The sequence below is a fragment of the Papaver somniferum genome, chromosome 7 (genome assembly GCF_003573695.1).
Source record: "Papaver somniferum cultivar HN1 chromosome 7, ASM357369v1, whole genome shotgun sequence".
In the NCBI taxonomy this organism is placed as follows: Eukaryota; Viridiplantae; Streptophyta; class Magnoliopsida; order Ranunculales; family Papaveraceae; genus Papaver; species Papaver somniferum.
This window is the reverse complement of record NC_039364.1, coordinates 16,833,323-16,900,436: the sequence shown is the minus strand read 5'-3', so window position 1 is coordinate 16,900,436 and position 67,114 is coordinate 16,833,323. Positions and strand designations below refer to the sequence as shown.

Sequence of the window (67,114 nt, the reverse complement as noted above, 5' to 3'; positions counted from 1 at the left end):
CGATCTTCAAGGTGTTTGATAGGAAGTTACGATTGCCAATCACTTTAGAATACTGAACGAAACTTGACTAGCTTGTTCTTTGGTTGGTTGGGATAGAAGGTGGAGGTTACATTAAGAAAGACAACCATCGAATTTAACTGGGTGCATCAAAAAGGGCTACCTCTTGCAAAGTGTCATGTAATCTTTTGTTTCCTTTTGTATATGTATCAAAAGTGTTTCCATGTTTAAAAAAAAAAAAAAAAAAATATATATATATATATATATATCAGAAAAATACAAAAAAAAATCAAGTATTTATCAATTCCATCATCTCTTGTTCCAAAAATAAAAAGAGAATAGTCAATGTAAATAAGAGTCATGTAAAGAGTCATCTTTTGTGTTTTATTGTAATAAGCAAGGAGGGTGTATGCCATTGATGTACAACGCGAGTAATTGTGAAATACCTCCAACTCATTCACAATTCTCGTAAAGTCCGGACAGCTAGCTAGATTTCGACCTTGGTTCTTAGCCTGAGAAACTATCTCTTGGTGATTAGTAGTCATAACTTCAGATCTTTCTTTACACATGTGTAGATACACTTTACACTCTTATCACATGTCCTTTTTTGTTATCAGTGCTAGGATTGTGCCTTCGATAGCTAGATTGACATCTCCATTTTGCTGTGAGCTTAAACTGTTTTGCACATGTCACATTTGATGGAATATGAGCTTATATTTTGACCTAGAACTTTGTAGGTACGTTCTAAGCAAACCTTCACGAGACTTCAACTCGTCCACTAGGGACACTTAGTGGTTTAAAAGGCTTAGTGCATACGCTAAATGCATTCGAGAGACCAGCGACAGTGGTATAGGTAGGATTTCCTTAGTTTTGTTTTACTTGAGGACAAGTAAAATTCAGGTTTGGGGGTATTTGATGAGTGCTAAAAAGTGCATATTTCTATATATTTTTCTTGGCATTTAACTCATCTTTTGTGCATTAATTCTACATTTTATCCCATATTCTGTATTTTCATTGTTTTCAAGAATAAATATTTTTCTTACTTAATTTTGCATTTTTGGGTAATAAATAAAGTCTGGATAACTTGCGGAGCGGAAAAGAGCTGAAGAGTGGTGAAAAGCCGGGAGGAATTACACAAGGAAGCCGCGAAGAATGTTGTGCACAAGACCAAAAGGCTAGAAGTGGGCTTGAAGAGGAAGAAATTGTTCTTAAAGAAGAAATGGGCTCAGAATTATCCCAAGCCCAACTTATCTCCCAAACCAAAACCCAAATCCATAACCCACTTCTCATGTAGCCGTCAGATTGGATCCATATCATCATCCAACGGTCGCCTCCTCTTCGTGCATCAAAGTCTGAATTTCCTGACCAACACTACAACACCTAACTCCATCTCACGCCGTTAGTTTCGTTGTATCTCTTCATCCGACGGTCGCTGAAGGCTATGTTCCATCTTATCGTTGGATGCATTTCAGATGTATCGATCAAACGCCTATCACTCGCCTAACATCGAAATCTGATGAGCCCGCCTCACACTCGAACAACCTAACCCTATACCCATCAAACCAAACAGACCTTACCCAATTTCTCTTCGTTCTTCTCTCCCTCACCTCCTCTGCGACCACCATTCCCACCACCTTCTCCTGCTGCATCCACCAACTCGAGCAGAGCTCGAGTAAACAAACCCTCACCACCATCTCTACTCGATCCTCATACATCACCATCACTCTTCTATCCACCTATTATCAGCCTACATCTTCACCTTCTCCTCTCAGTGAAGAATTAGGTTAATATTAGTTGGAGTAGGGGTAAGGATTAGGGCACCAACTCGCACCAAAGAAGCATGGGAGGAAGCAGAAGAATGGGTCGAAGGCTATGAAGCAAATCAGAGAAGTATGGGTAAGATTCAACAAACCCTAATTTTTGGGATTTGGGGGAAACCCTAATTTTAATGTTTGGGTATAAATTGAGGGTTGGGTATCACTGTTAGTGGTGTTCTTGGTTAGCCGAGATACCCCCTAATTGGGATAATTTTAGTTTAATTCCAATGTCAATTTACTGTTAATTTAGGGTTCTTTAGTCTTTAATTTGCAATTTCAATGTCCTGTTATGTTATGCTTTTTGCAATTCTATTTTGCATTGTTATGTTCATGTTCTTGTGTATGTTAATGTTCATGTAAATCACCATGTTTGTTAAGTTCTAATTCACCACTAGGGTGAGAAGTCAACTGAACTTTGTTGGTTAGCCATTTGGGTTAGACCCTGTTGAGCTCAAAACATTTAGGTTAGTAACATTCTAAAGGTTCACTGGCTTGTGATTAGTGGTGCTTTAAACAGACCATTAATGCTAGGAGTTAGTCATAATCTAAGGGATTCACAAAGCCATATTAGTTAGAGACCTAGACCCTAAATGACCTGTGATTGCCTATGCTTTAATCAGATAGACAATGCTAGGGGTTATCCAAGGACTTTAGGTAGTTAACTAACCACATGGCAGGGATGTAACCAAGGTGAACTAGCTAGGTGAAGGAGAATTCTCATCCATCTTCATACACCTCCATCTTCAACTGTTTTGCTTGTTTTCTGTTTTCTTTCATTTATTTTACCTTCATTGTTCACTGTTTGTTTTCCCTCATGCTCACAGTGGTGTCTTAACACCACAATCTTTACTTGTTTCACTCACTGTTTACTGCCTCCATTCAGCTCCATGTTAGCTTAGGAAGCATCTAGAGAAGCTAGAAAACAACATTTGCTCCCCCTTGTCCCTGTGGACTTTCCCTTTCTTCCCATTCTAGCTACAATTGACCCTGTATACTTGCAGGTCAATTTGTAGGTTGTTTATAAAACCCACCAACAAGCCAAGTGAAAAGGCATGAAATGCCTCAAAAATCGTGTGTAGAGTGTGAGATGAGCTGATATTGGTCTCCCCCTTTCCATGGCATGTCACATATGTCATGCAAAGAGCGTATTATATCCATGCGTCTCTTTGTTGATCATGAGGAGCTCAAGGAAGTGTATCCACGTTTTTGGATGCGCACATATATTTCAGGTTTGATTTACTAAACGTGAGTGTGTTCGAGACATCGAAAAAGAGCCTTGAGCCCTTAATTTACACTCGTGTATTTTGTACCTGAGGCTTATGATTGAATAAGACTCTTCAGACGATTTAGTTCATCTCATATTAGCATGAGGGCGAATGAAGATTATCTCACGCTATTGAGTTTCTCCGTCGTCAGCTATGACATGTCTGAGAGAAAATGGAGGCTTGCATGCCTAATAACGTATCTGCGAGACATTGGATCACTTATCTTTCACCAGCATATCTCGAAAGGATGTTCTAGGAGTCTGTCGAAAAGGTCCGGATGCAGAATAAGCAGTGTATCTCGTGGGGATATTCTAATACTTATCCAAAAGCCTCAGTAAGTCGGGTAGGTCCTAGAGTAGATGATAAGCACGAAAGTGCGACGTATTTTCACCCATAAATACATTAGCTGGGACTCTTTTTATCACTAATAAACTTGTTTTAGTTGTTTTTGGAAGAATATGATCTTGCGGAGAATTGTCTCGAAAAACTGTTATTTGCACCCGGAGGACACATGTTATTCGGACTCTCGATGTAGGTTAAGGGGCACCTCAATTACTAAGGGGCGTCCAGTCGCTAAGGGCCACCTTCCTTACTATTTACACCCCATAAGACAAGTGCTAAAGGGACACCCATACAGGATTAAGGGGGAGTTCATCTTCAACAATTCAAATTTCAGTTTTGGCGGGAATTTTTTGCAGCAGCGAACCAGATTAGGGTTCGTGTTTTGGAGGAAATTTAATTAGATTCAATGGCTGAAACTTCATGGGATGACTGGATTAAGCTCAACAGGGATGGTAATGGTCTTCTTTTGGACCAGAATTGGATAGAATAGTGGATTTAATGATTCAACAGATTCTCGGGTTTATCTTCCGGCGGAAACCCTGTTAACAATTTGGACAAGTTTGAGTAAGACTCGAGCGCTGGATTTGGTTGCTTCGGGCCTGTTTGGACAAAACATGGATGGTATATGTGATGGTTTCGATTCAGTTGGGATGGATACTCAAATTCGAACAAAACAGAGAGAGTTCAAACAAATTGGTTTCTGCGGTATTCCCTGGATTTGGTTTGCATGAGTTCTACATGGATTCAGTTGCTGATTTGGTTTGCTATTATCCTGTTGCACTAAAACAGGACCGGTAAGTGACCTGGAATCGGAAAAAAAAAAATATGTTGTGTCCACACGATACAACAGGGAAGGAAAGAATATCGAGTATTATTGGATTCTATTTCATTACGGAAGGATTTCGATATATCTTAAACAAATAAAGATATCTTGAGCCAACTCAGTCAACAGCGCACGAAGAGTATTCCCATTTCAAACTCGATCCGACAGGGTGTGAGATATTCCCGTGTTTACTGTGTAAATGGCCTGTGACTGCTCGTGTTTGACTCACTCTGTGACTTATTGGAGTTTGTTTTCTGCGAGAATAATTCGTGTAGAAGATATTTGACAGCAGCAGAAGCCGTGCAGAAGTAAAGAAGGAAAGAAAATCTCAAGTTTTTCCAAGATAAATAATGAGAAGATATTTGCATTTAATCGGAGGATTTGAAGGTGTTATGAGTATAAATAGGCTTCACAGGATTCGTAAAAGTAACATCGAGAGTTTGGGGCAGAGACTGAGCGTAAAATAGGAGGTTGCAGAGTGAATCATCACCTGCAGGAAGAATAAGCCAGGAAGAAAATAAGACTGCAAACTGCATCCGTTATTTCTAGTGTCTTATTTTTCCAACATCCTTGTGTCTTAAATTTTGTAACAGTCCATTGTAACAAGTAGCTTCAGTTTGCAACAAATATTGTAACAGTGATTTCTGTAACGCCTATACAGCGTTGCAGATTCATTGTTTTATTAATAAAAACACCATTTGAGCTATAAATCATATTTTTTTAGTGTGTTTTTATCATGAGAAGCTGGACCCCAACACTGGGTCGACGGAGGAAGCCAGACTTCTTACATGGGTGAATTTGTTTTATTTTCTATTTGACTTTTGCACTTAATTAAAATAGAATTATGATTTGAAAAAATTAGTTATTATTTTATTAGATGGGTCATGCTTGCTTAGATGTTTGATGTCCCATGCTTACGATTTATAACTAATGTTTGGAGAATCTACCTTGGCAAGAATAAGAGTCGATGTTGTTTTATTTGTCGAGCGATAATTGTTTGAGAATGAATAATTGAACCTATTGATATGAGTTTGGCCGAATCCTAGACCCAGTAACTCTTTATTTTATTCCTTTAAAATTAATCTTAACAAGTCTTAGAGTTCGAATCCCTATTTACTACAATTACAACGACAATCAAAAATCAGAATCAGTAGACATGACCTATGTATCTCGTGATGATATACTAAAAATCAGTCCTTGATCTCAAATAGGGACGAGTCGTGCGTATGGAGAGATGCATGTCTTTGCTCTCGGTCATAAGTTCGTTAGGGATGTTTTTACACATATACAAATCCTACATGACCAGCAATATCTCGTTGAGGGTGTATACTAGAAATCATGGCATCGCAACCAGCTGCGTCTCGCGAAGACATGCTAAAGTCATGGATGTAGTGGGTCATAAGTCAGTGATGAACGTTTTTACGCTCTACATAACCTATATGACCGGGCGTATCTCGTTGAGGATGTGCACTAGAAATCATGACATCACGATCAACAGTGTCTGACGGGGACTTGTACTAGAAATCGTGGCTATGAGTTTAGGTGGTAAAGCCCAATTATAAAGGGTGCATCTAACATCTAGAATCAATTAGTTTAGGTGTATTTTCTTAACTGAATACAACCTATTATTCCTCTCGTTCCAAATGGTCCATTAGATGGCGAAAGGAAGTAGGCCTCAAATTTTCTTAACCATCTTTCTTCCTTTCTCTTTTTTCTACTCCCAAATTGTCGACTTCACATCTTGTGAGAAGGTCCAGCTCAATCCAAAATTATCAAGGAAATAACTCCATACCTTGACAATCTCTTTACAATGTAAAAACAAGTGATCACTAGTCTCTATAGCTGCTGCACAAAACAAACAATATGGATTCTGAACCTTACCAGCTCTATATAAATGGTCCAAACAGAAACCTTTAAAGGAACTCTGGCATTCCAAATTTTTTTATGCGGAAGAGAGATAACCATCTAAATCGAGAGTAGAATAAAAATTAGCAACAGAAAAATCTCTGTGCTTCCATTGTCACTGATCATTATCAGCAGACAAAAGTGGCTCACCAATGACTTGCATTAATAGTGCTACCTCTCCCACTTCTTCCTCTTTCAAATTTCTTCTAAAGTCCAAATCCCATGCTCCATATTCATTAATCATTTGAGCAACAGTAGCATCTCTTTTCCTAGATAATTTAAAAAGTGATGGAAATCGCATTTGAAAGCTTTGGTTACCGCTCCATGGATCTTTCCAGAAAAGAATATTGTGCCCATTCTTGATAATGAAATTAGTGTGCATCTTAACATGATCTCTATCTTTTAAAATTCCATCCCATAAATTAGAACCTATTGTTTTATAGAAAGAGTTAGGAATGAGTTACCTCTAAATTTTTCATGAATTATTTTCCTCCAAAGTGCCATCTTTTCGTTCCCATATCTCCAAATCCATTTACAATGAAGAGCATGATTCACCAATTTTAGCTTCTTAATACCAATTCCCCTTCTATTCTTTAGAAGATTCGCTTTAGACCACGATATCCAACTTCTTTTCTTTTTAGTGCTAGAAGAACCCCAAAGAAAATTTCTCAATAGTCTTTCCAACTCTTTAATTACCGAAACCGGCATCTGAAACATATCCAAATAATATACCGCTAAACTTGGCAGCACACTATTTATCATGATAAGTCTTCCTCCTTTAGATAGATACTTCCTTTTCCAAGTTGAAAGTTTCTGCTGCACTCTCTGAATAATAATATCCCAAACTGATTTACACTTGGATTTAGTTCCCAATGGGATTCCAAGATAGTTGATAGGAAGAGTGACCAGACTACATCGAAAAATGTCTGCAAAACTAGCACCACTATGATCAACACCAATACCTGCTACTGCACTCTTACTAAAATTAACTTTAAGTCCAGAAATAATCTCAAAAGCAAGCAAAATATTCTTGAGATTAGCCACTTTTTCTTCAGAGTCATCAAGGAATACAATCAGATCATCCACAGACTGCAAATTATTTATCAGAGTTCCATGTTGTACGAATTTAAAACCAGATAAGAGACCTGATGCAGCCGCTTTCTTGATCATTAAAGATAACACTTCAGCTATCAAAATAAAAAGGAAAGGTGAAATTGGGTTACCCTATCTTATACCCTTCTGACTTTTGAACATCTCAGTAGCTTCACCACATATAAGCACCGCAAACCTAGCTTACGAAATGTACCATTTCATCCAGCTTCTCTAAATGTGTCCAGAACCAAACTTTGCAATAGTAAGATCAACGCAGTTCCAATCAATGTTCTCGAAAGCTTTCTCAAAATCAACTTTACAAACCAGACCTGGCCTGCCCTCCTTTTTTCACGAGTCAATAAGCTCAGCTGCAATTAATATTCCGTCATTGATTTTCCTCTCATGCACAAACGCCCCTGAAAATCAGAAATAATCGAAGGAAGAACCAATTTCAGTCTCTCTGACAAACACTTTGAGATTATCTTGTATACGCTACCAACAAGACTAATAGGCATGTAGTTATTAAAAGAGATGACACCACTTCATTTCAGGATCAGAGTTAGGTTGGTACAATTGAGCCTCCAATCCAGTGAGCTTGTAGTTTCAAATTCCTTAACCACTGCTAAAATATCATCCTTAATGATTTCCCAAGAATCTTTATAGAATTCCATTGAAAAACCGTCCGGCCCTGGAGATTTGTTTGTCCCAAAATGCCCTATCACATTCTTCAATTCTTCTTCGGAAAACGGCCTTTCCAGTTCCATACATTGAGCAGTAGAAATGGAGGGTATCACTAGATCATTGAAATCAGGTCTCATAGGATAGTATTCAGTAAAAAGAGAAAAATAAAACTCCTTGGCTTCTTTAGCAATTACATACTTTTCATTAGTACAAAACAAAGCTAGGATAAGTTTTCCTTTGTTAGTGGTGGTCAGGATTTGTCCAGACAAAGATAAATCAAGGGTTGTGGTTCTCCCGACCACCCCCTACAACTCGCACACGTAGCATTAATTCCAATATTATGAATGAAAAATGAATACTCAAGTCAAGATATGGATTTTCAAAAATTATAACGGAGAGGTTCGAACTCATGACCTATTGTGTCATAAGAGTGGCCTCTAACCAGTGTTCCACCTTGGTTGGAGTTAATAGAAAAGATAAATCAACGGTGGTGGTTTGTTCAACTTAAATATCATAATTGCTTTATTAATTAGTGTTTCACTAATTGCACATAATAAATAATCTATCCATTATAAAGTGTTCACTGCGGATAGTCTTTGTACATTTTGTGACCGAGATATGGATTGTTACGGAGATCACGCTTTGCATTGTGCTCATGAGGTGGGGATCAAATTTCGACATGATCTTATTAGAGATACTGTTGTTGATATGTTTTATCGTGCTGGGGTCCCTGCTAAGAAGGAAGTTGATTTGGGTCTTTCATTTAATGATGGTGCGGCTCTTAGACCTGCAGATATTATGGCTTACAACTAGGATAAGGGTAGGGAAGTTTGTTTGGACGTGACTGGGTGTCTCCTTTTGCTGGTGGAGGAGTTCGTGATTTTCAGTCAGGGTTAGCCTTGGAGAATGCTATTTATCGTAAACATAAAAAATATTTTGATAAATGCTCGGCTCAAGGTTTTGGCTTTGGCACTTTGGCTTTCACGACTTTTGGGGAATTTGGGGGGGATTTTGAAGATCTTTTGAAGAGGCTTCATAATCACTTGTATAGGTTTGATGTCAGCGTAAAGAAATGTAATTTCTTTTTTCATAGGTTAGGTATTGTCATACAAAAGGGCGTTGGCGCCCAGTTGGTGACAAGGATTCCTATCAGTTATTTGAAATAAAAAATAATAATATTAATATGTAAATTTAAAAAAATTAATAATAAAAAATATATTTTTTTAGAGTATTCTTTAATTAGTGTTTCACTAATTTCTCATAATAAATGACTAATTATTTTTTAATTATAAATGTTTTCTTAATTAATTATAATATTTATTTCTATTAATAAGTAATTTTGATAAATAATATCAATAGACAATTTTGGCGACAATGAGTAGTAGAAGAGGTGGAGGCCAAAAGATTAGTGGTGGTTAAGGGCGGAGCCAAGCAGAATTATATTTATTTTTGTTCTTTTATCGTAAAATGGGATACAAAGTCCATTTTTCACATGTATCCAACTTGCCAAGAATTTTTTCTCCCTCTTTCCTCAAAATCCTGGCTCTGCCCCTGGTTTGTGGTGGAAGAAGTAGTGACGGTGAGTGCTAGTGAGTAGTAATGGATAATATTAATTTTATGTTGTCGTTACAACATCGATAACATCGTAGTGTGGAAGATGTGTTTGGTTGTTTTTAACACTTTTGATAAATGAAGGTACCATATATTTCAGGGATGATATCATACAAGATAGTATTTTCATGATCGTAGTTGGATCACCCAAATGGTACCCCTGTTATCTTTGGTATTATATTGTATAAATCATGATTTTTTAATATTAAAATAAAATTGATTGCAATACAAAAAAGAATATATACACGGAAAAAAAATTAATGAAATTAATCAATTGACGACATTTTGTTCAATCTAAACCTCATACACGGCATTTGTGATTGAAAATTAGAATTGCGTCCAACAACCTACATGGGGTGGGCGGCAGTGATGGTGGCAGTGGTGGAGTCAAAAATTGAAATTGAGGAGGCCTACTTTTTAAAAAAAAAAAACATGTAAACCTTGGTGGACTAAACCATAAATATATACGGACAAAGTACTATTTATAAAATAAACTAAAAAACTTATGTAGTTATTAAAAATTTAAGGGGTTAGAGCCAGGTTAGTCAACTATTGGCTCTGCCACTAGGTGGTGGTGGATAAAAAAATGGATTCGTATGGTTTTATGGTGGTGGCGGGAATTGGTGAACAAAAACATATTATGCTAATTTCGTAATGCCACAAAATATGTAACGTTATATTGTAAAGTATAAAACGTGGTTGATCATTCTAATGTTAAAATAAACTCGATAAAAAACATGTCCATTTTAAAAAAATTGGTGCAGTCATTTGCCATGTTATGTAATAACTAAACGATACGAATCAATATCAGAACATATGAAATTATTTATTATCGATTTGTCTATGTAAAGAGTGGTCAGGATTTGTCGTTGGAAAAGATAAATTGACCGATGGGGTTTGTTCAACTTTACCATTTTTAAATGTTTTATTAATTAGTGTCTCATTGATTGTTCATAGTGATAAATTAAATTTCTATTATAAATGTCCCTTTAACAATCGAACATAAATACGTAATTTTATTAATGAATAATTTTACTAAAAACTATATTAATTCTAATGATGGTAGTGGAAGTAGGGTTAGTATAAACGGTGGCGGGTGTTTGTGAATGGTGGGGGGTAACATTACTATTGGAAGAAATAGTGCCGGTGGATGGTTTTTATGGTGGTGGGTGTTGGTAATAGTAGTAGTGGATAATAATAGTTTTTGCTTTTTAGTGAATTTTATTGACCGAGTAAAAAGAAAATCTTCACAAAGCATGCAACATTGTATTGTGAAAGATGTAATTGGTTTTTTTTAGCACGATTGATAAGGACAAAAACCAAATATTTCGAGAATGATACCGGAACGTATAAGACAATATGATCATGACTGTTGGATCACCGAAACGGTATCCATATTATATAAAGGCAATTGGTGTACCCCGTGTAAGAGAACATTATCGCTTTCTCAAGTACTATTACATTCTTTTTCCTGAAAGACCATCAATGTCGAGTTGTTTCGCGACAACTACCTATAAAGACAACAACTTTCACTCAATTCCCGATATAAAACCTTATTGACCGGGAAAATGTATTTGCATTCTAAAATATTTGTTTGAAAATTATGTTTGTTCATCAAAATCATCATAAAAAACTCTAAATCATAAATCTAAATTTCGCCTCCCATGTTTATAGAATATTTTATATATTTTACATTCTCAAATCATGCGACCTCTTGATTACAAATCAACAATATCAAATTACGGATCAATATGTACAGGTTTCATTCACTGGATTAGAAGGTATAGTAGATACATATGGTAGATCACACAAAGCAGAACATGACTGAGAATACTTCAATAATTTGGTCAAGAAATAAAGTCAAACATTTAAGATTAACTTTCTATAGGACTAATTAGATCGGCTTCGATAGGAGCCGACTAAAATATGGATTAATAATAATTTCCACGTAAGACAATTGCAAAACATAGTTTGACTAACTCTGCCTATGTAAAGAATGATCAAGATTTGTCCTTCCTAAATTGATATGTTATGTGAGAAGAAGGTGATATCTAAGATTGAGGTACAATTCAAATCTATTAGATTCGTACCATTTACAACTGGACGCCTTGAAAAAAATTGACGTGTTGTTATTATTATTACAGGTAAGGGATACATTGACCACACTTGCGCAAATATCTCACTTTGCAAATGATTGGTGTTGCATGTACTGTCTAGAATGCAACGAGGAATTTGAGGAAACAAGGCACCAGAAGCAGTGTCCGGAGTATTTTGGATATAGTAACTTAGACCCGATGTAATACTTATGTTCTTTTTTGTTTTTAGTTTTTCCACAATCTATTTATTTAAGAAAAATGAACATCGCAAATACATAACGTCAACAAAAATTAGATAGATTGTGTTTGACAATAATGACTACTGATGGTCCGGAAACGACAAAAGAAAGGAATTGTTGTGGAAGAATTGTTGGGATATACAACGGATTACTTTATACGAATGAAAGAGGTATAACTATTTCGATTCTGAAACACATAAAATTCACAGTATAAGATGACATCAAGTTTAAAGTTAGTAACAAACATAATAGGGCTAACTAAAATGTTAAAAACAAACAAGATATATAAACTTAGAAAGCCGCGAGACTTGAAGAGGCCAATTTTGAAAACTACAATCTTTGAAAGCAACGATCCACAATACCATAATTTTTTTTTTATAAATATTGAACATAGAAGATGTCAACTTTTGGTAAAGGATCTATTGACAACCTATTAATTTGAAATAGGATCATGGAGTACAATATGTGTTCAAGGTTCTTTATGAGGTAATGTGTCGCCAGATTGTATTCCAAGTGAAGGTAGGAGCATATAGAAGTGACAAAATTTCCAAGACTTTTGAAGTTACCAAAGCCTTCGTTAACACGAACTGCTGGGCGCAATACTTTGTTGAAGATTTAATGGCAGAAGTTCGCATATATACAATCCCTTCGAAAAGGTAATGGGTACATACTTTAACACTGTCATCTAATGGGTGTTGAAAAATTACAGGAAAATCATGTCACATTGGAGAGTTTGTATCATCCGTTTGATGCAAAAAAAATACTATTCTCTGCCTATTTGGAGGATCGACAACATGACCATGATAGATGAGTCAGCTGGAGCCAAATAGGAGCATGGGGAGACTTTTATGGACGATATTGATTAGTTGATTTCACTGAGATGAGCGCTGCTGACGACATATTTCCAAAAAAAATATTTAAACTTCCATGTTCATGTAGAGCATTATCTCATTACAAGCAATGAACCTAAATAAAAAAGTGTCTGCAAGTTAAGATTATATTTCTTTCGTTTGAGCAAATCTCCGGCGGTAAAATATTAAAGGAAAAAAAACAAGAAAAAAAGAGAAGAAAATCACAACTATTTTCATGACAAACCCATATTAAATCATAATAAGTTGATAAGTATTTGGGACACAAATTACACGATATATTAAAAATGAACCAACATCATGACCCGTGCCGTAACGGCACGGGTTAAGTGCTAGTCATAACATAAATCATCACCAATCTTTAAGACATTAATCCAATTGAATTTGTATTTAAAAGATGCAATCTGATGCAGAAATTTTGTGTTCTTTTCACCTTCCTTAGCCAATTTCTCCTTTGCTCTTGGAGCTAACTTCCTAGCTAAATTGATAGAGACTGATCTTAAAATGACATTTTTATCCCGTCTCTAAATTTCGCCAATCTACACATTTTTTAAGTGTGAATTGATTGATCATAGAAAAGAATGTATATGAAAATTTACACATATTCTTTAATGCATATCAAGGAATTCTTTGTTGAGTTACCTAATGTATTAGGGATTTATATGACTAGTAGAATTTTAAATCCCATTATGAATCCCTCGGAAATATAATTTCCACCGCCAAACACACCAATAACGTTTTTGTTATGAAGTTGCCCAGGATGATTATCGGGCCCTCCTATCCCGTACATGACGTAAAGCGTAACAACTTATTGACTTCTGATACCTGTTCAAAGTCTTCGAGATTAGATCACCGGAGTCATAGTCTCCTCTTCCTTCTCCGTAATCCGTACAATCATTAGGACCCACACACGGGCTCGGTGGATGCCAACTGTACCTTAAGAGGCGTTCAAGAATAAATCCCCGATACGTATTCCGTTACGACGATTTCAAAAAAAGAACGCAATAATATCGGGATAGACATTATCTCCGCCAAAAAGTACGTCCGATTCCCATAACTCCGTCAATTTTGCATCTACGCAACAAGCAATCAACGCGTGGCAGAAAATTTACAACCCGTAACATTAGCCGTAGATGAAGCAACCTAATTTTTCAGAAAACGCCACGGAATCTTTATAAAATTACAAAAAAGGACACCAAACCCTAGAAAAGGGTGACGCTGGTTCCGTTTCGCTGTAACAGTGAAACATCTACGGATGCGTACCACTTTGATACGTCCATTAAAGTCCTTTTGCAGGTCCCACTATTTCTTTAAATGCCGTGTGTTTTTTTCTTCGTATGTGGGTCTCACACGAGATTTTGATTTGATTATGAGTTGTAACAAACTATGCCATGATTGTTTGATTCGTATCTAATGGATGAAAATTACTAATATCTGATGATCACATATTCAAAGATTTGGGTGTGTAGGGCTTAAAAAAATATTTGTGGCCTGTGCCCACTTCCACACAAACACACAATATGCACAACATTTTTTTCATGGACGTGGCTGGATCTCGCGCCTGTGAATATCTGATACTCTTTTTCCGTCTTCAGAATTCTAAATTTCATGTTAATTTTGTTTGCTATTTATTTCCAAAAATATTGTGAAACTTTGAATTTTAAAAAATCGAATTGATTCAGCTTTTAATGTTGTTTTGTTTGAGATTTCTATCATATTTTATTTATTTTTTTGCATGAATCTATGATTCTTTCTTCTTCTTCTATAAAGTCTTTCCAGATACCAAACACAAAATGTATTATTTTGAAACAACTTTTTGGAGTAAAAGCAGCTTATGAGAGGAAGGAGGAGGGATGGAGATAAGAACAAGAAAGATTTTGTATGACCCATTTATATAAGAGAAGAAAGAAGAAGAAGTTACAGAGTCTTTGTTTGAATCATTTGAGTCAGAAAAAACATTAAAAGGTAGCAGAATAAGTATAAGCAGTGGGGGGGACGTTGCTGTGGTTTACAGAGCTTTAATGGTGTAAAACAGAGTATGAAGTCATATATTAGTACACCGCAGTACATCTCATAGATATAGTCAATTTTCTCTGCATTTTTCATTAACCCCCATTACATCGATTCAGCCTTTCTTTGATTTTTAGTGAGAAACAGAGGAGATTGAAGAGGGGTAAAATTGGAAACTTTGTGTAAAAAGAGAAACAGAGGAATATAGAAAACTGTAGAGATTCACGAGAGTGTCAGTGGAGAGCAACAACAAGAACTGAGGTATCTTTTCTTTTTTTCTCTTTTTTTTAAGGACACGTTGCTCCAGAAAGTGAATTTTTTTGTAGCTTCATTGTGGTTCCTGATTGGATTCATTAATCAAAATCGCTAAACGGATTAATTTGATTAATTATTTGTTTAACAGTTTTGATTTGTTTGTTTATGTCTGTAAATTTATGTTTGTTTAATTTCAATCAAAATTCAAACTTTTTTTAATTTCTTTATAATCACTCTGTTTTAATCTTTATGTCTTGTAATACAGAGGGGTGAAAAATAAAAATTGAATCTTTTTTTTTTTTCTAAAACACATACAAAATTTTAAAATACATATGAATTTGTAACTGACTTGCCGCCCTGAGATTGTGTCACAAAGGGGCAAGTTAACTTTACCGTCCATGTTAATTCCTCTAATATTACGTTATTGGGAATTCCAACCTGGAATCTAACGCATGAAATTTTGGGAACGGGGATGACCGCCTGAGCCAGGGTTCGTTCTTAATTTTTTGAAAAATCATTAATTTTTTCCGCCCATCTTTTCTATTTTTTCTCCCCCACCTTTAAAAGATTGGTGCTTTTTATTTATTCTCTAGTCTAGTCCTCTCCTTATCTTTTCTCTGTTTTCTTTTTCTCTAGAGAGTCTCTGCTTCTGCTCAGTTCTCTGTTTGCAACATGGAATAAGGGAGCGTTTTTTTTTCTATCTATCTATATCTATCTATACATATATATATATATATAGAGAGAGAGAGACAGAGACAGAAACAGAGAAAAAAGTGGTTGTTTTGGAGCGTTTTTTCTGTACAAACTCCACTTGGTCATTTTTTGTTTTGGTTTTTGTTTTAGTTTCAGAGTATCCAAAATCAAAATCATCTACTCTTCTTGTTCTTGTTTCTTCCTCTGTTTCTCTTCTCACTTTTCAAATTCAAAATTGAATCTCAGAGATTGATTAAAAAATGGGGAGAACAACAAGATGGTTTAAGGGTTTATTTGGATCATCATCATCATCATCAAAGAATAAAGAAAATTCATCATCAACAGCATCAGCAACAACACCAACCAGAGCATCACCAATGTCAAAGAACAGTAATACAGTGGATAATCATCATCATCATTATCAAAGAGATAGAATCAATGATAAGAAAAGATGGAGTTTTGCAAAGACTAGTACTACTGGTAAAGAATCACCGAATCAGATTCTTCAGAATAATATCATTCCAGTGAATATACCAGAAGCTGAAGCAGCTTGGTTAAGATCATTTTACAGTGAAAACAATGATCAGAATCAACAAAATAAACACGCAATAGCTGTTGCGGCTGCTACTGCTGCCGCTGCTGATGCTGCTGTTGCTGCTGCTCAAGCTGCTGTTGCTGTTGTTAGACTTACTAGTCATGGCAGAGGTGGAAGTTCCATGTTTAGTAATGGTGGTAGCAGAGAAAAATGGGCTGTCATTAAGATTCAATCTCTTTTTAGAGGATTCTTGGTAAGTATTGATTTCAATTTTTGGATTCAAATTCTTCTGATTATTGGGTTTTCTAAATCTGGGGCGAATTAAATTTCCCTGCTGCTGCAACTAATAATTTATGTTTCAGTACAGATTATAATGGGGTTTAATTCTAATTCTGGGTACTGATTCATTGCAGGCAAGAAAAGCATTAAGAGCATTAAAAGGACTAGTGAAGCTGCAAGCAGTAGTTAGAGGGTATCTGGTTAGAAAACAAGCTACAGCAACACTTTACAGTATGCAAGCTCTAATCCGAGCACAAAATACTGTTCGATCGCAGCAACGAACACGGAGTTTCTCGCGTAAAGATCATAAGTTTCAGCCTCCAATTCGTTCTAGATACTCACTTGTAAGATTCAATAACACTTTCTTTGTTTCTATTTTAGTGAAGTTTTGAATATTTGGTTGATTTATGTTTTCTGCATTTTTGTGTTTCAGGATGATTCAAGGAGTGAGTATACTTCTTCGATTCACAGTAGAAGAATTTCTTCATCAATTGAAACAACTATGAACAACTTGGAAGCGGAGAGCCCGAAAATCGTCGAAATCGATACGAATTACAGGCTGAAATCCTCTTCAAGAACTCGAAGACCAAATGTGACATCAATGTCTGATCTTTCAGAAGAATACCATCAAATCCCACCGCGTTTATCGATTCCGGATAACTCGCGAAACTACCCGGAGAACGATTGGGGTTTTATAAGGGAACATCAAGATTACATGAACAAGTACTCATCAGCAACAGCACAAAGCACACCAAGATTTGCATATTCAGCAGGGTTTAGCAACGGCAGCGGCTTACCGGTCACACCAGCAAAAAGTGTATGTGCAAACTCGCATTACAACTATTCATGTTATCCAAGTTACATGGCAAATACTCAATCGTTCAGAGCAAAAGTAAGGTCTTCAAGTGCGCCTAAACAAAGGCCAAGTGCAGTGCCAAGTCCTAGGAAGAAGCTGTCATTGATTAATAATGACATGGTGGAATCAAGGATTAGTTTAAGCAGTAATGTTAAGATGAGAAAGTCATGTTCTCAAGTTCAAGATGTTTTGAATTTTAAGAATACTGTAATGGGTAATATTGGATTAGCAGAAGCATCAGCATCAGAAGAAGAGATTGGCACTAAAGGAGACGGCCACCAGGGAGGAGGAGGAGATTATTTGCAAAGTAGATGGTAGTGGTGTGAAATCAAGAAAAAAGAAAAATGTTTGTTCATGAGTTTGAATAAAGCTGTCTAATTAGGCTTTTGTCTCTTAATCTTTTTACTTAACCTTGATTTTTCATTGACTAATTCACTATTTCTATTACAAAGTAATCCAACAATATAACATGAAATGCATTTGTAAATGAGTAATTCATCACTTTTTCGGGTTCTTGGTCAATTTTTTTTTAGAGTTTTTAAGTTGATCATTTGTCTTTGAATGTTATGAATCACTGGTTCTGAGATTTTTAGGATAAATGTCTGAAAATCCTCTTTTTTATGATTGATTGTGAGATACAATATTTTGACATGAAATAAAACAATCCAGCGTTTTGACATGAAATATGTTCATAAACGAGTCATTTTTTTACTTTCGAAGATTTTCTGTCAAAATTCTGTTTAGAATCTGATCCAGGCTGTGAATGTCATGGAAGACTGTTGTTTGTGAATCCACCTACAAGATCTCGTTGTTTTCTCATAATTGAACAAATGTTTAGGGAACTTTTAGGTTTAGTCTATTTCTGATTTTGTTTTCAAAATGGGGGTCTCATCCAAATAGTCAATTCTTAGGATACATGGAATCTTTTATCATTCCCTGATCATGTCATGTAGGACCTGCAAGACCCATAAAACCCTAGAGTAGGACCAACCTAGATGGTAGCTGCATGTGTATTATGTGTCTATATGCTCATCTTGAATTTGTCATTGCCCATTGTTGGCTATTGGGTTTCGGGCTGTGTTTTTAGATTCCCATTACTTGTTTTTGATATGTTTTCCATTGTTAGTGCTAAAGAGTAAATTCTGTTTGAGTAATGATAGACGTACAGAAGAAAGCAACCGTGGAATGTACATCGAGTGAAATGAACGGTCACAGATGAGCGTGCTTAGCATCCGGAGGGGGTGTGGGTACTCGGTACATTTTCTTCGGTCACTCTATCATTTTTGATTCTGTTTTGGTTCTCTGGTTGTTGAGTTTTTAAAAATGGTTTGTAAAATGCGATTGATTTGTGAAACTTTGTCTTCGAATGAATTTAAGAATGGTTTATGGAATTGGATTTGTTTTGTGGATTAAAATTTAAATAGGTAGTTTTGCACAATTGGTGTACGGATGGTAATTTGAAATTCCTAATGGGTTGTTAATACGACATGACAATATTTAATCTAGATTTTTGGCAGTGTGGAAAAACTGGTCATGTACAGATGGGGCAGACCAATTCCAAAACATCTCAGAAATTCTGGGAAGAAAAAAAAGATGACCACATCTTCGACTGAGTGTTACGAATCAAATATCTTTTTTAGGAATCATATGAAGCCCTTTTTATGTACCAATAATTATATTTATCGTACCTTTTGAAATAAATTGGCCCTGAAAATCAGTAGAACAATACAAGTTTGGTAAATGATGTACCCGCAATTTCCCTTATGTGAAAAATCATCACCCAATAGAAGTTTCAAAGGAAACAAGTCTCTCCAAAAAATTGATTTAGTGTTAAACTTTTCAAAGTAGTAGTTAGTTTCGAAAAAGATCGTAGCTTTCTGCATGTCTTGTTTTGCGGAAATCATAAAAATGAGCTATAATTTGAAATCAAAGCAAAAAAAAAACTAACATCAATATCTGCAAACATTTCCCCTTTTTTCTTCCCTTTAAACGAAAGCAATGTCTTTAAAAACCTGGCTTGATTGGAATATATCCAGATTAATTGGGGTATACCTAATTTTAAAGGGATTCTTTTTAAGGGTTTTAGGGGAAATCTTAATGGGTAAGTTATAAAACTACCCTTACCCTTTAAAACCTATTACCCTAAATCGGTTTGAATCTTTTCATCTTCATCTTCTCTTCTTCTTCTCCTCCACAACCATACCGGCTCCATCATCCCCCACCACTAGGAGTGTGCAGAAAAACCGAAACCGCGGTTTTCACCTGCAACCGTCCGTAAAATTACGGATGAAAATAAATCCGCAAGAGTCTATGGATCGGACAGGGTTGACTTTTCAAATCCGCAAGGTTTAGCGGTTTGGTTGTGGTTGGACTTTGAAATCCGCGGATTCACCCGCACCTGCAAAAATTGAGTTTTAGATTTTAGATTAGATTAGATATCTCTAATTTAATTTACTAGGAATAAGAGGTTCCTCCTCTTCAGAAAACATTTCAAGATATGCATAATCTTCTTGAAGAAACTGAAGGTTTTGAAGCTTCTCGATGCTTGCATGTGATCCACTCCGTGGGTTGTGAGAACTACTGGAAAAAGAAGTTGTGCCCTCCTCTTGATACTGAATATAAACACAAAACAAGGTTGCAGTTAATTATTCGTCAAAGGTGGTCTAATGTGGACAAGAATCCTGCTAAAACACTAATCCATAAAATTTATCCTGATGTTTGTCAATTCATAGAGGAAATTAAATTCGTTTTCAAAAACAAGGTGCTACATCAAATTATTAAAGATCACTACACTTATCAGTTGCAGTGTTAATTAAGATTACTACCTAGTAAGTATATATTGTACTCATAATGTTGTGCAACAAAACGTTGGCATTTGCTTCATTGTTATTAATTTATTATCATGGGAGTGAGACAGTGAGTTAACATAAATAGAGAGATCAATTACCCATACAAAGGGATTTTCATAGATAGGCAGACTTTTTTTTTATTATTTTTTTTAAATTCTAAATCCGCGATTAATCTGCATCCGGTCCGCATCACCCGTTAATCCGTGGATGTCAAATCCGCGGGTGATTGGGCCAGTTACGGTTCAATTTTCCAAATCCGCAACTATGACGGTTTGGTTGCGGGTGACCCCTAATCCGCAACCGTCCGTCCGTTGCACACCCCTACCACCACAATCAAAACTCGTCGATTAATTCATTGAAATCGTCGATTCGAAAACTCCGATTAATCTTCATCAATGAATCCACCACGGCGGAAGGGAACTCGTATGAAATGCGCTAATCGAGTCAGAAAAATCGATTCCTTGATTTTCAATTATTATCGCCGGAAAGGTATTATGTTATCGACCTTGCCGGCTTTTCATTGTTAGGGTTTGGCCGGCAGGCTCTTTGGTTGAAGATCGTGCCGGCTGTTGAATACCTGTAACTGGTACTTGCAGGGCCTGCAAGTTATTCAACCTCAGACTCTGCCGGCGGCAGTTTTTTTTTAGCCGGGTTGATTATAATTTGTTTACCTTGCCCGCTGTATTTCAAGTTTTTTGTGTCTCCCGATGCCTTGAATTTTTAAAACCGGAATGGTATTTGGATAAAACCATGCCGGTTGTTTGTCAGCCGGTAATGTATGGGTAATGGATCTTGCCGACCTGTAATGTGGAAAATCCTTGTATCTCATGTGTTCATATTTGTTATAAGACGGCAGGTTATTTGAATGATACCCTGTCGGCTATAGTTTAGCCAGCATATATGTTTTAGTCGACCCTTCCGGCCATTATTCAGACGGATTGGTTATATTTGTGGACCCTGCCGACCTGTAATTTTTTTTCTTAATTGTTCTTGTTCAGGTCGGAAGAGGAAAAGAAGAAAGCTATGGAAGCTCATAGTCCTCCTTCAAGACCTCCTCATGTTGGTGATAAAATCTTGACTTTAACACATCGAGAGGCATACGTTGTGCCGGGAATGCTCGAGATCCGTGTACCGAATGATTCTCAACCACCATCGGAACCCAGTGATTCAAACGATACTCCATATGAAGACCAATCAATTCCATTTGGTTGAAGAGATGATGATGATGATGTTGATGAAAGAACTCCGGCTGCTGGAGGAGGAAACAATGATGATGATGATGGTGATGAAGACATTCCTAATGTTGGAGGAGGTGATGATGATGATGGTGATGATGGTGATGGAGATAAAGATAAGACATTCCTATTGTACTCACCAATTAATTTGGAAAGGTCGAATTATTTTCTAAAAGAACCGAAAGAGCCTTGAAGTCAGGGGTGCACCATTCTTCTGTTCGTTCTCATCCTCTAGTTTTAACCCAATTTTCCAACAGGAATTTGGTTCAGTCTTTTATTTATTTCATCAATCATTTCCGATATATACCAAGGATGAGTAGTATGATAGACAACCAATAAAAGTAGATTTTGTGAATTAGTTTTTAAAATCAATTTAGGCAAATATCTTTCCCTTGTTATTCAGTTATTAAATTCATCATAGTTCCCAGTAATTGCGTTAGAGCCATCAAAGTCATTGCTTCCGAGTCCCTACAAATAATACCTACACCCACAATACCCTGATGACCTCCGGCCACCCCATCCATGTTGATCTTTATCCAATCCATACTTTACCTCAATTACAATTAGAAAAAGATAAAGCTTATCGTGCTAATCCATTTGGTTACGGGAACAAAAAAATTGGACCAAATGGTGATACGGGTTGGATTGAATACCTTGTCTTTAGAACCAATCATGATTCTACCTCGCGACACCTTAGGTTTATTTCTTTTGTTAGGTATCGACTTCTCTGCTACGATTTTTCTAGTAGTTCATATAGGATCTGCTGTTGTATCATTCCTATTCGTCATGATGATGTTCCATATTCAAATGACAGCTCGCTCTATTATTGCCACCTATTCTTGAGGAATTTATCGGGATTTCTAACAAATATTATTTTTTGCCCACGACGTTGTTTTGGATCATCACCTCGTGACTTTATCGTTGTGTTACAATACCATCCACAATATTACGAACCAATTAAGACTGAGACTCACAAAAAAGAAAGAAAATACTAAAATGGATCTTGATAATATTTTCATTGTTGCAGAATCGAAATTTATGGTTGGAAAAATTAATAGTATGGATGAGGATACATTTGAGATATATTTTTCTTTTATTTTGAGAAAATAAAAATGCTCATTTCAATGTGGGATTCACTTTAAAACAAGCAAGGCTGATTTTAAGAGCACTTTACAGCCCCCGTCAAGGCTGAATTTGTTGCACTTTAAAACACCATGCGCGAGAATGAAAGACTAGGCTCATCTTAAAAGTGAGCATGGGTCAAGTCACTTAAAGTGCAGACACATTTATACAGCTGATGAAGCATGGGCGCCGCATAGCTTTGGATTTATGAAGGGGCAGTCCAACTTTGTGCTTAAACCACAACTAGCACAACATGTAGTTTTAAACCAGCTAGTTGCCTCTTGCCTGACAGGACTTAAAAGGCTAATAGGATCAAAACCATTGACAATTTCTAGCCATCGGCATTGTCGGTAATATATAACTCTTCCACTCTATGGCACTAACTATCGATCCATGAATGAACCAAGTTGAGCTCTTTTTAGTTTTTTAACCCCCCAATTTTCCTAGAAGTTAAATATTTCCACTAAAAAAACAAAAGATGCACTTGAACAGTACGAGTAATTATGGAGAACGACCCTTTTTAAATACGAACGATCCTGTCTTATGTAGAACAATCTCTCTGTCCCAAATAGTGACAGGGTCGTCAATATATTTCTAAAGCATTAACGATTCTATGTTTGACGACCTCTTTATGAAACTAACGACTCTATATGATAAAAAATTTGTTTCCTGTTCAAAAAATAGGAAGGGTCGTCATGTCAAATGGTTGTAGTCGTTAGCTATGTTGAAGGGTCGTCATGTCAAATTTTTGAAGTCGTTAACGATGTTGAAGGGTCGTTCGGTTTTATAAATTTTACCTGTCGAACCTTGATCTATGAAATGGCTCGCTAAGGTCGTCAGTATATAGGAATGCCTAATTAAGGACCCTAAGAGTAATATCTTCAGAGAGTAAAAAGTTTTACAGTCGTTGGGTTCTAAACATATTAAGTTAACGACTCTATATGACCTAACTAGCTGGAGTCGTCAATTATATCACACTTGGTTGACGATTTTTCATAACTTGCAAAAGTTGCAGGTTTGAGTCGTCAAAGGTTGTGTCAACTAATTGACGACTCCTTAGAGTCGTTCGTTTATTACCCTCTAGACTTAACAACCCTCACTCTTAGTAGTTGCATAGTGTACATGAATCGACCACTTGGTGCGTCATTCATACAATTTGAAGAGTATAGGAAGTTTACCTGATTGTTTTGAGCTTCGGGTTCTTCATTTTGAGGATTGGTTCCTTCATTTTGAGCAATATGATTCCTCTACTGAAATCCCCCCAAAACTCAACTTCTTCCTCTCCATAAGACAAACACAATTTTTCTTTTATCAAAATTTTATCCCTAAATCTTATTTTAATCTAATTAACTTAATTACCATTAATGATTTGGGCTAGTTTAGCCATTTAAAAAAATTGAGGATAAAGTATAACTCCCATTTACTATTTCATGATCTTTTTTGTCCTGTAGTTAGGGGCCTCAATTATTTTTTCAGGACCCTAGTTCACCTTGTTAAATAATTCCACTAAAAAAGCAAAAGATGTCCTTGAACAGTACAAGTAATTATGTGTAGGGGCTTACACTTTCAAATCAAGTAATGATTAGAAAAGATTTTATAGATAAGAATGATGATTGCTTTTTGAACTTAGTTCGGTTCTCTTCATTATGATTACATCATCAAAAAGTACAGTTGAAGACAGGGTAATTATGCATTTTGGGTTAGTTACACACAGTAAGTAATCATGGGTTTATTTTTGACTAATCATTACCCTACTACTGCTTGTCTTTATCCTTGTACAAAAATTATCTTCCAAGTGCAGTGGGATTCTCTACTAGGCAGTGGCCGAGTCTAGGAATGAAAATGAAGGGTCAATTGCCCCTCGCCTCACAAACTTGGTACCGGGTTGGGGGATAAGTTGCTAGTTGCTATGCCTATTGATATGAATTAGTATCAATTTTGGGTCAATAGTGACTTGTGTTGTTATAGCTCGTTTTCCATATGAGCACTGGTGTCACTGCTTTGTTGCGAAACGGTAGGTGATAAGAGTATGCTTTTTTTTTTTTTGCACTATGCCATTATGTCTGTGAGCGGTCAGTGTCTTGGGGTGTAACTTACTATGGCAATGGGTCCTCGCTGCATAAATTACTCTAGATGCTGCATAGGCAAATAAGTCTATAGCCGTATAAAGATTAAAGATACTGACTAGAGTGAGTTTGAAATTGTTGGCTCTCCAGAGTCTAGAGTCTGAGGAGAGTCAATATCAGTGGTCAAGTCGTACTAACTAACACCTCATTGGCTAAGAGTGGATAGCTTAGAAAGAGGAGTGATACACTTACCGAGCATGTATCCTGATAGTGCAATCCACGGTTCGGTTCTTAGCATGGGGATGGTAGGATAACATGGGGCCCAACTGTGTATTAGACGCGGGATTTTTGCTCGGGACTCTTTCTAGGTCAAGCTACTATCATTAAACGAAAAGAATTACTTTAGTTTGGAATCTGTGGACATATCTAAATTTTGAAATACTATGCCACACAAGGATATCATTTGTCGTTAATCTAACATAACTACAAAATTAGATCAAGTAGTTACCTAGCCACACTCTGCCAAGTAGTTGGCACTGGGTGGTTAGGTGGTTCTGTTGTTTTTAGGGGTAGTGAGTTTGGTTTTTTTGTTTTTGTGCGGCTTTGTTGTGTGTGTTCTTGCAACGCTTTGCTTCCTTTCGTGTCCTGTGATCGGTCTTTGTCAAGCCCATATATTATGTACTTTAAGTTCTTTAACCTTCTAATCTATAAAAGTTAAATTTACCGATCAAGAAAATAAAATATTACCAAATTAAAACATAAAAAAAAAAGATTAAACACAAATTAAACAAAACACTCATTAAATACTAGAGAGTTTGTGCAAAAATTGGATTCAACACAAATTATACAATAGAGAAAGCTGGCAAAGCTGAACCCGCAACTTCCCTCCATATCGTCTGTGACCTCTTTGAGTGTCTCTTCCTGTCCCACCACTGAAACCTAGCCACGTGTCTTAGAAATTTTACCCTAAATATAATTATATACTACAGTTGGGAATTTGAAACTATTAAAAAAGAAAACTATAAACAATTAACATTTACCGTATTGCTAATGCCTTTTTTTACGGAACTAGTTACAAGCTGTTCCATTCCTATTTTTTTTTAAATCTTTGTGACACTGATGTTCAAGTGAATTAATGAAACCTAAATGGTTAAGTTTTACTACATATTTTTTTTGCAAGGAGCTATGGACAAAGAAAAAAAAATCAGTTTTGTACTTAAGTAGTTGTTAGTCTCTTGTTCTTTCATACAATACCTGTTAGTCGTCATTCTTGGAATTGCTTGTAGAACTTAAAAGATATTCTACACTGATTTCACCTGAAACAACAAGCTTTTTTTTTTTTGATTGTTTAGTATATCGATTAATACAATGGTTGTACTGGTCAATCCTTTATAACAACTTCATAGGAACCATTCTAATACAACTTATTAATCCTGCCATTATAAATATCAACGGAATCATCTGCAATTTTGTGATTCGCCAAATTTTTTAGCAGTTAAACAATTGTATTAACCAAAAGTTGCACTGGTTAATCCTTCAATCTTAAGGTGTATTTTTTTTGTTTGTGTGATACATTAGGACCAAAGTGTAGAACGAAATGCTTTATCTGGTTTGTGAACAGGTTCGTGTGGAGATACTAACCGAAATGGTAAGTTTTTTTTTGATCGATCAAAGAGAATAATTAAAAGGCACACAAGCCGTGTGCGAGCAAATACAATTGACAAAGAGCGAAAAGCTCACAAAGATAGCAACAAAACAGAAACAAAGCTAAAGAAGAGTTGCAAACCACAATAAAGACCACAACCTATTGACACGACTAAAAAGACCATTGCCTATTAACAACTAGCATATTCATCGACATCTTCTATAATTAACCCATCGTGATTTTTTTCGAGATTGCTAAATATTTCATCACGATTAGTCTTTAGAGGCGGAAATTCTAAGCCACATAGAGAACCAAAGTGCATCATCTTATTTGCCGAAACCTTTTTAGTAGGAAGTTTTTTCTTTTTTAAGCTTGAAAGAGTTCCATTTGGAAACATACCTGTACCTTTGGATTTGATACCCAATTTCATACCAATTCCTATCATTGTCTTGGACGATGTTGGCTTTACGATTCTTACCTTTGAATCTTCAGGGGCTGATTGGGAAGTGTATGCCTCTCCTTCTTCTTCGAAACCATGAAACCTGTTATAGGTTTCAAAACCAGGAGGAATGGAGGGATCAGTAGACGAGGTGCTTGCACTTCCAACTTTCTTTTTGTCGGCACCCTTCTTTCTTTTAAAAGAAACCCATTCGCTAATAACCTTTTCTTGTTCAATTACCTCTTCTTCTTATCTATTCTTATCAATAACAGCATTCAAAGGAGTCTTTTCTGCCACCACCTTACAACCACCATCCACAATATCCTGAACATCTGCGGTTTTAAATTGTTTTCCTTTATTTACTCAATCTCCAACTGTCCATATATTTATTTATTTAAGATAGATTATCATTGACACATGACTACGTTTTAGTGGAGGGACAGAAAGGGACACCCAAAGAGGTCACACAGGATCCAGAGCCTTTTTGAAGCAACCAATGAAAGTTCCAAAGAAAAGAAGTCTTCTAAAGTGTAAAGAATTGAATAAGTGCTAAGCCTTTCAAAGTAGTAGTTAATTCCGAACGAGATCATAAAAATGAGCTACATTTTGAAATCAAAGCAAACTAACATCAAAATCTGCGAGCATTTCCCTTTTTTTCTTCTTCCTTTAAACAAAAACAATGTCTTTAAAAAGTACTTCATCAATTAAAAGAAGTGCTTCCTATAATCCCTACTTCTACTACTTCCAAAACCCTTTGTTAAGTGGTACTCTCTTTTCATTCTTTCATTTGTTTATGCAATGTACTACGAAATTCCACCTTCCTTCTTAAGCTCTAATTTAAGCATATGCTCTTCTGCCAATCAACAAAACAAAAAAACAAAGATTTTAATTTGAAAATTTTCTCATTAATCAAGAAAAAATTAGGTTGTGTTCTGTGCTTAATTATCAATCGTCATCATTCATTGAGAAAGGAGCCTTAAGAATTTTTGTGCTTAAATTTTTTAGAAAAATGAATTCTGTTTTCTCTAGTTGTTGAGTTTTTGTTTTGAAATATAAAAACACTTCATCAAATATTATTGGGTTGATTTGTGGGTTTGGTCCCTGAATGAATTAAGAATGGTTAATGTAATTGGATTTCAATTTTAGGGGCATAGGGAATAATATATAGTCTGAAATCTGAAAACTAGTAACAGTATTATTCGGATATGATTTGTTTTGCGGATTAAGTATGTAGATCGAGGAATTAATTGTAAGGACAGTAGTTTGAAATTTTTAATTGTTTGCTAATAAGACACAATCAAATTTAATCTAGAGCTGGCATGTTGAAAAACCATTCCTCAATAGATGGGAGTCAGATGACTGACTCCAAAACACCATGAAATTTTGAAAAAGAAAAAAAAAATCTGGATATTTTCATCTGAATGTCATGAACCAATCGAGGCTCGCCAGGAAATCCAAATATAAATACGCATTTCGAAGTGGGATTCACTTTTGAACATTGACGATAAACTTAGTTGAATTTAAATCTCAGTTAGGCAGATTCAGTTGAAACCCCAAATAGGGTCATGAGGGAGCATGAAAGAACAAAAAGTCTTAATGAACCGCAAAAAAAAACCGTTTGCAAAAAACGGCTCCCAAAAACTCTCACAAATATCGGCCCTCTGTTATCCTCGACGGGGCCCGTCGAGACCACCCACAAAAAACTGTTAGACAAAAACTCAAATACGGCGGTTCCTGATGAAAGAATAGGCTCATGCCGCTCTTCTTAAAAGTGACGAAGCATGGCCACCGCGCGAGAGTGTCCTCTAGAATATGAAGGGGTGAGTCTATCTTTGTACTTGAACCAAAAGAGATCCTTGAGCAGTTCAAGTAATTATGTGTAGGGGATTACACTTTCAAATCAGTAATTATTAGAATTAGATTTGATAGGTCGAATTATGATTGCTTTTCGAACGTAGTTCTCTGCATTATGATTTCGTCATCAAAACCGTACAGTTGCAGTATGGTAATTACACAGGATGGCAGGATGGGTAGTTATTACAGTAATCATACGTTTACCTGTGACTAATGATCATCACCCTACTACTTGTCTTTTTCCTACTACAAACACGAACCTTCACCGGACAGTAATAAGCAGTGGTTGAGTTTAGAATAGCAATGACAATGAAGGGGCAATTGCCCCTGCCTCAGAAATTAGGTACTTGTGTAGTTATATCTCATTTTCTAAATGCTCGGGTATCATTGACTCCGGGAAAAAATGGTACTCAACGGTCGGCGATAAGAGTATGTTTTTCGGTGCATTATGTTTGTGAGCGGTCAGTGTCTTTCCGGTACAACTAGAGTAATTCTGGGCAGACCGCCCCAAAAACCACTCCAAAATCACTCATGTGAGTGGGGAGGTGGGACCCACCGTCAGGAAGTTAACAGGGGGCCCATTTAAGGGTCAGCTGGGACCATCAGCTGAGTCTGAGCCGTTTTGGGGTGTTTAAAGCGGCGTCTGTTTAGAATTTTTGGTATAGCTCTGGATGTTGCATAAGCAAACAAGTCTATAGGCTATAGCCTGGAAATAGTAAAGGCACTGCATGAGTTTGAATTGTTGGCGCTCGGCGACTCTGCTGGCCAGAGAGTCATATAAGTTGTCACCTCATTGGCTAAGAGTGGATAGCTTAGAAAAGAACCACTTTAGTTTGGAATCTTTGGACATGTCCACAGTGTTGATTTGTTAGGTATGTATTTTTTTTTCTATCACTTCAGGATTTTTTGTCATTCTCCACAATATCAGATGCCGGAGATTGAAATCCCCATCACGCAACAGCAAAGAAAGCTATAGCGCAAAAACAACTAAGGCCGTATGTTTCCTTTACGAAGTTTTCCCATCTCGGCTCTTTTCTATGATGGGGGAAGTGATGCTTAAGCGTTAAAGTTACGTGAATTTTATAGTTATACTCTATCTGTTTCAAAATAATAGGCTGGTGTCATTTGTAATTACAGACGGAGTATCTTTTTCAAAATAGGCGAGCCATGAAAATGATAAGAAAAAAAGTGTGTTATATGTTGTTTTTAGGGTGTGCATTCGTTTGAATGCACCTTAAACATTTCTTTAACGAAATGCAATGCATGGAGGAATGCATGTTAACTAAAAAAGTGAATGTTCAAAAATACATCATATCGCCATCATAAGATTCAAGAAAAATGTTTTGGCCAAGTTTGGCAAAAGCTGATCCCGCAATTTCCCTTTGTGAAGCAACCAATAAAAGTTCCAAACGAAAAAAGTCTTCTAAGAGTGGATTTATGCTGCTAAACTTTTTAAAGTAGTAGTTGATTTCAAAAAAGATTGTAGCTTCATGTTTTCTTCTATGGAAATCATAAAAATGAGTTACATTTTGAAATCAAAGAGAATACTAACATCACAATCCGCAAAATTTCCCCTTTTTTCTTCTCTTTAAACAAAAACAATGTCTTTAAGAAGTAGTTAACCAATTAAAAGTAGTGCCTCCTATAATCCCCACTACTCCCTCCGTCCTATTTTAGATAAAGGGAAAGGTGTTTTCACACATTTTAAGAAAAAAAAAAGAGATTATATATTTTCCAAATCTACCCTTATTAACATCTCCTAAATTTTTAGTTTTTAATTCCTAGAATTTAGTGTGGATTTGGAATCTATTTGATTACTCCCTCTGTCCCCAACATATAAGCGGAGTTTTCAATTTTTGTAATCCCACTAGATAGGTGGAATAACAATTCCAAGATAATTTTTCTTATATATGCCCTTATTTATTGTGCATTGATAATTATGTTAGGAACGAGACAAAGGTTAAAACAGGAAAGTAGATGCATATTTAAGAAATCAAATAATTTCTTAATCTAAGAGATTTTGTTAAATCCGCCTATATAATAGGGACAGAGGAAGTATTAAAAAATTTCATTTGGGAAATTGAGCTTAAATTATATTTTATGTTTATATATGATTTCAAAGCATGGATAAATCAGGAAGGTTTAGGGAGAAAATATGAAAACCTTCATGTAATTTGGGATTTGAAAAAATTCCTTCCCCTTCATCTAAAATAGGATGGAGGGAGTATTTCTTAAGGACCTTGTTACAACCGGGAGAGCAGGGCCAGTCTAAATTTGGGACATGACGTGTCACAATGTTAACGGTGAAGAGGGGAATAACTCTAGCATTCTTAAGTACCCTTACTAAGTGTCGGTGGTACGGCTCTTTTCATTCTTTCTTTCTTCCATTCATACAATGTACTCCCTCCGTATCACATATATAGGTGGAGGGACCAATTCTCTTAGATTAAGAAACCTTTTTTGATTTCACAAATATCCATGTTTTTTCTTGTTTTTCCCTTTGTTATATTTCCTATGTTAGAGATATAAATCTAATTGTGATGATAACCAAGCAACATAAATAAAAGTAAAATAGTCAAAAAATCATCTTGGAATTGTCATTCCGCCTATCTAATATTACAAGAAAAAAGTAATATTCCGCCTATAAAACAGGCAGGGACGGAGTACTAAAAATTCCACCTTCCTTGTAGTATGTTCTATAGCATATGCTATTCTGTCAACCTACACACCAAAAAAATTAGGTTGTATTTTGTGTTAATCAATCGTCATCATTCATTGAGAAAGGAGCTTTAGAGATAATGGTTATTAATTACAACCAAAGCCCCATAAAAACTACTTAAATTTTTTGTTTTTCTTTTTGTTTTGGAAAATAGGGTTATATTAAGTGACTTTGATTAGTTTAATTGGTGGAAAAAGAGGAATTTCTAGATTATTTTAAAGTACTTTGGTTTGAATTTTGAAAAGAGAATTTATGCTTTCATTAGGAGCGGATTAGTGGTGCAATTAAGTATATTTAGGGTTTCTATTTGGTCAAATGAAGCATTAATCATTCTTCTCAAAATCCATGATTCTTGGATTTGGATAACCTATTTTTTTAATGGTGCGGAATTCAAATTTTGAGGACCTGGGGACCACTGATTGAAGCATATGGAATGAGGGAGGAGCTCATGTATTGGTTGAAACAGCTTTGTAGATATTGAAAAATGGGTTTCTTTTGGTTGGAGAAATAGAGGCTTCATAACTTGACTACTAGCTAAATGACTTTTTGTCATTTGTCTAGTCTCAAATTTTGAAACAAAACACAATGGGCAGTACATTCTTTATACTCCATCCGCAGCTATTATACGGGCGGAATTTCCATTTTTCCTTATACCACTATATAGGCGGAGTCCAAATTTCAAAATGGTTTTTCTTTTATATTATCCTTATTTATTTACTTAGGAATCATCACAAATAAGTATATGTCTCTAACATTGGGAATATAATTAAGGGTAAAACAGGAAAAAAACATAGAAATGTATAAAATCAATAAAAGTTTCTTAATATAAGAGAATTTGTCCCTCCGCCCATATATGTGATACAGAGGGAGTATAAAAATAGAGTTTTTTCGAGCGTTGTGGTTAATCGGAGCTTCTGGTTGATTCTGGCCCCACCAAATTTTTGAAAAGGAAGTTTTTCACACGTGAACAAATAAAGAAAGTGTAAAAGCCCCACGTAATCTTTTTTTTTGGAAACAAATTTTTTTGTTGCCAATAAAAAATTATTCCGAAAAATAAAATATTAACAAAAATAATTAAGTCATCACGGTTTCGCCCAAGAACTAAATTAATCATGTATCAATCACAAAAGTAATCAGGCAATCAATCGCATCAGAAATTTAAAAAAAATAATAAAAAAAAATGTCCAATATCCAATGTCCTGTTGCAATTCTTCGAGTTTCTCTTTTCCTAATTACAACTTCATTCTATCAGTTAAAATCAAATTGAAGCTAACGAATAAGTTAATCCCGATTATTACACTTCCGATGATGAGAAACTTAAAAAAATGATTAAATTAATCGTGGGTACTAACCTTTCGAACGGACAATATGTCTCTCTTGTGAATGACATTATTATTGATCCTATTTGACAAAAAAATTTTACGGAATCGTCAGAATTTGAAACAGAAAAATGAAAGCAAATATCGATTAGCATACAAAAAATCTAGCAAACAAAAAACGGGCTCATACAAAACAAAACCCGAGCAATATTTCCGAATTAGTAAAATTATTTTCATGTTACTTTTCTTAATATTATTTATACCATAATTAAAATAAAATATATATAAAATAAAGAAAATTGATAAATAAGGTAGATACTCCCATTTATGGAGTTTAATATATTTGATAATAATAAAAAGGTTGATTTTAAATATTGTTATATCTTGATATGCCCTAGATCTTTTATTCTAAAATGTAATATGGAGATGACAAAAATATCCAAATTTTAAATATTTTGATGGGTATCACGATTTTTTTACCTATTTCGCGGTTTTGTTTTTCTGAAAATTTCGCGCTCATGCCATCTATATAAAGTGCTCCAGCAACATTGGGGTCATGTTGTTTCGGCGGTGAGTTTTTTCCCGGCTAGGGTTTTTTCTTCTTGCTTTTTTGATTCGTATTTTTATTATTGTTAATACTATTAATAGTTAATATCCGATCTTTATGATGTTGTTTGATTTTGGTTTGCAGATGTTGGTTGTGCTTCCATTTGCTTTAGGATTTAGTGCCGATAATTAAATTAATGATGTCGTGTAAAAATGAGGTGATGAGTTTTGTTTTACAGTGCTACGAATTTTTGTTGTTCCTACGCATTTTTGTTGTTCGTTGTTGTTGTTTTTACTGTTATGTGATCTATCAATATTAGGGAACGATTTCGTTGTTGTGCAGCTTCTTTTTTTTCTTTGAAGCTCTTGGTGCAGTTGTTTGTTTCTTCTTGTGAACAGATAAGGTAAGGGATTCTTTTTCATATTAATATTTGTTACTTCCCTATGGTTTTCCTAGATTTTATTTTTTCGTTCTCAAAGTCAACCTAGATACTATTAAAAATCATGATTCTTCTACTTTGTGCTTGCAGGTTATTTATTTACACGATGTTGCTGTATGATTCTGCTTACCGTACCTGATCACCAAAATTACTTAATTATAGGCGTACTTTTTATTTTCCATTCCTCTCAGATATCACAATATGCTACATTGTGGACGTGATGCTATTACTTTTCGAGTGTTTTCTACTTATTTAACACCACCAACTCTTTGACTTCCTGCTGGGTTACAACGGCATTGTTTAATGGAAAGCTATATAAGATGTGTCAGACATTCGTGGTTCAGAACTTAAGTATTTGCCTGCTTCTTTAATTTGGGTAAACCTCTTTGTGTTTAATGTGTTTAATATTTGATCTGAGACTCTATAAGAGTATTAGTTTACATATCGGCATCAGTCGCAAAAGCCACACGAATGAGAGGATTACACGTTCTCTGAATTTAGTTAGTATTTATCTGTTTAATCTTTGCTGCCCCACATGCCTATGTGGTTAGACACGTATATCCTAGCCCAATTCAATTATACAACTCCTTGTGGTGACGGCAGAAGCGGAAATAGGAGTTTTCAGTACCCTTCATTGACAATAACATCCCATCAACAACAGTTCTTGGATGTTGTTTCGAGATAATCTTTTGATTTTGTCGGGTAAATTTGAATTTTTGTTTTTGTATATAGCGATCAATTGGATTTCAAAGAGTAGGTTCAATTCAATTAATTTCAAAGAGCAATTTATTTTTTCAGTATAATTCTAATAAATAATATGACAACATAGTGAATATTTTCCAAAATTGAATCAAAAGATAATACCACATTATCATTTTCGAGTTTTTTTTTGTGTGGTAAATATAAATTTGATTCTAAAAACTCCAATGAACAAGGATATATATAGAAAGAAAAATATTTTTTTCTCTTAAAAAAAGAAATTATATCTTTACATTTTTCTTAGTAAATATAAAACATTAATTCCAAATAGAGCACTATCTCCATGTATAAAAACGCTGCGGAAAAACCAAGCCTCATTCTCGCCGTCGCTTGAATGCTTTTTTGTTATGTTTATGGATGTTTATGTTGAATATTAGTCTGATATGTGGATGTCGATTTTGTTTTGTAGATATATTGGCGATTGTTTTTCTCATTTGAAAACTGCTAGGGTGAGTTCTATTTTCTTATTTCGAATTCTTCATTCAAGTGGGAAATTGCTAGGATTTTATTCTATGATAAAGTTTCAATGATTTGTAAAAAAAGTTGTAAAAAAAATTCTTCTGTGTAGGGTTTATTGATGAATATGCGAGATTTGTGTCTCTTACTGTTTTCCAGGTGTTTATATCGTCGACGTGTTGGAGTTATGTAACTTTTTTTTTCTTGAACGAATTCATACTGATTTTGATGTTTTTTTTAAGATATGGATTTTCAGTGCAAATGTTTTTATTTTTGTGATTTATGATGATTATTGGATTGCGCTTTTTTTTCGTTGAAGAAGATTTGGATATCAGTACCACAAGGGTACTTACGCTTCCATATTTTCCCGATTGTATTTGATATCGAGCTAATTAACAAGTCCATAGTTTCTAAATTTGTTTTGCGATAAAATTCATGATTCAGTGTATGGCTAAACCTCTCATTGCCAATTATCTTAGAAATGGTTCTGGTTCATTGGTTTTCAATAATTAAATTTACTTTCTCTTGAAGCTCTCTTGACAGAGTTTCTTTCATGTTGTTTGCATGAATTTTAGAGAATGGAATTAGTGTTATTATTTTCCAAATTCATACATCTTTTTTTTATGAAATAGCAATGGTGAACCCAAAGATGAAGACCTTGGATTTGTGTATGAACCCATAGTGAAGGTATTAATTTTGTTAAGTTTCTACATTTTAAATTCATCCTATATTGTATTGTTTCGAAAAAATCGCACTCAATTTGCTCCTTGACTCAAAAATATATATTAATTCTCCATGTATTCGCTTGGTTGAGTTTTACCTGTGATTTGATCCAAATTTGCGCTTGATGCAGGAAGCAACTAGCAAACACAAGTCTGTAGCTGAAAAGGTTAATAATGTGTCTCCAAATCATAGTCGGCCTGAATTTTTGAGCAGGACATCACCTAAGAGGCTGTATGGAAATACCCTGTGGAGTAGCCCCAAACAGTCATTTGCTTAGGCCGACTCTCCCACAAAAGGTACTGTTTTGATTTCTACTTCAAAATTCTCTCTTTTCTTTATTTTACTTACCCAGAGCTTATGTAGTGGATTCTACTTCAAGATTCTCTCTTTTATTTATTTTACTTACCCAGAGCTTATGTAGTGGATACATGTTTAGCGTATTGGCAGTTGGGTCTTAATTTTTCTATGAATTATTAAGAGGTTGATATATTTATTTTGTTGAAGCTCTTTCGCCCGACTGAGATATGATACACGCTCACCATTGAGTATGAATTTTTTTTATTTGGTTACATTAGGTATACCTTTCAGGCGGAACATTGTAGAACGAATACATATTTTTGCATATGCTCAACACTACGTGAGGTACCTTTACAGATAACTCTTACATTTTATTACTGTTCTTGCCATCAAAAAGGAGATCAGTAAAACATAATATGGGTCAGGGATTTATTGTGCTACATTTTTTTTTCTTTGGCTGTTTTATGTCACCCCGCGGACTTCTCCAAACCACTTTCTCTTGAGAACATGACGGCTGCAAACAGACCAAATTGAAAGTGCTAATACTTTAATGGGTTCACTACGGGAAAAATCATCATTGACGACACAAGATAAGAGTTGCAGTACCCCTACGACAACTCCATTTCATGCATTGTGGAACGGGGGTATTGTAGAAAGTCCAAGTTTTTCTACAATGGTTGACAAGTGTTGTAAAGTGTGATGTGATTCATGGTTCGACAATAGTTTGTCAATGTTGTGATTCTCTTTCGATTTTTTTTGATAACCTAACACAACTTTTGCTTGTATTGTAGAACAATCGTGGACAACATAAGTAGCAAATCGTAGAAACATATGCAACAACAATTACCAGTATTATGAATAATATTTGCACAACACTTGTATGAATTGTCGAACTATCTTGGACAACACAAACTTATGTTGTAAAGTAACTGTTTCATAGTCGAAAACTGGAATATTCTACGAAACCTTAAAAAAAAACCCTATTTATGAATATTGCATGCAAACCAGGCTCGGAGATCGAAACCTGACTGCGAGTGAACTACTCTAAGTCAGAAACTTGGTAAGAACGACGAATCCATCAATTTACAGGTAAGATTCCTTCGGAATATTCTACGAAACCTTAAACAAACCACATTTCTCCATATTGTATGCAAACCAGGCTCCGAGATCGGAACCTGGCCGTGAGTGGACTACTCTAAGTCGGAAACTTGGTAAGAACGACGAATCCATCCATTTATAAGTAACATTCCTTCAGAATATTTTTCGGCTTAGTCACCTGAGCATTTTTTTGGACATTATATTTTGTTTCACAACTCTTATAAAGGGTTGTCTTAAAATTAGTATATTAAATAACCACAAACTTGACAGAACTTGTGACAGTGTAGGAATGATTAGTGGTGTAGACTTTCATGCAGGAGGCTGAGGATCAAATCCCCCCATCCTCATTTCTGCCAACGTTCTATATTTTTACTTCAACAACACTTATAAGTGTTGTTATGCATTTTTATTAAGAAAAAAAAACAACCAAAACTTGTGAACGGTAAGGATGGTTGATGAGCTAGAATTCCATGCAGTAGATTCATGTTCGAATCTCCCTTCTAATCTCATTTTTTCCCACATTCTATATTTTAACTTCAACAACACTTATAAGTGTTGTTATACGTTTCTATTAAAAAAAAAAAACCTAAACTTGTGAACTGTAAGGATGGTTGATGAGCTAGACATCCATGCATTAGGTTCATGTTCGAATCTCCCCTCTAACGTATTTTTCATTATCATATTTTTGTGTTCTTCAACAACACTTGTGAGAATTGTGATAGGCTAAGTCACTACACTTATGAAACAAAGTTGTTATACCTAAATGTCGTCACAACAATTTTGCTAAAGGAGTTGTCGTTTGTTTTCTTAGCGCAACCCCTTGTTCCTAAGGGTTGGTAGTGATGATATACGACAACTCTTCCTTTGAAACCAGTTGTAAAACATAGGACTTTCTACGATGTATAGCGAAGTGTTGTAAATCTCCAGTTGTAGATGTATATTTTTCCCGTAGTGGTTTTATGGAGTTCGAAAACATGGACAAGACCTGAATTATGTAAAAAGCGCGCACCAGATTTCGTCTCGCCTGTTCATTTTTCTCCATGTGTTTTCTCGACTGCTATTCAACTTGCTTGCATGGGTAAACATAGTAGTGACAAATCTGTTCGTTGTTTCTCCTCATGTTGTCTTTTAGTGAACCCTACTCAAATCCTTCATAAAAATTTATGGCTGAAACATAAGCACTCGATTAGACCTCAAAGTTAAGGTTTTTTCATACATGATGGTATCAAAAAAACGTGAAGTGTGGTAGACAACTCATCAAAGAGTTACAGGGATCGACTATAATTCACTCTGTAAACAAATGTATATCAGCCCCACATTCTAACAAGATAGAATAATATAGGGAAAAACCACGGTCATGTAGCTCTAGATTTAACTGACCTTCTTTAGTACCCGGCGGAACTTCATAGTTATTTCTGTATTCTGTTCTCACTTGGTTCTCACTTTGTATTTGACAAGAAGCCCGTTTCATTTAAAGCCACGAGGAATAACTAAATCTGTGTATATGAACAAAATCGGTGGGAGGGTCTTCTACGACCGCCCGTGGCTCTTCCATCATCGCCCAGTATAATTAGGTTTTCCAAAAATTATTTTACAACTTCTTTACTCACTTTATCCTGTTTTATCTTAAATAAATATAATATTTTATATAAATATAATATTTTATATTTTAACTTTATCCTATAAAATATTTTATATTAAAAAAAGAAAACTGTTGGACCCTAGAAAGCCTTCACTTTGCTTTGATTTTCACGTTTGTCCATCCACGTGGCTTGCTAAAAAAAAAAATTTGGTACCAAAGGAACTGCCCTAAGATTCCCGTTACAATCACAAGCTAAACTCAGGGAAAAGTAAAGCTAGAAATTGTTCGAATTTTACATTTCAAAGCCGAGAACATGCTATAATTATTTGGTCAACCCTATGGTGTATTTTGGTAGCTTTAACTGAACAGGTAGACTTTGAAACTAAGAGTTTCTGATGATTTATTTTATTTGATTTAGTAATTTTCAGTGATGTAGTTCTTAAAGTTTCATATTATACCAATCACTTTAGTTGTATAAGATTCGTATAAGATGTTAGATGATTTGTGCAAAAGAATTATTTAAATCCGGATGATTTGTACCAATGAATTATTTGAGTCCCGAAGATGTACACTAAACCATAATAACTTTTATATTGAGAGAATTTTCATCTTACAACATTATATTTTTGTAACAGTTTTCATCTTAAAAGTCCTAATTTTTTGTGCCTTAACAGTTAATAATTCCGATGTAGCTTATTGTCTTCTTATTATCCTCACTAATTGTCATTTCACGTGCATCATTATTTTTCCTCTTATGATTCATACAGGTTATTATCCATATGATTTACAATGGTTATATGAGTTTTTCTACACAGTTCTTCAATGACCATGAAAGATGATTTACTTTAATTCTATTTTGTGGATCTTACTAATTCGGGATTGTTGATTTCAAAGATTTTTTGCGCGCTTTATTTGTATATGGAGAATAAAATGTTTAAATCGAATGCTCGTGTAGTTGTAGTAGGTGTCTGTAACACTGGTAAATCATGTTTATAAGTCCCGATGTTAAAGAAAAAAACCGCGTGGTTGTATATTTTATAATAAGGACTTTATTAACATTTGAGTTTTTTGATATTTACATTTTTAGCATAAAGAATGGTCCTAGGGATGAAATCCGATAAATGTAAATTGATAATGAGACATCTTACAAACCTTAGGATCGTCGGATATCGTTGATTGGGATGGAATTGGGATGGTCGGATGCAACGTTTGTCTCTCAAATGTTATCCTTCCGTCCAAATCTCAAAAATCCCTTCTGTTTTGTATTTGTGATTTTATTGTCTCTATATTATTTAAATTCTAATTTATTCTTAGTTTGATGATTTCCACGTAGAAACCATTTTTAGGCAGGGGAGAGAAAAAAAAAATCAAGAGAAAACCCATTAAACAACCAAAAAAGCTCATTGCTCCCAATTATTTTACCTTAAAAAAATACCCAACACAGTCACATGACTTAATTGAGATTAATGAATATTTAAAAAATCAAGTAACTGGAGAATTTTTTTTAGGGATACAATGTATCATAATTTCGATAACGCTTTGGCTGATGAAATAAAAAATAAATAAATAATTGAGCGAACCAACAAAGACGAGAGTATATAAAAAATGCATCAGCTTTAGAAATTTAAAGAATGTCAATTCAATGAAAGATTGGTGCGATAATACTCTTAATCAGTTTATGAAACTTGAACAAATACCATATGCTTTGAAGATGTCTAAGGTTTCCTACGAGTCCCATATTACATAAAGATTTTCATATTTTTCCAAGAATTTCCTGATTTCTCCCTACTCTGAAATATATACAAACTTAAAACATAATATGAGTTTAATTTTAAATAGTCCATTAAACTACAAATTCATATTGGATTCTAGGAATTATAAAAAATGAGCCTAAATATCATATGAAGCATTATTATGGTAAATTTTTTTTTTATTTCGCGTAAAAACGTGTAAACCTTTATTTTAGGAATACTTCTATTACACTCTTTTTTTTGAAGAAATTATACTACATTCTATTAGTTTTTCAATAATATACTCTTATTTATTTGCATTGAAATGAAGTTAAAAAATGATCAAATATTTGACAACCGAAAACTAGACCCGTGCGTAGAACGGATGACCAACTAGTCTTATTTATATAACTACTATGTTTTTATCAACTACAAGATTTCAAAGTTCATACACAACGTGTGAAATTTGAAATTGAAACCTAGCTAACAATGGTGGCAATGGCCGTAGGTTGATTTCGGTCGCCTCTCCTCTCTCTCCAAAATTCTTTTTCTTCCTTTCCTGAAAATGGAGTAATTTCTTAGGATAAGCCTAGGGCTTATCAGGATTATGAGTAAGGGGATGGTAATGGGATCAAATAACTTAGAACTTTTGGTAGTTATAAGAATGGATATGTTTTCTTTTATTTTTCTTTTAATTTTTGAAGTTATTTTCTTATTTATTTTGATTTTTCTTTCTTTTGGAGCTTTGGTTCTGTTACTTGGTCTTCCTATTCTTTTTCTCTCTAGATCTGTTGATTCTGCTTCTTCTGTCTTCTTTGTTTTGGATTCTCTCTGATTCTTTCATTGGGTTGTATTTCTATTGTCTCTCCTCTTTTTTCCTTTCTTCTTTCTGGATCTATTTTTCTTCTGTGCTCTCTTTATCTGTTTAGGTATTCTCTTTTAGATCGATCTTCTTTCATCAATTAGTTGTGGTTTGATCTTCTTCTTTGATCTTTCTCTCTTTTTTTCTTTCAATTTTTGTTGGTCAGATTATATTCTTCTCTCTTGGTCTTAACCTGAAATAGATCTTAAAATAAAACATTTTTCCGGAACTGTTTGACGGAAAAATATAATTATCTTTGCTAAAAGATTTTATAAAAAAACCCTTCTTTCCCCTCCTCTGGATGTTTCTCATATTTTAAAATGAATCTCAAAATGGTGAACATCATGATTATTCTTCATGTTTCCTGATCCTAAGGATTTCTATCTTTCCTCTACTTATTCTTGTTAGAGAAAATGAGTATATTTGTTGGTTTTATAGTCTTGGTGGGAACGGAACTTAGGACCTTAAAGTCTCTAAGGGTACTTGCTCATTTTCTTATGAGTGAATGAAATATGATCTTTAGTCCCATATAGGGTATAACTAAAGAGGAGTTCCACTATTTAATTAATCCATTATGGGTAGTTAGAAAAACAATGTGGATGGAGCGAGTGGGGCGAAATATTTTTGCTTTCACTTATTCTTAGGGCTCGGGCTCGTGCCTGCGCCGTGGACATGGAACAACCAAGATTTATGACTTTGACGAAATGATTTTAAATTATTTCCTTAAATATTTTTAACAATCAAAATAAATACTGTCTTAAATGTGGGGGGCGTATGACCGAGGTGAGAATTATTTCTTTGCTAGTTTTCATTGTGTCGACATAATGTGCATGGTTGTTTTATTACCATTTTGAAAAAATCTTGAATTAATTAGATTTTTTGTCTTTAATTCTGATTTATTCTTTCTTTAATTCGCTCTAAATGCACATTGATTTTGCCTCTCTCTTTTCTACCTATAAAAGGGACTCGAACTTTTCATTTCAATTTGTGTCAAGAAGAGCTACTATCCTCTTCTTTTCGTCTCTCTCCCTCTGTGTGGTTTTTACTTTCATTCTGTGCCATTGCTGTTGAGTTCGTAAGAGTGGTCAAGTATTATAGTGCTAACAATACTTGCAAGGGGAAGTTTTATCCTGGATACGACTTGACCACAGGGTATAGGCATCACTCATCTTTGAGGCGTACCGGTCAACTATCGTGTTAAGAACAACGTGTTGAACACGTGACTCTGTCCTCTGTTTGCTGATTCCAGTGAGTGTTTATTTAAGCGTTTCAGAAATTTATTTCTAACATCTTCTTTGAGTATTTTATTGTTACAGTTGCAACAATTCTAATTTTCTAAATGTATATATGTATATATTCCTTTTAATCTTTCAATTTTTGTTGACTTCCCTGGATCTTTCTGATTTTGAAACGGAAAAAGAAAAAATTTGAGAGTCTCTAAAAATTGTTTCTCTTCTCTCTTTAAAGGTGTAATTCTTTTCGTCTTAAATAGGTCTGTTTAAAATTTACTGAGAACAGGGATGGGAATTGTTTTATCTTGACTAGTTTTCTTTTGGGATTGTCTTCTTTAAATTTTTTGATTCAAATAGATTTGTTATGCCATTTTAGTGATGGGTTTGTCTTTTGTACCTATCTCAAAATCTCTGTTATGATTCTCAGGATTGGTTTCTTCTTTTCTTGCCTGATTCTTATTTGCCTAATTATTGTGTTTTATTGGTCCAATTTGCTTCTGTTTTTTAGGATTTAGCCTCTCTTTAATCCTTGTTTTATTTTTTGGTTTGTCTTGTTTTCAATTACCGGTAGGATTTTTTCTTAGTTTTTCTCTGAAATTATTTTTGTGATTTAAAAATCTGATGTGAAAAAAAGGGGAAAAAATAAAATAAAAAATCCCAAGACCCTGACCTTAACTCCACTGATCCCAAACGCCCCCCAGGTAAGTCCTTCTTCACTACTTCTTTTTTTAATTTTCCATATTGTTTCTTACCCATCATCTTAAATATCTTTTGCGAAAATTTGTTCAAAGGCGTCAGTTTTTTCTCTTCAAGGAAAGTGTTCTGGCAATTTTGTGGTTGGCTACATAAGGGACCTTTCCTCAACTTTGCCTCTTGAAATTACATTTTTTCTTTTGTTATTTATTTTTAAATTGAATTTCATATTTTCTTTAGATCTCATCTCTAGCAGACATCAAATAGCCTTGAATAATTGATAGTAGTACTTGTCTGCTATTTCAGATAACTTAATTGCTTTTTAGTTTTGGATTGGTTTTCCAGGGAACTCTTTTTCCTCTCTCTGTTGTTGTTCTTGTCACTGGTTCCTTGTTTTTAATTTAATGACTACATTTCAAGTACACTAATATAGATTTTTATTAAACATTAGGATCTCAGTATATCTTTGAGAAGTGATACTTTAATTTAGATAGTACATCACTCGCACTAGTTTAAATTGATTTGTTGTTAGGCCTTTGCTTTAAGTCTCTAGTTTTGTTATAGCCCTTCTCCTTCATCTATAGCCTTTCACCGGAATAGTTGAGACCGGACAGTAACCTAGATTTCTTAAATTGCCCTCATCTTGTACAGTCGTGTTAGTTTTTTAGTTTCAGTCAGTTTTCAATGCGTGTTAGTTACAATATATGTTATTTCTGTTTACTCAATTTCTCTATTTATATGTATTATATCTGTGTAATGTTAGTGTGTAATTTAACCTATTTTTGTGTTTCTTCTTGGAATAGGAAACTGAAAACTCTTGTGAAACAACATGATGCTGAAATCAATATTGGCTATGTTCTATTTGGTTGTATGTTTTCGAAGATGCAACCTTCAACATTTAAATCTTCGATTGCGACAATGACTAAACCGTCATCCTCAATCATTAAGAAGAGATCTCTTTCCTGTATAGGCCGTCGTGACACTTTTATCAGACTTGGTAGAAGGGATCATGAATCCACCTTGATAGTTTTATCGCAAGTTAAGACTCCTAATCTTCACAACTTGTTTGTGAATCATTACATGCTGCCATACATGGAATTGGTGCAAACACTGGCATCACAAATCCCAAACATCAAATTCCGACACCTGGCAAGGAAGGAACTCAGGAACGCGAATGCCCTGGCCTACATATCATCGATGCTCAGAAACGAGGACGTCAAAGCAATCAAAGTAACCAAGATTTACGAGCCTTCAATTGATATTCAAGAACTCTGCGCTGCACAGCAGAGGAACCACGCATAAGAAGATATTGCAGATGATGACGTGGGAGAATTCATCGCGGATGATTTCCAAGAAGACGACATCACGGCTAAGGCAGATCAAGATGAAGACTTCAGCAAAGAAGAATATTGGAGATCTGAGATTCATCTTTTCCTAAAAGAAAGAATTCTACCTTCGGATCTAAAGCAAGCCAGAAAAATACAACCAAAGGCAGGAAGATATGATCAGAGAAACGACATTTGTACAAAAAATCTTTTCTCGGACCATTATTACGTTGCATATCCAGATCCGAAGGACATTTGATTTTGAAAGACATACACCGCGGCGACGCAGGCAATCACAGCGGAATGAGATCCCTAGCAGATAAGGCGAAAACTCAAGGATATTACTGGCCAACAATGATACGATACGCTGCAAGAATGTCACGAAGATGCGAAGAATGCCAGCGTTTCGCCAAAAAAATACACGCACCCGCAACAATGTTAAACCCAGTAGATGATGAGTGCCAAATATTGTATATATTTATCCCTTTTTGTTGGCATTTAACTCATCTTTTATGCATTAATTCTACATTTTATCCCATATTCTGTATTTTCATTGTTTTCAAGAATAAATATTTTTATTAATTAATTTTGCATTTTTAGGTAATAACTAAAGTCTGGATGACTTGCGGAGCAAAAAGAGCAGAGAAGTAGTGAAAAGCCGGGAGAAATCACCCAAGGAAGCCGCGAAGAATGGTGCGCACAACCTCATTTTCTACACACAGAAACGCCTCCGTTCTCAGCCATCAGATCAGTTCTCAGAAGCATCCGATGGTCGCTCCTTCATAGAGCATCAAAATCTGAAGTCTCTGCCAAGCACCACAGCGCTGAAATTCCAAGCCTTCAGATTAGATGGTAGTTGAATCCAACGGTCGCTCCCTTGCTGTGCATCGAAGATTGATATCTCCGCCTTACACTACAGTACCTAACTCCATCAAGTACCGTTCGTTTCGTTGTATCCATTCATCCGACGGTCGCTCCTCGCTTGCCTCCGCATCACCGTCCGATGCACCTACCAGCTTCGCATCCAGTGACTCAGCGTCGCAGAACATCAAACTTGATACGCCCGCCTAACACCCAAATACCTAATACCCTTCTTCCCAAAACAGTCGACCTCTCCTCCCTCACTTCTCCACAGCAGAGAACCACCATCACCTTCCCCTTCCACCGTACACCACCACCTTCTCCACCTCAATCACCACAACGAACACCATCATCACCCTACCACCCTAAACATCACCTCCACACTTCCCCCTTTCCTTTCACTCTCTCTAGCCCTCTATTTTAATGATTTCACACCATAACCCTAGGTGATAAATCATTAAAACAGATGAGTCTAGAGAACAAAATAGAGCATGGGAATGGAGTAGGAGCAATTACAAAGCATGGGTCGACGATTTCAAGGATCAATTTCAAAGAAATTAGGTAAACCTAATTCAACTGATTTTTGGGGAAGAACCCTAATTTTGTAGTTTTGAGAAATTTGGGTCTGTGGGTATAAATAGCCTTGTGGGTGTGATGTAAAAACTATGTTTGGATTAGCCGACATCCAGGACTTTCATGTCCTGTTAATTGTTATGTTTGTGTTCATTGTTAATGTTTGTGTTAATGTTTGTGTTCATTGTTAATGTTTGTGTTAATTGTTATGTATGCTTGGAATAGCCAGCATCCAGGACTTTCATGTCCTGTTAATTTTCAGTTTCAGCTCAGTTCATGTTTCAGTTCAATTTCAGTTAAATGTGTATGTTTTAATTTCTTGCTTTGTCACTGTTAAATGTGCTTATGTTATGTTCTGTTAATGTTATGTGCTTGTTTAATTTCATGTTTGATTTCCAATTCATTCCTGTTACATTTGTCCTGTTAACATGTGTTGTTGCTCACTGCCATGTAATGTTTGTGTAATGTTGTGTTTAATTTGCTGTCACAATTGATGGAATGCTAGGCTAGGTATCTGTGAAGCTTTGAACTAATTGTGCAATGGAAGAAATCAGTGCTCATAGCAAGCTGATTTTCTTGCCATTCCTTGTGTATGCTTAGGTTGCAGTGTTGATTGAGCTTTGGGAGAAACTAGTGCTCATAGCAAGCTAGTTCTCTTCCCATTCTTTTAGTATACCTCCTGAATGCCTTAGTCTAGCCTTGCTTCATTTCAGTTTCTTTATCACCCCTGCCCTTGGCTTAGGCCTTGGTTCATCTTGCACTGTTTTATGCTTGTAGTTGCTTTGTTCTTTGTTTCTGTCACTGTTTTACTTCCATGTTCATTTCATTTGCTGATTTACTTCTAGTGCTGCTACTTCTTTTGGCTTGCTGCAACTCTGTTGCTTCTCTTATTCCACTGCCTTGCAGCTGCTGTGCAGCACTTGTGCTGCTGCTGCATTGCCTTCTCTGCTGCTGCATTGCCTTCTCTGCTGCTGCAACTCTGTTGTTGCTGCTTTCTTTGCTTTCCCCTGCTGTTGCTGCTCACTGCTGCTGCTGCCCTTCTGCTGTGCAGTCTTGCTACTGCTGCTGCCTGCCAAAGCCAGCTGAGCCCAATTCAGTTCATTGCTGTGCACTCAAGCCCAAAGCTCACTTCAAACTGAAGCCCAATTCAGTCAACTGTGGGCTTAACCAAAGCCCAGTTGTTTAAAACCAAAGCCCAAATTCATTAAGGCCCAATCCAATTCAGGCTTAATCAAAAGCCTAAGTTTAAGGCCAAAGCCCATTTGCACTTCAAAGACTAACTGAGCCCAAGCTCAGTTCATTTTATTGTGAACAAACCCATTAGCACTCAAAGCCCAATTTAAGCCAAAAGGCTTCATAGCCCAATAGCAATTTAGGAACCCAATTAGCTAAACACTCCAAAACACACCCGATCTCTGTGGATCGACCCGTACTTGCACGAGCTACAACTGACGACCGTGCACTTGCGGTATTACTGTAGGCCCCCGTTTTCATTGCGCTTCATTTTATACATATCTCCGGGCCCACCAGTAGATAGCCCTTGGCCATTCTCAAAATGGGGCATAGACATCGTGGGTCCCCTAATCAAAGGATCAGGGAAGAGAAGATTCTTGATAGTGGCCACGGACTATTTCAGCAAATGGGTAGAGGCTAAAGCCCTGACAAGGATTCGAGACGCAGATGTCTTCACATTCATTTTTCAAAACATCATTTGCAGGTTTGACATACCAGCTGAGATTGTATCTGACAATGGCAAGCAATTCCAGGGAAAAAATATCGACTTACTCTTCGATACTTTCAAAATTTGAAAGAACAAGTCAACACCAATTTACTCTCAAAGCAATGGTCAGGCAAAAGCCACAAACAAAACCCTCGCACTCATCCTCAAAAAGCAGTTGGACGAATACAAGAAGCGTTGGTGTGAGCAACTACACAACGTTTTGTGGGCTTATAGGACAACTCGAGGATCAGCCACGGGAGAATCCCCATTCTTACTCACCTATGGAGCCGAAGCTATTATCCCAACAGAAATAATCATGCCAACTACGAAGACTGAAGCATGGGAAAAGAACCTCACAGCGGACATGATGTTGGAAAGGTTGGATGATCTAGAAGAGAGGAGGGAGGCAGCACTACAAAAAATGGAAAACTATCAAAGGAAACTAGCAAGGGAGTATAATAAGAGGGTTAAGCTTAGAAATTTCGTAGAAGGGCAGTATGTGCTGAGGACCATTCCCCAATACCAACGAGAAAAGAAGTGGGGAAAATTAGCACCAACATGGGAGGGACCCTTCGTCATACATGATGTTGCAGGAAATGGGCTTATTACCTACGCAACCTAAAAGGGGAGATCCTCAAACACCCATGGAATGCAAAATATCTCAAGCCATATACCCGTAGAGAGCAACGCAGACCTGCATCTGCGTGAAGAGCACCAGAAGAAGAAAACGACGCTTGCGATCAACATGTTTCTATCTCTGAGAGAGGAATAACAAACCTCAACCTATCAATCAAGCAAACTTTTGGCAAAAAATAGTCAATACATGGAGCAACATATAACAAGACGACTGCGTGTAAATATAACACCTCACGAGAACCCTACACCTGTAAATACAGCCTCCGCGTCAATACTTCATCCTCCTGTTTTTTACTATTTACTACCTCAGAGGTTCCATCAATGGAATTCTTCTAAATGTAACTCAACTGAATAGACACTTTAACCCTCTTTCACCCGTGGACGTAGACACTCTGTGTCGAACCACGTAAACACTGATGTTAATTTGTTCTATTTTACTTGGGGAAAAGTCACCTACAATCTCTCGGGACTCCCCTATCAGCGTCTATAAGTGTAGGACCATGGGGAAGGCATCCAGCAGAAAGAGATACCCAACCAATCTTATGGCAGCGGGTTGACGGAATGAACATACATTCCAAACAACTCATATCCTAGAACGCTGCCCCGACCCCCACCGTCTGGGAATCCTCTGGCCCAGGATTAGCCAGCGGGGTGACAGGTCTCAAGACGTTCACGAAGATACACATATCTTCGGGTTCGCACTCAAACACTTCACTTACACTTATGGCAGCGGGTCGACGGAATGAACGTACATTCCAAACAACTCATATCCTAGAACGCTGCCCCGACCCCCACCGTCTGGGAATCCTCTGCCCAGGATTAGCCAGCGGGGTGACAGGTCTCAAGACGTTCACGAAGATACACATATCTTCGGGTTCGCACCCAAACACTTCACTATCCCTGGTTACAGTCGTTATATTCCAAATTAACCATAACAATTATCAATTCATTAAAAGTTGATTACAGGCTTGGCAATGGTACGCGGAAACAAGAAAATACAAAAGGAATCTCACGAAGCCTCATAATCAACAAAGATCAACTCTCTACAAAAATCTACTCGGATGATTCAACCCCACCAGCAGGTTTAGCAATCTTCCCCTTCTGCGTTGAAGGTACGCTCCCACCCGAGGAAGGGCCTGAAGAACCAGATGTAGGGGGGGGGTTTCTCACGGCGCGGATAGCTCTGATAAGGCCATGCTCGGTTCTTCAGATCATACTCAATGCTATCCAGAATTTTGTTGGTCTCTTCCACTAGTTGACACCGAGCCTTGTACGCAATAACAGTATTCATCATCTCAGCCTTTGACAACAACGAGGAAAGGCGACTCACTTCCTTCGAAGCGGCTTGGGAGCCTCGTCCCTTGCTGTAGCTAAACCTTTATGATAATTAATCTGACTTTCCTGATGCACTAATTGAGATTGAGCCTCCGCAAGCTCTTCATTTGCAGTACGAAGCTGTCCCTGGAGCTCTGCAAGGAAAAGAAAAACGCAGATGGTTAGGTCCAGGAAATTGCAGAATCACACTCGATAATATAAGCATATACCTTCGACTCTCGCCGAAGCTATTTCATATTCGTTAACAGCAGCATCACGGGCTTCACCAAGAAAATCATACTCATCTGACAACTTCTTATAATCCGCTTGAAGGGTTGAAAGGGCGTACTGACTCGCATCTAATTCTACCTGTTTCATTGAATCCAAGTGACGAAGATGATTGACCTCATTGTTTAAACCCTCCAGACCCTTGTTGAGCCGATACATATTTACTTCAAGATTCCTCTCAGCCTCAGCTTGGCGTACCACATCAGCCCTAGACGCAGCTAAAGCTTTGCTGAGAGCACCAGCCTCAGCCCTAGCGTCATCTCTCTCCCTAGCAAGACGTGAAGGTAATCTTTAACATCAGAGACTGAGAAGAACGAGCTTGACGCAATTCTTCTTCCAAGAGATTGATTTTAGCTTCCAATGATGAGACCTGTTCTCGGGATTCACGAAGATTATCACGCGTCCACAACAACGTTCCATCAAACAAACGACGATCATTGTTATATTGGTTCTGCAAATCAATCATTTGGACTCGCCTGACCCGCCACTTCTCTGCCAGAGCATTATGTTCATCGGCACGAGCATTCCACTTATCAGCCTCGCTCTTTATCTTCTCTACCAACTCTGCGATGCGAGATTTCTGACGCTGCCGCTCTTTCCGAAGCCATACTAACTCAGGAACTCCACCCACTGAAGATAGGGTGGGGGAGGGAGACTCAGACAGAACACTAATTACGGTAAAGGACAACAGCAAGGAAGAGAACAGATAATCAAACCTGTAACAGCCGAAGAATTCTTCTTGGCCTCCTCCAATTCACTACGAACCATAGCAAGATCCATACGAAGCTTCTCCTCCTCCTTGCCTATTGCTCCTTAGCCTTGAGGAGACTCTTCAACTCACATATCTCCCTATCCCTATCAGCGATGACAGTCTCAGCCGCAGTAAGCTCCTCTTCCCGAAGACGAAGCTTAGCCTCCAACTTAAGGGATTTGGCCTTAAAAAACTGGTACAACATGTGATTGCAATGCTCACTCCTCATCATCTGCGAATCAGAAGATTAGAACACCCTGACTCTAAAAATTGCTAAAAATGATACCAGGCAAAATGATAAGAGAACTCACCTCTAACATCCGTGTTGGGGAAATCCATACTGATACCCATCAGCCAACGCCATCATATCAGCAACAGTCGAGGGAGCGTCGACTACTAGAGCAGCCTCCGAGGCCCGAAGATTCTTATCCCACGCTACTGCAACCTGGTCCTCGGGAGACAATTGCATCATCTTACGGGTATAGGCATCAGATTCTTCTCACCCTCCACCACAGGATGGATTGGGTACGAACATCAAGTTTCTTCTTAAACCAAGCTAAGATGGCATCATCACCCTCCAGGATCAGTGACTGAGGAAAATCATCTCCAGAACCCAACCGAGGCCTTACCCATGTCCGTGAATTTAGCACCCGAAGAGTTCGAGGCTACTCTTGCGTCCAAATCTGGAAGGTCTCTAGCACCGCTCCCCTCTGGAACATCACTAGCATCCACGACTCCCTTACCCTTCCCGTCCACCTTGTTAGAATTACCAAGCACATCCCAATCATCGTTGGGAAAGCAGGTTGAACTCAGAAGCCAGGCCCAGGGCAGCGTTTATGTCAAAACCATCCTCCGCAGAATAAATCCGACCAAAGGAAAACTCCTGAGACATAGCAGGAATTTCACCACCAGCACCCTCATCACCAAGGCCAGTGCTATCATCACATCACTGCAACCCGCAGGATTAGCTTCGGCACCAGCATCATACACCCGCGGGATTAATCTCACCACCAATACCGCTGCCACCGGTAGTATTCCCTTCAACAAATTCATCATCATGACCGGGAGGGGATGTATCAGTACGCTCTTCTATGTCAGACACATCTTCATCCTCGCCAAGCTCAGTCACAGGACTGTTAACTTCTTCATAAACCTCCTCCTCCTCGATTGTTGCGGTGGTGGACTGCTTGGGATTTATCCTCCTCTTCTTCGTCGCCTAAAAAGACAAGGCACAAGAATAAAAATCCCTGACTTTGAAAAGAATTAAAACTGCCTCAACTAAAGGACAAGGCATATGAAATCTTACCTTGACAACCGCAGCATTCTTCGCCTGAAGATCAGCATCGGAACTCTCTTCGTCATCTCCATCAACAACATCGAGGGCATATTGGAAATCATGCCCTCAAAATTCAAATGCCAAGGACGGAAATTCCCATAACGAGCAGGAGGAGCCGTACGTATCTGGATATCTGCGGTAGGACGCCATCCTTGCGGACCTGGAACCCACCCCAAGCCCAGGGACCAACAACCTCAATAACAGTTGCGTGCCATTCATAGTCATGATCACGCTTGATCCGCTCACGAGTAGGAAACACCAGTTTGTTAGTAGAATTCTCTGTACCCGGGACGTACTTCACCTTAGCACCACTTACTTCACTCAGAAGGCGGATCTCACCACGAGGAGCGACAATATTCTGAAGACTCACACTCCACGGTTTACGATTCCTACTGTTAACATAGTCACCGAAAGACTTGTTAAAATTCTCAGGCGTATACCACTCCCTTTCCTCAGGGTTGGGAACATAAAGAGTCATCATTGTCTCTCCTTTGCTCCGAAGATAACACTCCCTCAGTGCACGAAGATAATTCCCATGAAGTTGGGAAATAGAGCGACAGTGTGTGTTATTCGAAGAACCCTCTCGACCAGCCAACACATCATAATAAAAAGAATCCCCAGACTTGTACAAAGGAAACATAAGACCCACTTCAAAGGCCCCCACCGTGGTCAGCAGATGAAATTCATCAAACTTATACGTCGATATCATCTCATAAGTAATATCATCATCAACAGCATAAAAACGAACATCGAATAGCTGAAGACCATGCTTTTCCTTGAAAACCTCCAGATCAATATGTTTGAAGGTCACTTTCTTCTCCCAAACAGCGACGCTGCGTATCTCCTGAGAAATATCCTCCTCCTCCACGGGATCAGGCGCAGAATCCTTCGAAGGGTTTCTATCGGAAGCTTTTCTCTTAAGATGAATCTTAGATACATCAGTCTTCGAAACCACTTCTTTCGAAGACCTCCCCTTGGGTTGAGAAACTAGAGGGGGAGGTAGAGGATGTTGATGAGACGCGGAAGGAGGCGCCACGGACCGAAGAGGTAGGACATCCCGCGTTCTCTTAGGATCATCAAGCGGATTAACTAAGGGACGAGAAACGGCATACCGGGAGCCAGGAGCCTCTTTTGGCCGGTTCCCCTTCTGCGTATTCCCTCTATGCGACTCACCCCTCTTAGAAGTTAAGCGCCTCTGACCAGAAGAAAACGAAACCCTATGAACGCGGGCATCACCTTGGGAAGATTTAGACGAACCTCCACCAGGCGGAGAAACATCAGGATCCATACACGGAGGAGATCTACGCGGACTAGGCGGTGGAGTTTGATAAGAAACCCGCGGATGGTCAGCCATGTCTTCGTAGTACACAAACAAGTTTCAGATTTCCGCGGATACAAAACGAAAATCAAAAAACCCAATTTCATCAAGTTGTTCATAATCATGAACCAGATGGAAAATAAGAACAAAACCTAAATAAAAAGAGGAAATAACAAATAGGGGCAACCATGCACGAAGGAAGATATCATTACTGTTTATAATGACGAACAGGGGCAATCATACACACATCTATATATATGTTCTTCATCACAAACACATATAGCAGCAATAAAAAAACGAATATATTTTTCAAAAGATAATCAAACACAGTATAACCACTTACCTATAAAGGAAAAATCAGGGTCGTAAAGAAAGCTTAGAGGAACAACAACAACAACAGCAGAAAAGCTCCGAGGAACGACAACAACAGCAGCAACAAAGACATAAACAACAGTAGTAGCGGCAACAATTAATAACAAGGAAACAAAAGCAGAGAACAAAAGTTCTGAGGAAAGAGAAGGAATGAAATTTATGACTAGAGAATTTTCATATTCCTTCTCATATATATATACAAAGAGAAATAAAACCACCCCACCACCCAAAAAGAAGTTATTGCAAATAGTGGGGAACGTGCCCTAAAATCTAGGAAAATAATAAAGAGAAGATGAAGAGAGTAACACGTTTTTTCTTCCCACTTCGACTAACCGCCCAGTAGGATGAAAAAGGGCAAATTGTAGGTACACATTTCATCTTCCGCCACGTGTCCACAAAGACACACGTGGAGGACATGCGGCTGAGAACATCAAGATATGATATCGCACGTGGACAGCCAAGAGACGTGCCTTGTCAAGATAGCGTCGCCACCCACCAGATCCAACGGTAGAGGATCGAGGAAGACGGAAACACTAGAACACTGCGAAGCACTGGAGGATAACCCAAGAGTCACTTTATCTTATCCCCAGAAAGATCTAAGATCTACGGCTGGGGATAGTCAGACTGACGCAGACAAGACAGGGAAGAGGAAAGCTGTCTACCGCGGACAGACATCTCAACTACCCGCATTAAATACCCTCGAACAACATACGTGTCAGTCAGCCTGTGGAGGAAGCGCAGATAGCACTGAATATTCAAACGAAACAAGCAGAGAGAACCGAGTACACGAAGACCTCTGCGTAAGCGGCACAAGACACAAGAGGATAAGGTTATAACGGGCTTCAGAAATGGACCCCACGTAACCACCCTATAAATACCCCTCTCTCCCAAGTGAAGAGGGGGTGGAAAACATTGAGAAGAGAATAGGAGAGAGACAGATAGATAGAGAAAGTGTAAGTAAGGTTCCTCCTGCTACGCAGGCTTATATTGGTCTCAAAGTCATTCGACTATTTCTGTAACCCTCTCACATATAATGAAAAACCCAATCCCGGGGACAGAGATCTGAGGGAGAATCATATAAGTTAATTGTTTCGTCTATATTCATACATTTATACTTTGTGTTCAATTCGACACTTATGATATATCATGTTCGTATACTTTATATTTCGTCCACTATTTATCTTATTGGATGAGCTAAGGACAATGATTATAGTTGATGAGACGAGGAAGAGTATTAGAACTCTGAGTCAAGGATTCGACATAACCAATCCATTCCCCTCAGGCGCAGCCTATTTACTGTATTGTCATGAATCTGCGCGCATTATTTGTGAATACTCAGATGACATTGATCCGCGTGTTCACAACATGATTAAATATAAGCCAGAGCTTGCATGTTGAAAAACCAGTCCTCAATAGATGGGGATAAGTGTTCTTTGGTTTTGATACAATCAGCTGGCCTCTTGTTATAAATTTGCATCAATGATGACTTGTACAAGTTATAGCTCATTTTCTTCTATGGCAATGGGTCATTTTTTGGTTTTGATACAATCAGCTGGCCTATGAACAGTGGGTGTCTTTGAAATGTAACTATGGCAATGGGTCCTCACTACTATAGAGATCATAAAAACACCACCCCAGATGCATAGGTAAGACTAGTCTATAGCGCTATAAAAGTAAAGACACCCTAGTCGAGTAGAATTGTTGGCTCTCCGCGAGTCTGACCAGAGAGTCATATCAGTTGTCAAGTCATACTAACTAATAGTAGATAGTTTAGAAAAGAACCACTTTAGTTTGGAATCAAATTTTGAAATATGCCTCCTAGGCTTGACCTTGACCACAGTCTTGATTCCCTTAATTGTTTTCATCATAATCAGGAATTTGGGTAAAATCTCCCTAATATCAGATGGCGGATTGATAAAATTTCGCTCACACACACAACAGAAAGTTAGTGCAGTTTAAGGTCATGTATTTCCTTGTAAAGCCCTTTGTTATTCCATGTTCGCATTTTTCTACGGGAGGGGAAGGGGTGGTTAAAGTTATGTACGAAGAATTTCATGCTTCGTATCGAGTAAATGAGTAAAATGAGAAGAAAAAAACAAGTCGTAATGCAGATTATTCAGAAAATGGAGAAACTCGGTCAGGATAAATGCAGAATATTCAGAAAATGGATGTAATTGGCCTGTTTTTCTTTTTCTGAATCACTTTGAAAACAAATCTGATCAATTTTGTGCACATTTTATCAACTTGTCACGCTGCCTCTCATGATAAGAATATCATCTCACGTCAATCTAACATAACTGCAAATAGTAAGTGAAAATCAGGATTAAGATGTCATGTTCATCAGTTGATGTAAACACCCATCGAATACTAGAGAGAGTGCACAAAAAAAATTGACAAAAACTGAACTCAGCAATTTCACTTTGTGAAGCAACCGATGAAAGTTCCAAACAAAAGAAGTCTTCCAAAGAGTTTATTTACTGCTAAAAAGTAGTAGTAGTTAATTTCGAAAAAGATCATAGCTTTCGCCTTTCTGCATGTCTTCTTTTGTGGAAATCATAAAAATGAGCTACATTTTGAAATCAATAAAAAAATAATAACATCAAAATCTGCAAACATTTTCCCTTTTTTCTTCCCTTTAAACGAAAACAACATCTTAAAAAAGTACTTCACCAATTAAAAGAAGGGTTTCCTATAATCTCTACGAATACTTCTAAAACCCTTTATTCAGTGGTACGTCTCATTTCATTCTTTCGTTCATGCAATGTACTACAAATTCCACCTAAAGCATATGCTCCTCTATCAATCTACAAACCCAAAAAACAAAGATTATAATTTCAAAATTTTCTCATTAATCAAGAAAAAAAAATAGGTTAAGAATCGCCATCATTCCTTGAGAAAGGAGCTTTAGAGATAATGATTATTAACTACAAACCAAAGCTATAATTGGAAAGTGGGGTTATATTATTAAGTGGCTTTGATTAGCTTTATCGGTGGAAAACGAGGAATTCTTAGACTTTTTTAAAGTACTTTGGTTTGAATTTTGAAAAGAGAATTTATGCTTTCATTAGGAGCGGATTAGTGGTGCAATTAAGTATATTTAGGGTTTCTATTTGGTCAAATGAAGCATTAATCATTTCTTCTCAAAATCCATGATTCTTGGATTTGGATAACCTATTTTTTTAATGGTGCGGAATTCAAATTCTAGAGGACCACTGATTGAAGCATATGGAATGAGGGAGGAGCTCATGTATTGGTTGAAACAGCTTTGTAGATATTGAAAAATGGGTTTCTTTTGGTTGGAGAAATAGAGGCTTCATAACTTGACTACTAGCTAAATGACTTTTTGTCATTTGTCTAGTCTCAAATTTTGAAACAAAACATAACGGACATCTCATCAATACTACTATGTTTTCATCAACTACAAGAACTCAAACGATGTGTGAAATGGGGAATTGAAACCTAGCTAGCAATGGCCATGGCGACGACTTTTTCTTTTCCTGGGCAAATATAATTTATACTGTAAGTAGAAGCTTATTAGAGATAAGCAAAAAGATAGATTCCCAGCGGCCATAACACTTTGTCTAGTACAAGCACCAAACAAGCCCGAGGCAAACCCAAAAAAGAGATACATGCACCTAACAGCTGAAACAAAGTTTCATAATGAACTATGATTTTAGGCATGTCAAAAACTTTCAAGGCATACAAAATAGTTTCCACATTCTAGGTGACCTTATAAGGGGTGTCTATTGGATAATTCAATTACCTATATACCCTTGAACCTAAAATCAAAAAATAAACTATCCTAAACATCTCTTCTTCTTCCTCCAGCTAAACCATCTTCCTTTTCTCTCAGATTTTTTTTCTCATCACTGTAATTAATTATCGATTCATGAAAATTCGATCATCGGTTAAACTGAACTATATAATGGATCGTACAAAAAAAAAGCAATCAGCAGGTGTTCTAAATCCTCTTCCAATCCATGAATTAAAGAAGAAGAACCAATTAAAGATGAAGGTGTAAAAACTATAATTGAACCGGAAATTGAATCAGAAATTCAACCATTTGAAGCTCCAAATACTGAAATGAGAATAAGAAGGTATTCCCTACAAACCCAATCTTTTATTTGTTGTTTTTCATGGATTGAATGGGTTAAATTGCTAAAAACTTAGGGTTTTTGACGGTTACAGTAGCGGGTTCGGCTGATAATTGAGTTGAGTTTTGAGCCGAACTGTTATTGAAATTTCACCCTGAAAGTGTCTATGAACAGTTCGGCTAAACCGTAAATGTCAATTTTTAACCGAACCCCAAAATGTGTATTGAATACGTCCCAGAACAGTGTCAGGTTCGGCTAATACCTTGCAAACCTTCCCGGCCGAACCTGAGAAGTGAAATTTACCCCAGGTGGTTGTCAGGTTCGGCTGACTCGATTAGATCACTTTCAAGCGAACTTCTCTCTGTAAACACTTCGAAAGTTGCAGGCTCTAGGTTCGGCTAGCTCGTGTTGTTGAGTTATCAGCCGAACCTTCTCTTTGCACACTCAAGTTTTTCGATCTTGTTTTGGTCATAACTTTTTCGTCCGATGTCGGAATGACCTCATTCTTTTTGCATTGTGTTTGTCTTTTCATTATCTTGAAGTTGATCTAATTGATTTTAATGAGTTTAATATGGACCTTGGTATTCTCCATCATTAGACTTCACTTTCTTAACACTTTTAGTAATTTCCACTTTTTTTGTTTGGTTCATCCTATGAAAAGGATGCACAATAGAAAATATATGTAATAAAAAGCCTAACCCCTAAATGTGTATGAATTTAAGTGTTTCATGGAAAATCAGTATCATGTTCGGCTGATGTGATTTTTTGAATATGAGCCGAACTTGGAAAAATATATAGTTCGGCTGATACGATATTTAGAGTGAGAACCGAACCTAACTCTCAGGAATAAGTTCGGCTTGTTATTAGACTTTAATATAAGCCGAACTAGGATCTTGCAAATAGGTTGGAAGTTGGAAAATGAAGGTTCGGCGTATAACGTTAACAAATTCAGCTAGCCGAACTGTTCATCAATTTAGTGGGTTCGGCTTATATTTTAAGCCGAACATAGTCCTGGTTCGCCGAACCATGATGAAAAATACAATTTTTTGATGATTTCAAGCTACAAAAGTGAGATTAAACATAAAATAGAAGTGTACATGTGTGTTAGAAGCATTGGGTTCCTCATCTATGTATTCATCATATGGATTTGGCTCATAAATATCATCTTCTTGAGTTTGAGTTTGTGTACAATCATTCTCACAATTTAAGAAATCAGCCATTTCTGGATCATTGTTGTAGTTGATAGGTATTTTCTTAGGTTTTTTAGATAAAGAATGACCCTCCTCATCCTCCATTGAATCAAGAAGAAAATTTTTCTCACTTTCTCCTTCTCAATAAAAACTTTGATTTTTTTTCCCCAAATTTTTTCATCTAAACAAACCTTTATAATTCTGAAAATTATCTTAATCACTAAACAAAAGTTTTAAACACTAATACGTAAAGGGTAGATTTGCCATTAAAAAAATTTTGGTTAAGGGGATTTCTGATTTTGTTATTTCACATCCTTTTCTGTCTTTATTCAGTATGCCTAATAAGTTTCAGTATGCCCAAAATCATAGTTCTTCATAACAGTCAATCCAATATAAGCCCATAAAGCTACCCAAACCAAAGCCAAAACATTTCATAACCCTAACTCAATCTCCACCAAACCCTGATTTCAATTTCATAGATACACTAACCACCCGAATGAGGTGTTGCCGACGCCTCCGCCACCACCTTCATGAACTCCACCGCCGTGAAGAACAAAGAAACTGGCTTGATGAACGACTCCTCGATTTCCCTTTGCAGATGTTATCCATCCCGATTGAGAAATTTCAAATGTTATCCAGCCTCGATTGTCCAATGGCGACGACTTTAGGGTTGATTTCTATTTTGGGTTCTGAGTTGACTACTATTATGATTTGTTCTTTTTACGAACTCAAGTTACCAATTTACCTTAGTAAGATTATTTTAAGGAGGAGACAATTAAGGAATTTTAAATTCCAAACATTCATAATTGAAGAAGGAAGAAATGAAGCAAACTCGAAACATGTAAGGAAAATTGCTTACTGTTCGTACGAATATAGGAAAGAACAGACAAATGTTGCTTCAACATATTGCCCCAACTGGTCAGACTAGTAAAGAGCCAAGATGGCGCTATACATTATAGCCGGCCTAGTCAGTGTTCAGCCAAGATAACGCTACACTGCATAAACTGTCAAGCGCCAAGATGACGGTACCCAGCAGGGTTAGTGAAGCACGAAGGTGGCGCTACACTGTAAGGGCATTGGCCAAATAATGAAGCTTATTGGCCGAAAAAATGAAGCTTCATTGAAGGAAAGGAAAGGCAAGGCCGAAGTGACAAATGCATCATGCGATGTTGGCATTGATGCATATCCACAGAATTGAATTGGACCAAACTCAAGGATGATGCAAGAGTGTAAAATAGGCCAAGAGTTGTCCCATGCATTAGTTCAAGGCTGGCTAAAGCTTGAACAATGCAAACAAGTTAATAATGCAAGAGTAGCATTTACATTGTCGAACAAGTTGGATAAGTGAAGCATATGATGGACGAGAAGATTGCATGGCCATGTTGGTTGAGTATTAAAGGAAATCCAATTTCAAGTTGCAAGCATGTTATGGCTCAAGTGACTGTTAGAAGTTGGTTAATGGCTTCACAAGCGTGCCAAAGGTGTGAGACATGATAGAACGGTTATTAAGGAAGTTTATAAACACGAGAGAGTGTTCATATGTAACTGCTTTAAAACAGGTGTTGGATGTTGGCTCGAGTTTAAAGAGAAACTGCCCAAGTTGGCAAAATTATTAGCGGTTACGGAACTGCCTTATGAGACAGATGGCTGTCCATGCGTGTGCAACTGTTGTGCACATTTTTTGGCCAATAAAGTTGTTGTATAAATAGTGCTAAGGAATAGGAAAATCAGCAGGCTTTCATAGGAGATTGCGAGACTCAAATTGAGAGAGTTTTTTTAAGTCTAAGGCTTGGTTCAAGAGGAACAAGTATGTGTAAGTCCCTAAGTGGGCAAGTTTTGTATATCTTCCCTCTAATGCAATAAAACGGATTGATTGTGTCATGCTCTAAGTGTTCTTGGTTGGATGATTGTTTCAGCGAATGTATGCATTGTTTGAATACTTTATGGTCAATATTTGAGAAGTAAATAGAATAATAAAGAAGGCTAAAGACTTCCGTTATAGAACTTTAGATTTGGATGTTTGGTGCAAATTTATAAGGATAAAGTACGAATGGGTGAAGCTTGATTCACTGAACCACTGTTCTGTCGGGTTACACTTACATAGAAAATTTACAAGGTGCATTTGCGGGTGTGACACCAAACAATGTATTGCCAACAAAAGCAGTAGCATGGTTGCTTCAGGAAAAAGAAAAGAAAAAGCATGACCAGACCTGGTGCCATGCGAATTTTTGCATTTGCAAAATGTTTCTATACCACCTAATTTCCAGCTGTTTGGTATGCCAAATCGCAAGTGTAAAATTAGCAAATATTTGTAAAGAAAGAATAAAGTAATGTAGCTGCAAAAATTTACCGATTCAAAATCAAAACTGCGAATTTTTCAAGAAATTCAGATGTGTCAAAATCCAGCCAAGAATTTTCACCCAGCAAATATGGTTGTGTGACAATAAAAAAGCTCATTAATAATGATAATGATTTTGGTGTTCCGTATTTGATAATGATTGTTAACCAATTTTGTGGTATTGTGAGAGTTTTTGTGGGGATTACCGATCATTCGAGTTTTTAAATTCTAATTTGTGTGCATATCTGCGTAAACTAATTTGTCCAAATTTGTGTTGGCCATTTCTATAAGCATTAGCAAAAAATTCCAATTTTCCTAGCCTGGTGCACATGCAAATACTCTTGTACACTCGGTAGTGCCAATACTTCTTGGGGTCCCCGTACCGGTTTTTCATACGTATGGATACAATCGCACACGTGGACACACGCAAAAATAATGGTTCAATCAAAGCGAGTATTTTGTACCAATTAAAATTAGTATTTAATATTTTATTTGTGTGGTAACCGGCACCTGCACCTGCACCTTTTCAAGGAGATCATAATTGAGAATGTGTGTGTATATTAGCAAACGATAAATTTGCGTGGCTACAATCAAAATCTAACGTTATCACCAAACTAATATATCAAATCCATTCGAGCTTATATATTTGAATAGGATAATTATTTGCATAACAACTATGTCACGGCTAAATATGCTAGAGTCATTGGTCTTCATGTATGGGGATTTAAATCCTACGGATTTCATTCTATACAGTATTCAGAAGGACTCGTCATGTAACCCAATTTAATATTAAATAAATTTTCTTTCCTAGCGAAAAAGAAAAGTTATCACAAATTATTTATATAAATATCTCCAAGAAGAAAGAACCAGATTTACCTTTATTCTTTAACATACTCGGTAGTCAGTAGACTGAGTCTAGAACTATGAAAATGGTAAATAAGCTAATAAACATTGTTTTTAGACTTAGATGTTGTACCATTATGGAATCACGTTAACTAAAAGTCAGAAAATATTTATGTATACCATTGTGTCACCATATTTTGGTTTTTTAGATTTTCTGTATTGGACACATTGAGACGTATCTATATCGGACATACGTTGAGATATTTTTGCAATCCAGATCGTATATTATGGGAATTTGCATTGAGCGGTCGAGTCTTTAGCGAAAGATAGAGACTCTAAGTTAGTTTTCAAATCCCAATGGTTCTTTTTATCATACTCCCAAGATGGTTTTTCTGGATCACAAACTGATATGCATGCTCAATTCGCGAAGTTGGAACTTATAAATAATATAAGACTAGATGAATTGTTCTCAATTTAACTCTCCTAAACGAATTGATTCAGTCATTTCGTGATCTGATCGATTTTTAGATATTCCTAGATATTTTTATTTTCCTAGTACACGAATTGTTTTTGACAGTGTGCGAATCGTTTATTTATTAGAGATTTTTGGATACTTTTTTGTAAAATGAGTACACAAACTGATTTGGATAGTTCACGAACTTATTGAAACACAAGCTACCTGATCTGAGATGACAGAGCATTCACGAACTGTTTTGGACTGTTCACGAACTATTTCGGTTGTGTGAGTTATTATACCCTGTCTTATGCTTGAAGGTTCCCGGACAACTAAACATTGTTTTTGGGATAACCACTTGGTGCACAACGTGTATTTCAACTAATATGCAATTCAAGAAACCTTCGTGTATGCTTATATGATCAATATATATATATATAAGTTAAGCTTGTGTATGAACTAGGTCCCAAGGTTCGAGACTAGACTAGGTTTTGGGGTTATTCTTCACATTGCAATTTCCTCGTTATCAAAATTTCTAGTGTCTTGGGTTATTTCATTTTTGAATTATATTGTTTATCTTTACCATAGAAATATCACTAGAAATATATACTTAAACAACCTAGGAAGTTTAAAGCTCAAACTGTACAGAACCTACAAGATTTATTCTCGTGAGTTCGTATTTTGAAATATGGATTACAAGACTTGTTCTTGTTGGAGTTTGGCTCGTATATGATTCGGGTACATAGTAGGTTGACTTTTGGATATTGATGTTTTAAATCGTTTAAGTAAGCTTGTTTACAATTCGAGTACATGATCTCAAATGTTGATCTATATTATTGACTGTAACAAGTTTGTCCATACAGGTTTCCGAACGAGAAGGTGTACTTGATACCCTCTCCTTTTCAAAAAGTAAATTCGAAAATGAGATTACAATTAATATCACCCAGAAAATGCACAAATTTTTGGATACCACGCAAAAAGGAACATCACATATACTCCATATATTCTCCCCCATTTTTGTCACAAAAATGAAAAAGGAACGAAAAATACAACAATTATTTCGAATGGCCCTTTCAAGTTCATAATAAATCGACACAACCTATAAGAGTCTAAGAAACATACCACTTTTGATAAGCGAAACTAAATCCGAGACTACCCGAGTGATTGATTTAGTCTCTTATCAATAAAAAATTACCCGCAGTAATTTTCCCCAGGTCGAACTAAGATCAGAATTAATGTGGTTACCTGTAAGGGCCCAATTATACTCAAATAATTGTATCTATTTCGATAAGCAAAAAATAAGATCATAATTAAGTTAGTTTGTTTATCAGGAAAGCGATTAACTAGAGTAATTGCCTCCAGATTTCGATTAGCCAAACTAGAATCGAGATCCATCTGGTTACTTATTAGGAAAGCAATTATCAGAAAATAATTATTTCCACAACCACACTCCCTGGAAATATATATTACTGATCGCAAGTTCTAAGTAGAACTCGACCTGTATATGCTATGTATTCAATAAATACTAAGTTGAAAGCACAAATGATAAAAATAAATCAAGTCAAGTCTGTAGTTACTTGCTTCGAACTGAAGCATGACGTCTTTGTTTTTTTCCGATACGTCTTCAGGTTCTACTTTAATAACGAGCACAAGTCTCAATATTTCTGTGTTCCTTGTCTCACCTAACAAAGTTGACACTAGTAATCAAATCAATAGACGACTTCAACTTATGGAACTAAACTTGACAACCAAAGTTTACATACCAATCCTTGGTGGGTTTAGCCAAGCGATGCTATAACAATAATCATCATATGTTTAATAAAAACGGTTATATTTGGTTAGTTATTTTTAGGTTAAAAACAAGGTTTGACTTGAGTTTTTGGGTTATATTTATTTATTTTTAAAATAATTAAATTAAAAGTTTAAAACTATAATCTCGGTTGTATTTTATCCAAGTATGGTTTGTATTTAGTCACTGCCATAATTAACATGTGTTTTTACATGTAGATAAAGATTTTATCTTATCATGTATTTAGTCACTGCCATAATTATACAAAGAGACATAAATTTGTAATAACCGTTCACTACTTTTTATTGAGAATCAAAAAATATTTATATGTTAAACTTAATCAGCATTGTTGTTCCTAAAAATATTTTCATAGTAAAAAAAATTATTAAGTTGTATCGTAAGGAACTTTAAGAATACGTTATTACTTACCCGCATATATCGTACTAAAAAGCGGTAAAATAAGTTACAAACAACAATTACTGATTCTCTCTGTCCAAAAAACATGAAATATGGAAGACTTGTTTTGCAGAGGAGATTCAATAATCCAACCCAACCCCAAGAAAACGTTACAAGAATCATCAGCTCAAAAGAAATGGGAGAACACATGTATCATTGCTGGTAAAATCCTGATTACATATATAAATATTTACTTTGAACCGTTTGAAGTGACCAAACATATCAATATAGAATGGGTTAATCTCATCCCAACATTCAACACTAGTCCTTGATAATGATTGATATAGTTTAAAGTTTGAGAATAAGAAAGACAAGAAACAGGTCATGGTTTCAGCACCATGGTTGATCTTTCATCCTTACATAGTGAGAATTAGGAAATATGATAAATCATAAGCTTGTGCCTTTTGTTTTTTGGAAACGTTTGTTTTGCAGTTCGGAAAATTGCAACATGTAGTATTATCTTTATGTAATGATGATTTGGCATAAAAAATAGTTTAACTAAATATTTAATAAATGTGTTGGAAAAGTTATAAGTTAATCGAGAAATAGTTACAAACAAATAGTTTAAGACCGCCAAAGTCAATGGTAGAAGAGATTCGTGCTTTGTTTGTGAGATAAGTGGGACAACCACAGTCACAAGGCAAAAAATGGTATTACGTTTTTCATGGAATGATGAGGATGAGTAAATAAAATTCAATAAAATAAAATTGATTGCAAGCCTGTATTTCATTGTATCAAACAAAACAAATGGAAAATCAATGATTCACTTTGCCTATGGCCGTCATAACCACATAAATCCAGAAATTCATATTGGACGCATGGTAGGCTTTTAAGAGTGTAAGAAAATAATACAATGAAGAAGCCTACTTGTTAACCGCAAGTGCACGGTGTCGGTTGTATACAGGGAAAATACTGGTCATTTCCACAGGGACTTGGGTGTGAGTTGAAGCTTTCTAAGCTAAGCTAGTTCTCTAAGCTAAGCAGTGGCAGTGAACTAATGAATCAATGATTGTGACAGTGGCAGTGATAGTGACAGTGGAAGTTAAACAAAGGCAGTGAGCCTAAGGCAGTGAACTAGTGCAGTGAATGAAAAAGATGCAGAACTGTGTGAAGTTACTAAGGCATTGAATCCACTTCTTGGTCCTAAGCTAAGGCAGCATCTAATCGAATCATATCTTGTTTCATCTCAGGAAATACTATAATGGGTGATTTATCAACTAATTTTACTAGCATACCCCTAGCATCAGCTGTCTTTCTACAGCACAGCTGATCACATGCTTACTTGTAACAACCAATCAATCTATCAATCCTAAGGCATTTGAGCACAATCCTTCTAATGGGATGAATTCTTAACCATTATCACTCACTTACCCCTAGCATCAGCTGTGTTTCTACAGCACAGCTGATCACAGGCTTGCTTGTTCAAATGGCTACTAGCAGTCCTAACTCATTTTTAGCACTACGAGAACAATGACATGATTACTAACTATCTTAACATACAATCAAGAGTTTCATCTAAACCCTAGCACATGAAATTAGAACATGATAAACATAAAGAGTAACTGAAATTGAAATTTAGAATTAGAATTAAAACAGAAAATTACAAAACCTAACAGTGGAGAGCACTGGCTAATCCAGGCCTCCAAATGGTGCTCTGGCTAATCCAGGCATACCCACAACAACACAAAACACCTTCTATTTATACCCAAATTAATCAATTAGGGTTCCTACACAAAAATCCCCAAATTCCCCCAAATCAGGGCAGTTAGGGTTTCGAAATCTTACCCATACTTCTCGAATTTCACTCATACGCTTCTACCCACTTGCGTCTGCCTCTCCTAGACTTCCTCCATGCGTCAATTTCAGCTCTAGGTTACCTACTTCATCAATCTCCCACGCTTAGGGTTTCAGGGAGAGAAACGTGAGAGAGTGATGGAATATGGAGCTAGATGGAAAGGGGGGTGATGGGTTTTAGTGGTTGGAGTGGTTGTGATGTTTTGGTGGAATTTGGTGGCTGGCAGAGACGAGGGTGTGGTGGCGATGGAGTTGGTGGATCTGTTGCAGAGGGATGGGGGAGAAGATGGAGAAGAAGGTGGTCGATGGAAAATTGGGTAAGGTCTATTTGGCTGACGGGTATAGGTGTTAGGTGCTCGGGTGTTGGGCGGTTGTAGCAAATTGGATGAACAGCGAGGATGAGCCGTGGGATGTGGAGATGATGGATCGATCTAACGACGATATGGAAGGAAGCGAGGAGCGACCGTTGGATGCGGAAGTACAACGAAACTGACGGCTCAAGATGGAGTTAGGTGCTATAGTGTTTTTCAGGATCTTCAGATTTTGATGCACTATGATGAAGCGACCGTACGATGCTGAGATGATCCAATCCGACGGCTGAATATGAAGGCGGGTATGGATATTGGAAATG

General features: G+C 36.6%; 1 protein-coding gene across 2 annotated transcripts; it reads left to right on the top strand.

Moving 5' to 3' along the window:
• Positions 1–14,235: 14,235 nt before the first annotated feature.
• LOC113296339 (protein IQ-DOMAIN 14-like) lies at positions 14,236–17,886 on the top strand. 2 transcript variants are annotated; one of them, XM_026544647.1, is made up of 4 exons: positions 14,236–15,008; positions 15,942–16,483; positions 16,644–16,853; positions 16,943–17,886. In XM_026544647.1, exons 2-4 carry the CDS (start codon positions 15,956–15,958, stop codon positions 17,681–17,683), a joined length of 1,479 nt encoding a protein of 492 aa, XP_026400432.1. In that variant the 5' UTR covers positions 14,236–15,008; positions 15,942–15,955; the 3' UTR covers positions 17,684–17,886. The 2 variants fall into 2 exon arrangements, with proteins under 2 accessions (XP_026400432.1, XP_026400433.1); XM_026544648.1 differs by lacking the exon at positions 14,236–15,008 and having other exon boundaries at positions 15,047–16,483.
• The last annotated feature ends 49,228 nt before the right edge of the window (positions 17,887–67,114 follow it).

Coding starts and splice junctions, on each gene's coding strand:
- LOC113296339 (XM_026544647.1), top strand. CDS start 15,956: ATGGGGAGAACAACAAGATGGTTTAAGGGTTTATTTGGATCATCATCA. Junction 16,484..16,643: donor CTCTTTTTAGAGGATTCTTG/GTAAGTATTGAT, acceptor GATTCATTGCAG/GCAAGAAAAGCATTAAGAGC. Junction 16,854..16,942: donor TTCGTTCTAGATACTCACTT/GTAAGATTCAAT, acceptor TTTGTGTTTCAG/GATGATTCAAGGAGTGAGTA.